The following is a 72,089-nucleotide window of genomic DNA, read 5'->3' on the forward strand; positions in this document are numbered from 1 at the left end:
TCGCTTACTTCCCCTTAAAAATTTATCCATGAGTCTGCATAAATATTTAATACGGTGAATTGCAATTAGCTGGAAAATATATATAACATACACATTCACGATCGTTTCGATAGTGATAGAAGGATCAACTCGAATGAGACTGGCTGGAATTTAAACTTAAGTTATCGAACATTTTCCTTCTTCCTATGAGAAAACATTTTCTCTGCGTATGTTCGAGACGTCATCGGTGGTGCGGATTCCTTTCCACAAACATTACTTTTTTAATGTTCAGTCATGCTTCTGTTTATTTTTTTTTGTTATTAAAAAAAATTGTATTCTCTGCTTCTAAATTTATCTCATCCCGTCCAGGTAAACTTTCATTAACGAATTTTTCTACTTTCATATTATTCCAACGTTACCTCCCTGTTTGGTTTTCATTTTAAATATTATATATACATTTTCCTCGCTCTCATTGGATTAATCTGTTCACCGTCCATGCAATAAGTGATTTCTTTCCAAGGTTGGTTTGCTTTCACTTTTGTTTTGGTAGTTAGTTAAAAATCATTTAAAAACCGAATCCGAAATACTCAATATACATTATTGTTGTACATATTATAAGCACGGGGGGCGCGATGAAAATTATGATTGAAAACTGGGCCCCGAATACTGAAAGGTTAAGAAACGCTGGGATACTTCATTGAGAGGCTCGCGCTCTGTCCTCTGAACCAAGGCAGATCAAGTGGAAGTTGGATAGCGAGAATTTCGCTTATGTATCGTATCGATTATATATCGTATCGATTTCGCTCAAATATCGTATCGATAATGACCGATCTGAAACAGTATAATAATTACTAAAAAGTACAAACGAATATAGAAAATAATCGTGAAATACTTGAGGGAAAATTGTATTACTGAACGCAAAACTGTACCCCAGAACTTAGAATTTCAATTAACGGTTTTAATCCGCTTATGATTCGTGTGAAAATGAGAGCAAAACTCTTTTTCAATAATTCGGCTTTAAAGACTTAGATAGAATTTAAAAATTTAGAAATTTTGAAGAAAAAAAACTCATATTTTGTTTTAAATTTTTTACAATAAATATCGCTTTACAAAAAATATTGTAAACTTTTATTAAGGACTTTTTTTTAACAAAGCCAGAAGCACAAAAAAAGTTTATCCAGATAACCGAGTATACCGAATAATTCCCTTTATATTACTATGTGTCGTAACACATAATCAGACATTTTTATAATGTCCTTACTTCGATAAATGTTATTGGTTTTATTTTATCACCGACGATAAAATTCCTATTCATGTGAAGTATTATGTCATTTCGAATTTATCTTTCAAAGAAATAGTAAAAAAGAAGTGTAATAACTTCGCTAACGTTGTTTCAGAGAAGTATTTAACGTTTCATATTTTCATAGATTGCACTCAATATTTTCAGATTTTTATAGCCTTTTCAAACAAAAATTACCGATGAGGATTACACAATCTTCTCACAATTAGATCTAAGATAAGAAGGTTAGTCGTTTTTAGTTATATCAAATTTCTCTTTTATAACAATTATTGTTCTTAAATTCCTTTAAATAAATATCATTATATTAAAGTATTCCTAATTTTTGTTAATTTGTTAATAATTTTTTTTGTAATTATTTGTCAATAATTTTATATTAAAGAAAAGAAACATTTATGATGGCAAATGAGTTTTAATTTCCTTTTATATTGACTCTAAAGAAAAAAAAAGCATTTGCAAGTCAATTATGTGGCATACTTAAACTAATTTTTTTAATAAATTCATGTTTTAATAGATTACGTTTCATATTTCCATAGATTGCACTCAATATTTTCAAATTTTTATAGCCCTTTCAAAAGAAAATTACCTATGAGGATTACAGAATCTTTTCACATTTAGATCTCAGATGAGAAGGTTAGTCATTTTCTACTAAAAGTTTTCGTGTAAAACAATATTTGTTCTCAATTTTAGGTATATAAGTATCATTATACTAAGTTCATGGTTTTACTACATTTTATATTAAGGAAAATATACATTTATGATATCGAATTTTTAAAATTTCTTTTTACATTAACTCTATAGAAAAAAAATAGCGTTAGCAAGCCAATTATGTGGTATAATTAAACTAAAAGTTTTTTTAATAAAGAGACTCGTACTACAGAAGAATGAAAATTCTTGTGGACTTTAATTATTTACGACCGGGAAGAGACATTTCTGGAGAAAAAAATGCTTCAGTACAATTTACTCCCTAGGTTTCCATTATAATCTTTTCGAAGTACAAATTTAAATTGTAGAATTTTTTTCTTATTTTAGTTTAAGTGCTCCAATTGTTCGTTTTCAGAAGTTTAAATTTATTTTTACATATCTTAGGTGTTTTCAAGAGAAAAGCTTTCTTCTTTAAATTACCCACCTCAAAGTAGCCCATATTTTTCTCTTAGAGAGATTTCTCAAATTTATGGTGAATTCCGTTCGGTACCTTACATAAGATTTCATAACCGCCGTTGAACTGCTGACCCAATTTTAGGGTTTACGACTACTAATGTTCAAATCCATAGTTTTGTATTTTTGAACCCAATCCAGAAGACAGGGAAACTCCTGGATCAAGCATTGGGCCAAATTTGACTTCATGGAGGACTTTTTAATGGACCTAACCAGTATTTCAGTTATATGGTGAAGAAAACTCCTTTTTAATTTGATAATCATAAACAGAATACCTTCTGCTTTACTTTACTTTTTGTTTTTTACAAAATTTTAAAATAAAATAAAATATTACTTAAATGCATAGTTAATATTTTTTAGTCTAAAATTTTATTTACATTGAGCTAATGCTGTTCAACTGGAAGGATAACAATCAAATAAATTTAAAGTCAACAATTACATTCCTAGCTAACTTAGGGTAAAGACTGACAGGCATAATACAGTATAGGTTTATAAGTGTGAAGAGTTTGTTTCATAGAAGACCATTTTATTCGTTATCTCAAATTAAACGGATAAATAGGTGTACTATACCATTGAAATTTTATCCTACTTTGCTAAAATTGCCAAGATTCGTTATCACTGCATCAGTTGATTTTTTGCTTAAACCCAACGACCATCCCTAATTACATTTGATGCACATAAGAAAGTAAAACATGCAAGAAAAACCCTTTTTCTTCTTAATACTCCAAAAACTTGGGGGTCTATCTAGTGCCTATCTGGTTTCAATAAAAGAATGGTAAATGGGAGAGGTAAAAATGGTAAATGCTTAATAACATGGTAGAAGTAAAAAGAATACAACTGGAGCTTACACAAGTGCATAATTTGTGTAAACTATAGTCATATAAAAATGAGCAAATTCAACCACCTATTCTTTTGTCATATTCCAGAATTATATCGAATGGCACCATGAATTTTAATTATTCATAAATTTTTAAGGCTGGTGTGGTGTAATCTTTAGGGTTAAGCAATAGGAAGCAAGGAATTATTTTTCCCTAGGATCCGGAGGTCAAACCCCGGTCATGGCCAATATTTGTGCCGATTGGACTGTATAGGGGACAGAGAACATGCCTTGTATCAGAAAGGTTCCAGATTCGAATGCCAGACAAGATATGGATGTTATTTCATTCTTTGTACTATCTGTCCTTACTGTGGGAGCAAAGTTGACCCACTTAATATGGTGTCCCTAAAAGAGAGGTCAACAAATGCGCCCTAATACACTTGAATTGACGAAAGGTCAACCCAAGTGGTCATTGGAAAAAATGCTTAAAGGCTATCATTTCAAAGCACAAATTATATTTTTATTTAAAAAAATTAATGAGTTTTACAGTAAAAATTTAATTCATTGAAATTAAGGAATAAAAAAACATATAAGACACACATTTAACATACAGTAACACTCATGAAACATATAAGTGAATAAAAATGAAACTCTATTGATGATGGTAAAGAGTTTTTTGCCCTTTGAAACTTAGTGCTTGTATATAAAAATAAGAAAAACATCAGACCAAGTATATATTCAAGTATTATTCAAGTATATATTTCAAATGCAAAAAAAAAAATTCTAGCATTATTATTCTTTTTTTCACATTGCAAATTGAAGAATTGAACAAAGGTATCTTTAAAAAATACTATATTTGTTTTCAATTGAACAAGATTTTTTTATCTATGTTCATGCAATACGCACATAACTTCCTATCTAAAATTAATTTGTTATCTTCTTTAAGGAGAATGTACTATTCTGCTGTTTTATTTTCTCTATTTTTCGCCTATATGGAAACAACTCTGGCTTTTAAATGCAAACAAAACTGTGCTGCTGTGCGATGTGCTGCGCCAATGTGTAAACGAAATGAGGAAGCAAAATATGTTGGTTGTAGTTGCTGTAAAACTTGTATAAGAGTGTTAGGTAAGTCAATATAAATGGATAATACTATAATAGTCATCAATACTATAATAACATCAATGGATAATACATCAAATGAAATGAACGAAATGACGTACAAACGTAACAGTTAAATATTTGCATATTCCGCCATGGGAGAACGTAGCGAGAAATCTCGGGATGCGATTGGAGTCTCTGACTGGGATCGGAGCAAGCGCGGGCACCCGCATGCGCAGGAGAGAGCAGAGGCTCTTATCAAAAGCGGCGTCCAAATGATGCGGCGGTCCGTATGAAGACAGGATGGCGTTCGCGTTGCAAAATTCGACGACTGAGGAGCAGCGGGTGTGTTTCTGCTCCATGATAATGCGCGTCCACACGTTTCCAGAGTCACATACTTGGAACTGGCCAAGTTCAAGTGGGAGACGTTTAACCATCCGCCCTACAGTCCGAACATGTCGCCCTGCGATTTCCATGTGTTTGGTCCACTGAAGAAACACCTGAAAGAGAAGCACTTCAACTCGGACGACATACTCAAAGACACTGTGAAGGACTGGGTCTGGTCAGGGCCACAGGAATTCTGAGAAGAAGGAATCCTGCGGCTTGTTCATCAGTGGAATAGTTGTGCTCAGGCCTATGGTGTATATTTTGAATAAAGTCTGCATTTGTACCCACCGTGTCATTTCGTACCTCTTCACTTGATCACCCCTAGTACTATAATAGTAATTAATTTAAATTTAATGGTAAAAATGTATAAACATTTATGTTCTGTAATCTTTACACCTCCACTTTTTCAGTTTATCTACTATTGAACAGAAAAACCAATGCACTATAAAATGAGATCCTCTGCATTTCCTTAAACTGATGCATGCAGTTTATTTTATTACAGATGGGAAATAGAATGTTTAATGAATATACTTCTTCTTGCATATTTATAAAGTAAATCATTTTTCGAAATGTCATTTATATCTTCTCGTTTAGGGAAGGGTGAAAACTGTGCAAACAGACTTCGTCCAATGGCTCTTCCTGCTTTGCCCTTTGGTGGACAGACTGATGCTCCAAGAGTTCCTAATAATCAGCCTAGGTGTCTGGAAGGCCTTTATTGTCACCCAATTACTCATAAGTGTACACGGACATTTTAATACATTATATGAATGAAGAAATTGATTTGTATTCAAAAACCTCATTGTTTTACTTACATTGTTTTACAAATATCATATATGTGAGTTATTTCTTTTCCAATTTCCGACAAACTATGTATATGTTGCTGTGAATGACCAAAATTGGTAATTGTTGACTTCCACCTGTGAATGTTAACAATCACATAGTCACTTTAGTAAATGTGCGAAATAAATAGCAGGTGTAGTTGAGTGCTACTCTCCAGTATGCAATTACCCGATATGCTCTACATTAATGTTTTTTTTTTCTTTAAGTTCAGTGCCACTACTAGGTATACATTTGAACGATACTCCGAACACCAATGTTTTTACTAAATTTACCTCAAGATATATTAAAATATCAAATTAATATACTAATATCAACGAATAAATTAATGTCAAATCGGTTAAAACAAGTATTTCGGACATTCATCGAAGCTACTATGTGATTGTTGACATTCACCGGTGACAATCGACATTCTCTTGAGTTCGGTCATTTCGCTTATGATTTGTACTTTGTCAATAAAAATTACTTACAGTGAACTCTCACTTATGCACCGGTGTAAGGGGCCAAGAGAAAAAGGCGCATAAGTGAAAAACTTCAAAATTCCAAAACGCAAAGCAAATTGCAGTGACAACATGAATAAATATGTTTCTAAAGATTTAATATTAATATTTATACTGTTTTGGTATTTACTATAATTATACAAAGAAAAAATTTAACATACCTTAAGACAATTTATTTTCTTACAAAATAATCTTAATACATGTTTGTATTTGTTTTCGCTGACGTTATTCGAAAACAGTTTTTTCCAGTTCATATAAATGGGATAAGGGGGTGTTTCAAAAGCAAAATTAAATTGTAAATAGTCAGGAACAGTGTCTAAAGCTTTCAATACTGCTGTGTGATTTGGAGAAACTTTATCATCTCGTCAGTATCATCCACTACGTTCTCATCATTCACAAGTTTTAGTTTGATATAAATGAACAGTTTTTCACAAAAAATTTGAGTTTTATGGGAGGGGGTGAAACATATCACATGATAAATTTCTAAGAAAAATACTTGACGTCATAATATGCTGCACAATAAGTTGTTCAAGTATTTCCCTCACTAAACAGATCACCGTACTCATAATGTCCATCTGACAGCAAGTAAGAGATCTCGGTCTCTTTCATCTTTCGTATTCCAGGTGTCTTCTTTTTCAAGAAAACAGCATGGGGGTAAAACTAACCTCTGGACAAGAGGAATTGGTCATTTTCTGAAAGATTAATGGGCTTTCATTGTTGTTGGTGTAAAAGGTAAGACACCCTATTCAAAATTTTAGAAAGAATCTCTTTCCAGAAACAGCAAAAATGAAAAGGTCACAGGGGGAAGCAAATTCAATAGGATCTAACAACATATATTTCTTTTTATCTGTAACAAGGATTGCTCATTTGCTTCATTTTTAATTTAAAAAAATTTTTTTAAAAGAAAAAATATTTAAAGGATTAAAAAATTAAAATGCCAGCTAAAAATTTCGGTGCATAATTGAAACATTTATTTTTAAAGCGACGCATAAACGAAGGATGTTTATCATTATTTTCCTATCTAATGTACTGGGACCTATAAAAATCGTCGTATAAATGAAAAAGGTGCATAAAAGAGGTGGTGCATAAGTGAGAGATCAGTGTAATTTAAAATGATATAAAAACTTGTATAACTTGCAATTAAAAAAATTTTCGACTACTATTAAGTAAAATAATAAAAAAATACATAGTAAAATTTTTTTTTCGCATTGAATTATCTTTTGCTAAACGATTTTCATATTATTGTACAATTTTATTTCAATTCGCGTACAAAGTTCACGAAATATGGCAAAATGCGCAAAAAGTAAAATAAATATTAAGGGGTTTAAAATTTGGGCATCTCTTCTGATTAAACTATATGGACCATATTTCCCAGATTGAGGCTACACCCTATATTTTGGGGTTCAAAAATCAAAATCTATCAAAAATACGGTATGATTCAGATAAAGCATGCTTCTGAGTCTGACTTCATAAATTAAAATATCGGTTACACCTATTAATTTGCATATTTGAGATCACCCCCTAGAACCATTGGAGTCGAACCAGAGTTTTAGAAATTGGAGATCTGAACATTAGATCAAAAGTAATTAAAGGTCAGTCAGTTTTTTTTTGGTTCATACAGCTAATTTAATTTTTGATGAAAAAAGTAAACGAATTTCATGAAGGGGAAGGGGAGGAAATAGGGCCTTTGTAGGGTCTTTGAAGTTTTTTCTGACCTAGAGACGCCTTTAAGGACCATCGAATCCATTTTTTGTCCCTGGTGGCACTGTTTTTGTGTAAAAGAGATATTTCATTTGTTTATTGTTCAATCATTTCTTCTCTTGGAGATAAAAATGATAAAAATTTTCAAACAAGTACACTGTGAAATATTCCGGATAAAATTTCGCTAAAAAGTTCCGGCTCTTGGCAATTTTCATCGTGAAATCCATTTTTACCAAAACATGTAACAGAACAAAAAATCTAGCATACCGTAAATTTTACTCTAATAATTACCGTATACACCGAAGAGCCATTACATTATGACCACCCACCATCTATAACAATGGGCTCGCCCAGTTTTTCATGCTTCCTGGCCCAGGAACAATGTTTTCATGGGGCACATTAGGACCCATAATCCTCACAGAACAATCCCTGACGCCTGTAAGCTACTTGAACATAGTTGCAGACCAGGTTCACCCATTTACGGCAACAGTTTTTCCAGCGGGGGATTTTATTTACCAACAGGATAGTGCACTATGCATGTCATAAGGGTCGAATCGTCGAGGAACATTCCAGTGACTTTCAAGTCATGTCTTGGCCCCCAAATTCACCTGACCTTTATCCAATAGAGCATTTGTGGTCCTACTTGGAAAACCAAGTTCGTGCTGCCACGCTACCCCCTCTGCAATGTGAGGGAATTGCAGGACCAGTTGGTGAGCGTTTGGTACCAGATACCTCAGGCTACCTATCAGCATCTTGTGGAATCAATGCCACTGCGTGTGCTGGTAGTTTTGAGGGCTAAAAGTGGTCCTACATGTTATTAGCAGTGTGGTCATAATGTAATGGCTCTTCGGTGTATATATAAACACTTGCCCCGAACTGCAACGTTTGTAAAACTTATGAAGATATCGTACACATACTTACTGTCTGTCCTGTTTATGTTGATTTAAGAATTACAATTTTCTAGAGAAATTTCAACTTTGATACCATTAAAAGAAACTGGAACCAAAAGAAACTAAACAAAGGAATTGAAGAGATTTTTAAAGACTTTTTGAAAACAGAATGGAGGATCTGGCCTAAACGGATCCTTTAACAGTATTCCCAGGATGCCCCAAAATGCGGGCGGGACAGGGTAAAGCCGAACTATATATAATCACTGCATCACTCAGACTAAGTAAACATTATTGAAAAATCATTTTATAGTTTTTTTACGTTTAAAATGGATTTTACGGTAAAATTAATTTTACTGACAATGCACCCTAATTTTCGCTACTTAATGCAGTTGTTTACTGATGACAAATTGAGGAGTCCTGGAATGAATATAACATCTGAGTAAGAAAAAGAATCAAGTTATATTTCATTACTGTAAACTAAATTTAAATTTAAAAAAAGTTAAACAACATAAAATAAACACAAAATGTTTCAAATAAAGACGTATACTATAGTTTTGATTCTCATATAAAGAATCTTTAGCAGTGTTCAAACACAGAAGACAACTGTATTTTTACGCTTTTAACACAGAAATGCAGAAGAAAAGTACGATCGCGTTACAACAAGGAAAAAGAAAGGGGTTAACGAATAGGGAAAGGAGCTAAAGCTTAAACAAGCCAATTAGCAAAAAATTTAATAGACATGTTTGTGTAAAAAAGGTGAAAACTTCAACCATTCTTGGTTTTTTTCCTTGATTATCCTGTACAAACTAGTCCCATCTCTTCTATTGATCAACTCCCTTTTTCACTTGTAGTCTTCTGTATATCTATGGGTTTTCTACTTTAGTTCTGTGTACAAACACTGATGAAGATATTTCATTTTTTGAAAAGCATCATAGAAAGAGTGTTTTTTTTTTCTTGTTGTTTATCACCATTCATTAGAACTAAACAATTTTTTTTTCATCTGCGAAAAATTTAAATTTATTTTCTAACGTTTACATTCAAATGAATAATTTTATTCTTAATTTTGTTTCATTTATATACATATTTCTCACCTCTGGGGGTACTGGATTGGAGTTCAATCGTTCTCTGATTCAGGGCAAAGTTACGATCTGTGGATGAATGAATGGATGTGAGAATTGCTCCGCCCTATAAAACGGGCTATGACGTGTGTGTGGCTGAAGTCGAATTCTTAGCCATAGGATGGTGCCACTAATAAAACAAGAAACGCACAGTCTGCCTTAAATTTGCTCGGTTTCAACAAGCAGGCTTGCTCGTGTGGCAAGTGGAATTAGAAACAACACCATATTTCTGCATTCGAAAATATTTGAATCTGCAATTTCTCATTAACTCGTAAATTGAAACTCAACCTAAGTCTTGTTTTCTATCATTTCAAAATTAAAAACGTGACTTTTCAACTGCTGTTCAATATATTTTCTTTATTATTTCTACATGGATGACTACATCCCTTGTCTCAACTTTTCATCTACAGCTAATAAAAATGAGCATTTTAACAGGAAATTTATTATCTTTGAATCCCATCAAAATTGTGTCATATGATGAGACAACTATATATAATGAAAAGGCAATACAAATGCAGTGGAAATAAATGGTTAATAAGTTATATTTCTCGGTTTCGGTGAGTATTTCTTCTCTTATTGCATACTCATTATTTTAAATTTGCATGAATACATTTTGCATGAATACATTTAATTTTTTATTTTTTTATTTTTTTCCAAGCAGAAGTAAAAAGAAAACTATTATAAGAGTATAATATTTATAAAAATATTATATTAAATATTATTATTCTACTTTTAATAATACATTAAATATTATACTTTTAATATATTACAAAACATTATAATGTATTAAAAATTTTATAGATGAATACCATTTTTACCAGCATATTGATTATATACTTTTAAGGAAGTCTTTACAAAAGAATACACATTTAGTATGTCACCATATATCACTGGAAAAAAATGATAAATTTAAGTTAAAATACTAATCAAAATTGAAAATTATGATAAATATAAATAACGAATATTATATTACATTATGCTATATTATATTATATTATATTATATTATATTATATTATATTATATTATATTATATTATATTATATTACATTACATTACATTACATTACATTACATTACATTATATTATATTATATTATATTATATTATATTATATTATATTATATTATATTATATTATATTATATTATATTATATTATATTATATTATATTATATTATATTATATTATATTATATCATATTATATTATATTACATTATATTTTATTATATTATATTATATACATAATTCATTATTAATACAAGTATTTGATTTCTTACTTCTAAATACAACCATTACCAAAACAAAAGACAAAATACCTTTATAACTTTCAATTTCATGGTCAAGCATCAACATACAATCTCGAGTGTTCAAAATAATAACCTTAATTAAGCTAATTAATTAGTGCGGATGACATTTAAAGTTACGAAATCAGATATAAAAACATACTTCATCTTCTTAAACGTATATTTGTATTATTTACCTTTCATATTTTGAAGGAGAAGTCGGAAACTTGTAAAATTTTCAACCTGGAGAACAGTGTATAAAGTTTGGTAGCCCTAAGAGCTGCTTTTTTGTGCATTTTACCTTTTTTTTTATTATTATTTCAAGAACAAGATTATTCCTCGAGCACCTCTGAAGAAGTACAACACGAGGCTTACACACGTAAATGTAGGATTTTTAAACAGAAATACATATTACTGGTGGAAAATCAATGAAATGTATTAACAATTATAAATTTTTAAATTAAAAATAAATTAATAAGAAACGAATTTTTTGAAATTTTTAATTTTTTAGAAACTTCTTTTTATCAAGAAGTGAAAAGTAAGTGAAATTTATCAAGAAGTGATATTAGTATTTGATTTATTTCAAACATTGCAATTTTAAGTTAAAAATCTCAAAATTGAAGTTAAATGTTTCAAAAAGAATCTATGTAATAGAGTTTAAAAAAAATCAATATAAGTTTTGGATTATTTCTCAGAATATTTTTAACTGATTCTTGTTAAATTTTGGATTTTTTTCTTTAAAATTACATAGTTTAAAACAATAAAATTATCTGCGTATCTTTCAATTTAATATTTTATCACTCATTTCAGAAATGAATAATATTTCGTAACAGATTTGTTTTTTGGGAGAAATTATGCGCGAAAAAAGAGTTTTGATCTTACAGAAGATTCGTTTCTGCGATTTCATAGCTATAACGAAATACGCAGAAAGTGTATTTAACACCAAGCTGACCAAATTTTTCACTGGACACGATTATTGTGACCATGTTTTCCAAACTTTTGTTATTCCCCTATCTTTAGATTTCAGAAACTGAATCTCACGGGGGGAAAATATGCTTTTTTCAAAGTGTATTTTATTTATAATTGTGCTTACTTAAAATACCTGTCCTACCGTGGACTGATCGTTAAGACACATTTCCCATAAGATCACCGAAGTCAAGCATCACTGGCTGCAGTCACTCTGAACTACAACAACAACAATTTAAAATATCTTCTGCTCAAACTGATTAGAATATTCAAAATCTGATCCTCCTATTATGGTGAATGAATATTCATATATGAGAAACGAGTCTGTATTTTGGAAATTATTTATTTGCATCTTTTAACTTATTTTTTGAAATGTGTATTATTTAATTTTTTTTAAATCTATTATACTTGGAGGAAAAGTTCTGGTAAAATTACCGTACTGTGTGGTATTGACATTTCTCACAAAAACAACCATAATTCTGTTTAATAAAGCCAAAATATACGATATTTCAAAATTTCAATTAATAATTTTACCGTTCATATGCTATTGATTTGCTGGAAATACTGGTTTTGAAAATTATAGTTCATATTATCACGCATTTAGTAAAAATTCTCAAAACTAAAAAGTAAATTTAATCACATAAACTGTTCTTGCCTTGCTGTAAGTTATCATGATAAAATTACCAAATTTTTCCACAGTTACTAAATTTTTTCACATATTATAAAACAATTTTATTTTATTATTACTTTCACGAAAACCATTACCAAGACACCTCAAAAAATTTACTGAAATCTTTGGTGTTTCCATCGATTAATCTTCACCATATTCTGGTAGTTTTGATCATCCTTTTTTTTTCTCAGTGTACAAACTTTTAGAGATAAGGTAGCAAGAAGAAAAAGAAAACATCGAAAATCTAGCATTTTTCCTGCTATAAATTATAAGTTAAAAACTAATGATTTTATATATCTAAATTATGTAGATTTGGTACAATAAAAAAAGACACTGAAACTAGTATTTAATTTTACAACTATGTATAAGATCTTAAATCGTTAGTTAAATTACTCTTTTTTACTTTTATCATTTGTTTTGCTATTAGTATTTAAATTAAAAATGACTCTAAAATATTTAAAATTGCTTTGTTTCAGAATTATTTACTAACTTAATGATGTATAGAGTTGTGTTAGCTTTGCTTCTTATAAACGTGGTGGCGGCGAATGCTCGATGTTTAATAGTATGCGGACCTGATTTTCAGTGCGAACCTTTGCATTGCAGAGAAAATGAGCGACCTGGGGATCCACCATGTGGCTGTTGCAAAATATGTGTTCCTATAGAACGTAATATAGTCATTCATTATTAAAATTTACTTTTTGTTATGAAAGTTTGTACCAAGCAGCATCATTTCAACAAATTTTATAAGTGGTTTATGATACAAATAGATGAATTTAAGTGTTTCGTATTATGTCATTTAAAAAGCAAGCGTTGTTTGTGGCTGTGTATAGTGTGAAAGAAAAAAAATAGACCACTCTGAGTAACTTTTAATTTAACAATCGGACCTTCACTTTCTAGTTCTCAATTTCCTGGTTCAAGGGGGTGACCTCAACTATGCTAAATAACTAGTGCAGGCGATATTTTAAGTTACAAAATCAGGCTCAAAACATTCTTTTTCTGAATAAACATGCCTTTTTTTCGACAGATTCAGATCTCTGACCCCCAAAATGTAGGAGGTAGCAGCAATCTGGGAAATATGGTCTCCATAGTTTGGTTAGGAAAGTAATGGAAATTTTTCACCCCTTATTGTTAATTTTACATTTTGCGTATATCACCATATTTCTCGAACTTTTCAAGCGAATTGAAAAACGTTTTTTCCTATTCGGCGTATTTTGCAATTTAAAATATTAGCTGGCATATCTGAGGTCATTTCTTCGAACCATTATGATTGAGTTCTAGAACGTAAATATTCGTTTTTTTCGCTCTCAACATGTGCTTATAAGGATGTATCACGAAAATATCTTTACTTAAAATTTCAAAATTTCAAAACGCGAAAAAAAATTTTTTCATTGTGGTTACGTGTAATAAGAAGAAAGAAAAAAAATCGAAATAAAAAGTTTTTGGTGTAATAATTTTGACATTATTTGTGCCGATTAGAATGGATCTATATAGTTTAAGTTTAGGTAAAAGAAAAGCGAATTTTAAATTTTTACTAAAGCCTAAACATGAAATTCAAAAATGTAAAGTTTTGAATGTAAAGTACTGGTAACATACGATCATGCATGAAATGTAAAATTTATAATCTTAATCGTGAGAATTAGAGTTTCGGAAAAAAAGTTTTTTGCGATGCAATCGTGTGTCAATCTGCAAAAGTTTTTAAATTAACTTAGCACAAAATGTAGACTAAATATACATAATAAAGATGCAGCTTATTTCCAAGCTTGGAAATTTTCAGAATCGGTAGTTATTTTTACAGAAATTTGTAGCTTTTTGAGACTGAACTGATAAAATAGTAGATAACATTAAAGAAAAAATTAAGAAACCAGTAGAAATTTAAACACTAGTATGAAGTTTTTTTTAAAATATTTTTTGGAGGTTTGCTTTCTCTTATTCTTATTATTCTTTTGGTATGCTTAAACTTGCAATATACACATTGTGAAAAATTCTTAAAGTATTGGCAAAAATTATTAAAGTAATATCACCTTTTTAAATTTCAACTGGCTGCCTCTATTGTTGTAAAAATTGTGTTTAGGTAAAATAAAATAGCTAACTGCCACTAAACAAGATCGTGGACAGGGCCACTTGGTTGTCCTGAAAATGGTAAGAGAATGGAATTACTCGATTATATGCTAATGAAAGCGTGAATGTATTTATTATCAATCTCGAAAGAAATATGACCAAACAGCATTATATTCACATTATACAGTATAAATTAGAAGTATTAAGTTTTTTGTAATACGAAATGTTGTGTGTTATAAGGAGGAATGCATTTAGTTCAAAAAAATATTAAATTAAATATTTTGTTTCGCGCATGTGTTTCGGCTAATTTTTTACATCTAAAACAATATGTGAATCATAAGCTGAATATGAAATCATAAGCTTTTTTTGATTAACGAAGAGCCTTATAATTCCTTATTTAGATAATTTATCATCATCAGATCTCATTAGATAAAATCAATTTTTCCTCTCCCTCCCCCCCCCAGGGGCCATTTATTCATCCGATTCGATCTCTTCACGATCTTCGAAATTTTAGAGATTCTTAATGATACTCTTACATGATGATGCTTACTTAATTCTTACTTAATGATTCTCTTGAAATTATGATACTCATACATGACCTAACCCAACAGGGCATTTAAGAGTAAAATATGCATTCCTGATTGTAAGTTTCGTTGCTAGATATAGCCTGGGTATGTCAGGCAATATAATTATACGAATCGTGATACAAATGCACACACGGTAAATGTAATAGCAAACTTATTCATTACGAGAAATGGATTCATTTGTCTTTTTAATAACAAAGGCGATACCACACTTGTTTAGACAGGTAGGGGGAAATCAAGGTCAATAATTTAAATTAGCAAAAAATAAAAGTCAAAAACAGCACGCATAATATCAAGAGCACTTTTCACCCTCTATACATGGGCACAATTTTCTGTATAGTGCATACACATTATAAAAAAAAATACTCTTTGTTTCAGTGCTCAGCGGCTCAGTGGTTGAAATTGATTCAATTTATATCTAAAGCAGGATTTTTTTTCGAAAGTTTGGTTCCCAAAGTCTATGTTTTTAAATAAAATTTGGTTAAAAATAATATTAAAAATGCTCGTAACATCCTGACTGAAAAACTTAGGACAGTTGTTTTGTTCCGTACGTTTATTCAATGTATTGATTTCATTGCCTTATAGAATTTCAATAGTTCAAAATAAAAAAATAAACGATAAGATTAGTTTTAAAAACACAATTGTACGATTTATAACTTATAATGTTTCTGCAACACAAGCATTTTTACAAGTGTAACATATTTCTATTCTCGATTTCAGCTGCAGGATAGGCCGTCTTTTCCGGAAAATCAAGTACGATTGGAAAATAAGGAAACAATTTTTATGCTTCAAAATGAGAAATAAAAACTTATGTAACCTTGATTGTTGTTTTTATTTAATATTTCTGTCTTATACACATTCTTATTAAGGAATCTTTATTCCAGATTTCATAAAATAATTTTTGTGATTGTTATTCCATAATAAATAAATCTAAGGAAGGTCCTCACTGATTTTTAGAGCCCTGTTACATGTATTGCATGGAAATGAGCTAAAATCTTATAATACATGGGTACAGAGAACGATAATTTAGAAATACATTTCAAAATGTTAACTATTCTCCTTATGCTAAGGAGTAAAACGTAACAGGATCTCACTCATCGGATTTCTGCGGGAGGACAAAAAGGAAGGGAGAACTGGAAAACAGCTATTAATGCACGTGGAGTCAGGTTTTCGATTAATCTATTTTTCTCTTAACTGTATGAAATCAATCTAAAGCTGATGGACAATGAAAACTAAAATTTTAAATGTTTAATGAAAAAAGTATATAATTTAGTATTTGTACTAATTTACGTATCTGGCTTTCATATCTAGAATAAAATGTTCTCTTCTTAGGTATTCCTTAACACAATCCATTGAAACCAAACAGAAGTTATATGGATGAATATTTTATAAAATGCAATGATTTATTTATTAATTAATTAAGTTAATTTTTTATTTATTTATACATTTATTTTACGAACCTTGAAATCCGTGAAAAATATCCGTCAAAAAATAATTTATAAGTGTAGGGGAGAGTGGGGTCAATTGTAACAGGGTACGATTGTAACAGGGTACGATTGTAACAGGGTACGATTGTAACAGAGCAAAAATTTCGAGTGTCGGGTTCTAGATTTGGTTCCTAGGTGGCGCACTAGGTGTACTTAATAAATCTACATGTACACCCCTGATGGCAACCATTTTTATGTACTTTTAAAAGAGGTACATCACAAAAGATATTTTCACGCTACGCAAGTACTTTTTTTGGTATTAGAATATTATATTGTAGCAAAGTAATTTTGTTTAAACAAATGAAAATTAGTAACCGAACATGTAAGTGGACACCTTAATTAACATTTCAATAAAAAAAAAATTAGTTTTGCTAATTAACTAGCATTGTTTTTAACAAATGAAGCTGAAATGGAGTCTTGGGGACAATTGTAACAATAAGTAAAGGGACGATTGTAACAGCTGAAAATAAATAATCTTATGTTTACAAACTATTACTTAATTCTTTAAGAACCACCAATAGTTTCCTATATAACTTATATTATGTTGCATGTGCATTATTTTATTTGTCACCTTTCACAGCATAAATTAAAATTTTTAACCCCTTAAAGTTAAAAGTTTAACCCTTTAGGTCTCTGCTCATTATTATTTTTACTCCTAAAATATCACTTCTATTCTGATCAATAAAAAAATATATCACAACTCTGATAGTATGTATAATTAGCTATGTTTTAGTTGAATTTATGAACTGTTACAATTGACCCCGTAAGTGGGGACAATTGTAACAAGTGCACGACTGCCAAAAATTTTTAATAACTAATATGATAACATTTAAAATCAGGTATTTATTTATTTTTCTGGTAGAGGATAGTCTACTTTACTCGTCTGTCAATTAATACTAATAATATATTGGATTTTTTGTTAGTTAAAAATAGTTAAGTAAAAAATGTTACAATTGACCCCACTCTCGCCTATATTGTGTTTATTAAGTGTCTTTACACACTGTATTTTATTGTAATTTATATGCAAGTCAAAATGAAAGCTTAGAAAAGAAACTGAGACACGCAGGTACTTCTTGACTTCTTGTTTAGTCCATCTTCGTTAAATACACTGAAAATCTAGACTTTTAATTTTGTTCTGTTTCTTTTAATTTAAATTTGAACTTCGCCCTCTCACAATTGTAAGCCTCATATTATGGGAGCATGAAGAGTTGTGTAATAAATTTGAATGAAAAAAAACTACTAAAAACTACTACTTGAAGGTGTTTCATTTTCAACCTTAGTTAATTACTTATCAATCTGAAGTATGTTTTTTAACAATTGTGGAGGTATTTATTTAGCAACCTAAGTTGTTTCATTTAACTACTCAGGTTATTATAAATGTAACTCAGGTGTATTTTTTGTAGGTGGGAAAGGTAAATTTTTACTAACGTGAGGTGCATTATGTTCTAAATCAGTTAATTATTTTTCAACCTCAGGTATCTAATTTTATGCTTGTTGAGGTATTTATTTATCAACGTATGGTTAGCCGTTATACACTTCAGGTTATTATAAATCAACCTCAAGTGTGTTTTTCGACAGTTGGATAGCTTGATTTTTATGAATGTGAGGTGCTCGATGTTCTACTTTAGGTTGTTATTTTTCTACCTCAGGTATTATTTATGTAGTTTAGTTATTTATTTATCTATTTAAGGTGTGCCATTTTTCACTTCTGGTTATCATAAAACAACCTCAAGTGTATTTTTTGACACTTGTAAAGATTATTTTTAATATATATATATATATATATATATATATATATATATATATATATATATATATATATATATATATATATATATATATATATATATATATATATATATATATATATATATATATATATATATATATATATATATATATATATAATTTGTATTTTTAGAAGTTTGTATTTATCAACCTAAGATGCGATATTGTAGACTTCAGGCTTATATAGCTCAACCTAAAGCGGTTTTTTTAATACTAACGAAGGTAATAATTCCCAAACGTGAGGTGTTATACGGTTCACCTAGTTTATTAGTTTTTAGCCTCACTATATTAAGAATATAATATGCATAAAGATATTATATATATTTTATGAAGAATAAGGTATATAAATAAAAAACTTTCACTAGTAGAAATCTTCATTTGTCAACCTGACGATTTTAATATACCTTCGGCAGTAATTGCTTCTTTTGCTGAGCTATAAAAGAAAGTTTCAAATACATAATTCGTTTGTATATTTAATTGATTGATTAAATCATCTTGAAATGACGCCTATCCGAATTCCACAGTGAAAAAAAATTATGTGTGGGAACACATATTTTTAGAAGATAGTTGTTTAAGGTGCTGGAATTTTTAAAGATATAAAACTGAAAATTTAAATATTTAGTCTGAAATTCAAATTACTTTTATTTAAGACTAAAATTTCATTTTCTTTACAAGCCAACAAAATTATTTTAATATTGTTTCCGTCTACCCGTTGAAACTTGGAAGTGTTGGAACCTAAAAGAAAAAAAAAAGAATTAGTAAGAAAGTCATATTTACAATAATAGTGGCAGGTTTTAAAATATTTAAATATCAGAAACTGATTTTTTCATGATTTAAATTGACTGGATGAAATTAGTTTTCTTCTTCATATAAATGGCAGTCCACTTCTGCCATTTCTATTTAATCGTCGTAGTCATAAAGCTTGACAGGTACCACAGCCACAAAATAAAATATTCTGAAGAAAGTACTACCATTAACAACATTCACAGAAATTCAAATATTTAATTCCAATCTTACTATGAAATTTTAAAACTTTTTATTTTCCTATACATCTGGTATCATCCTATACATTGAGGTACTTGTAAATTTGATAATTAGATTTTCTTTCTTTTTTTCTTACAAATCTTTAAAACTCAATAAATCTAGTCTATATTTTTATACTTTTTGCCAGGCTTCATGAAACTAATAACTTTTTTTTATAAACTTTTGACACTGATTCTGAAAAGGGCTTCCGTTATTGTCAATCACATGAGATTAAAAAAAAATTATTTTAATAAAAAAATTTTGTTTCTTAAAAAAATAGTTTTTTTAATATTTCTTAATCAATGTATTCAAGAATCAACAATTCAAATTAAATGTTTTTATTTGTAATTGATTTGTATTCAATTCAGCATTAAGATTGTACAGGAAACAATACTTACTTATTTCTGAAAAATTTAAGATTTCCGAAATTCTCTAATTTTTGAAGTAGTGTACCCTAAACAGCTGCATAAAAATGCTCATTACTTTGAAACAAATTGTCATATAGACTTTAAATCGGGTTTTATTTAATTCTGCTTAGTATTCTAATAAGTCGTAAAAATCTGCCTAGTAAGTAACTATCAAATTTCGAAAAAAATAACTGTAGGGCAATTCCATATGTGACGGAATGACATTTTGACTTGCATGATGACAATTAATTGAAGTTTCTATGCATCTAATTTCAAATGAACATGATTTTTTCTCATGCATATCATTATTATTGGTATAATGTGATTCATAAACTAAAAAAAAAAGAATTTTGTATTTTTTTTATTTTTAATTTTATGAACTTTTTACTTGTGTGACGGAATGACATTTTGGCAACCAAGCTTTCGGCATGCCGCTTAGAACTGGTAGTTTCTGTGAATTTTGCAACTATTATTTTTTGAACTATTTTTTACTTTTAGTATAATGTGTAAGCAATGTAAATTGCGAATTTGGAAAATTAACCTCAGGTTGGCTAGCAGTTATTAACATCTATTTGCTGTGACGGAATGACCGTGACGGAATGACAAAAAGTTTAGTGGAAGAAAGTCTTCATTTAAAAAATGTTTTATTAATATGTAAATGATAAACAGAATGTAACAGATAAACAGAATTAATATTTACGTAAGAATCAGTTAAAATTTCAACAATTTGAAAATTAGGTTGTCTCAGAAGAGGTTTTATATCTAACTTGCCAATGTCACATCTTATCTTCGCTCTCAGGAAATTTATGCATAAATCAATTTTTGTCCCATGTTCTTCAAATACTTTAACATCTAAATCGTCTTTGTTTATCAAAGTAATTCGCGCTGCATATAAATGTGCCTTCTTTTTTTCCGCAGTATGGGACAATGATTAAAGAGCCGACCGCATACTCCTCAATCATATTTTCCATTTCCTCTTCAAAACAGTGGCTTTTCAAATCATACACTTGGTTTTGGTTAAAATTAGAAAGCATTCCAATTTTGATGATTCGCTTCTCAACTACATGAGCATCTAGTGCAGGTCTCTTGTTCCTGGCAATGCTAATGTAGCAAGTGTCTAGCTGAAGTCATTCTCTTTTGCCCTCTCTTAAATAGAATAGCTGGACAAAAACAAAACTTCAACGATTTGTTGCTTCGACTTTATGAAATCATAAAATTCTTTTACATATTATGTGCCGTTTTACAGTAGCCAACATCTTGTTTGGCCTTTTAGAACAACATCACAATTACATGGTATTTATAGGTGCATGTGCTGTGAGGTATTAATGAGATACACTTAACAAAAATGAGAATAAGAACAAAAATGAGATAAGACACACTTTACATCAATATATGCTTCTTTATGAAAAACCTCTTTTAAGGCCATAAGTATATATTGCATCTGCACTCTTCGTTACTCTGTCAGAGTTTGTATTATGACTGAATCCTTCATACTTGGGGGCTTGTAACTAACATCATCTTGACAGTAAAATTTTTTTAACCAAATTAAACAGCTCATCAACATTACTTTTCTCACTTAGTTTCTTTTGAGTTCGAAGTTAAATACTTCTCACAGAAAGACTGAATTAATTTTTTTACCTCTATTGGTGATTTTGGAAGTGAGTGTAAAATTTTTTTTATGGTGAGTGTACAATTTTTTTTATGGCTTTACCAAGACTCTGCAGGAATTTGTATAGGGAATTTAAATTATTTGTATGTGAAGAGATTGGTAGAATTTGATTTTTTCTTTGCTTACACAATCTCCGCACAACAGCGTTTGCACTTATGAGTTTTTTAAGTCCAACTTTTGTCGCGGAAGCTTTCTTCTCTGCCTTTCTTTCTCTGTTTTTTTTCTTCATCATATCATGGGGATCTTGGTCTTTTTCAACATTTTATCTGTCTTTCAACAGCTGTTTTAGCCATTAGGTTAATTGAAAAAAAAAATAATTCCCTAGTTTTTGACTAAGCTTCTCAAGGACTCGTTTTGTCATTCCATCGCCGAAGATGTGTCATTCCGTCACGCTAATTATTGGAAGTTAATAATCAAATGCATAGAATTTTACAATTTCTCATTGGTTCTTATGCCACATCTGCTTTATATTCCAAAATATACACATTTTCATTCAAAAACGCAGTTGCTATTTAAAAAAATATACTAAAACATGTGACGGAATGACACAAAAAAAAGTTACTTTTATTTAATATATTAAACTTAAAATGACTTAAAGGCTATGTTTTAAATGTTTAAATTTTGTACTATATGCATATTTTTATCGAAATATTGCAAAAGAAAGATACATTTCTTTTATTTTATAAGTATTTTTCAAGAAAACAATTTGAGCACAAATGTGAAGAATTCACTTGTCAGCCATGTGATTACTTTAGAATGCTGCCAGATTCAAAAAACTTAAAATTATCAAAAATTAAACAGTAATATGTAGACTTTGGCTATTTCTGAACATATTTTTAAAATTAAAATATGCAATTCATGAAAAAAAAATTTCACTTAAAAGTTGACACTTTCGTGGAATTGCCCTGTAGTGAAAAATAGCAGTTCAATCATAAAAAAAAGTAAGCTAGAACAGTTACTAGTTTTCAATTATCAAATATCTGGAAAATTATTTTATCAGCAATTGCATAAACTCCGTAGTTTATTATGAGAGAATACTTTTTATTTCTGATTTTGAAAATTAAAATAAAACAAATTCGGGTTTAGCTGCTTTAAGCCCTTTTCTGTTTTGATTTATTATTTTAAATGATACTTACTTATTTTGTATTTTTCTGAATTTGTAAATTGTTTACGTGGCTTTAATTCTGTTCCTTTCACGTAGCTAAATTTTACACATTTATCGCACGAAGACAAACCTTTCTTTACTAGAAAAAGATTAAAACTTAAAATCCCCATTATTATTACTACTATAAAGATTATGATCTTTTAATAAGTTCGCTGGGTATTAAAATGCTTAAAGCACAAAACAAGAAAAAAAATTCCGAATACTATTTAGCTCTAAATGCATCGTAATTTTAGAAAAATAATGAAACTCAAACAAAAGTTGCATTTCTAATCGTGACAAGATTATAAAGTGAAGCATAAAGCCAGACTGAAGAAATAAATTTTTCCGTGTCATTGCAATGATACGCAATTCTGAAAACATTGATGTAATTTATTGCAAAATACTGAAATGCTATTTATTTTACTATCAATCTGATAAAACAATTACTTCAAGAATAAAAATCTCATTATTTCATGATTCAAAGGTTTATTTTTATAAGTTGATCACAAATCTTACATAGCTTCAATTTTTCAGTTTTCACGTAAGTGCGAATTATCTTGTTCTTTTAATTCAATTTAATATTATTATATTTTTTTGAAATTTATTATAACTTTATAAATAATAAATTAAGTAATTATGTATTTTTAATTTATAAATAGATATATTTATAAATAGATATATTTATAAATTTCTAGCAATATTTTAGAGAAAATATTGTTTTATATACAAATAAAACCAATGTCGCCGGATTATATATTTCAACAATTGCGTTAATGTTGTGTTTTATATCAAATCAAGGTATGAAATTGATTTAAGCAAATTTTAAGAAGAAAACTTTAAGAAAAATGCTTTAAAAGCATTTAAAATTACTTAAAAGCATAAGCATTTCTAGTGCAAAAAATGGTCTAATATATATTCCATAAAAACTTAATAATCTGTTAATATTATCTTCATTATTTATGTTTATCACTAAATTATAAATTAGTCTTAGATGCTCACACTAAAAAAAATATTTAGCTAAATCTACCAGAATTTTTTAAATTTAGCATGCTTCTGTTGCTATTGTAACATTTTGGTCATTTTATTTCAGAAGCGTTTGAGAAAGGAATTTGGTAAAATTAACTATTACATATGATTTTAAAATCCATTAAGAAATTTCGTAAATGTGGAAAAAGTTGGCAATTTAATCATGATACCTTTGAGCATGACATAAAACAATTTATTCGTCAAAATTTACTTTCCAGTTTTGTATTTATTACTAAATCTGTGGTAGCAGGACGGTAAAATTTTTAGGCCAAAATTACCAGTAAACCATTAACATAAAAACGGAAAAATTACCAAATAAATGGTGTAAACACCTTATATATTAGCTTTAATATCAGAATTATGTTTTTCAGCAGATTTTTATTCTCTCTGAATTAATATGATTTAGGGGACTTCATTCTCAAAAAATTTTGAGATAGGTAAATAGTTTGATTTTGTTTGAAGTTATCAGTCATGCGTGGTATAGTTTTATCAACTCTTGCATAAAACTTCTTAAAGGCGATTTTAAAATTTCATTGAAAGAAAAGATAATTTTAAAGGTCTTGGATTAGTAAATAATTTTGGTTCAGCTTTGTACTTTTCTTTATATTAAAATCTAAATTTTCAATGAACTCGTTTCTATAATTTTTAGTGAAATAGTAGTTTTAAAATTGTTTAGTATAATTTTTTTTAAATGTAATTTTGGGTATTTTTATTTATTTTATTTTTTCGAATCTTTTAAAGTTATTAATTAAAGGGATTCTGCACTTTTTTGACACCTATATTTTCTGATGATTTATGGATTTTTAATACATATTTAATTTTAAATAAGAGGGATAACTTTAATAATTATTTTAACAGGAGTGCATAGTTTTTTTATTTAATCGAATTTTGTGTCATCATTAACTAGCTAATTCACTAAATTCTTTGAATAAAATATTGATTAAAAAATACTTAGTAATACATTTGTTTCAGGAAAGCAAAACTAAGAAAATGTATAAAGTTATTATGGTCTTACTTCTTGTAACCTTGGCAACAGTTGATGCGAAGGACTGCCATTGTCCACCCCTTATATGTCCCCTAAATGCGAGATCTAAAAGAAGTCCTGATACCCCAATTTGTCCATCATGTCCTAACAGAAAGTGCCCTCCACTCATGATTAGACCAATTGATGATTGAGTTTATTTGGGAGAATAGAAGGTAATTTTAGAAATATTTTTCCTAAAAATACCTATAAATAATGAAATGCACTTCGATTCTTAATTATTATCCAATTTTGACATTTCGTAACAATAGTCAAATAATCAGCAGTAGACTGTCATTCTAATTAACCGTAAAATTTACGTCAATAAACATTTTTTGCCCAATTGTATTGAAACCGTGTACGGTATGCTATTAAAACTATGCAAACTCTACCAAACTCTACGGTTTTTCAACCATTTTTAGGTAAAATGGTTTCAAAACTGTAAAAAAAAGAATTTTTCTTGATATTAGAGCTAGGCTTTTTGTTAAAGAAATTGGAGAGTGCAGGTCGCTGGAAACTCTTCATGTGCTGAAGCTAATGGAGAAAATACTGTAGTGGACTCGAACCCCCGTTCTCTCAGCCATAAGACAAACAGATTATGTGTCTCTGCTATAATGTGTTCACAATTGCAAGAAAATAAGAGGCTTCATTAAGTGGGCTTAATTGGTACTATAAAATTCTGGTTGATTAACTGCATTAGATGAAATCAATTAATAAACGGTTTTTCTTATAGTTAATAGTTTGATTATCATCTTATTTATGGTTATTTGACTGAACAATTAATAATAATCAAACTGAAATCCGGCACAAAGCTGTAATTAAAATTTTGGCGCTTTAAGAAATCGTAAAGCGGGAAACGTTTTCTTTTACTTTTTAACACAGATTTCGGTAACATTAATAAAAATATATTATTTAAAAATTTTACTTTTTCAGATCATCGATCGCCCTTGAATGTGAAAATTCAAGTTTGAAGACCCGAAAAAATAGGAATTAATTGATTTTATTTCAAAACTTACATTTGTCATTCAAAGATTATAAATAAATTAAGCTTTAGGCACTGATTTTACTGAAATTAACAAATCTTTATCAGAATGAACTAAAAATAACGTTTAGGACCACTACTTCCGGCATTAATAATAAAAACCATTGCTTTGTAATGAAATATTTACAAATTATTTGTTGAACTTTAAAACAGATAATTATGACTTTAGAAATTGATTAACTAATATTAACCCTCTGATTCTCTCTTGATAAATTGCTTCTTTATTGGTTTTGGTAATAAAAAAAATAATAGTTTGAATTAATTTCAAACTTCATTTTTTATTGCATTAAAATAATCTGCAATTCATTTTTGTATAATTTCGAAATTGTTCATTTTTTGTTTTCAGGAACTTAAAGGCAAGTGCAAAACTCTAAAGCAGAAAATTGATTGCGATATTTTCTAACATATTTTGTTTATTTTAAAAATAAAGAATTATATAGATATACTGTGTAATAATTTATTCGAATTGAATCAAAATACAATAAATTTTGTAATTGAATGATGTGGTGAAATAAGTGAAATGGAACAATGCCCTCTTTTAAACAGTAGTTTTTAATTTACGGCTTTATTTCATTTATTTATGGATTTGTTTGCTCTTATTTTTTTGAACTCCTGCTGAGAGAGTTTTGTATATCATGGTAAATCCCTCTAACAGAGATGAGGATTTCGTGAGTGATACCATTAAAGTTTTTATTTAAATTTTTAAATGCATAAAAAATCTTGAAGTCCAAGAAAAAATGTAGTGTAGAAAATAAATTATTTAAAATTTCCTGCAAAACAGTTTTTTTTTAAGATTCATATTTTTTTCTAAAAAAAGTGTTTACTGGAAAAGCCAATAAGAAATGAAAAGGGAGGAAGTGAGCTGCTTTTAACACTCTGTCCTAAGTTTATGAAAAATTTGTTTTCTACAAAAATTGTGCATTTTATTGTCTATAGCACTATATTAAACGTTTTTTATAACATTAAACCTTAAGGAGAATAAAACAATAAGAAAATTGTGTAGCAGTGTAAAAATGATTGTTTCTTCTTAATTTCTTGTTAATACTATCAAAACTATGCTTTTTGATAAAAAATAAGTTTATAAATTATAGTAAAAATTTTCCTATCTAAATGCACTAAACAGCTATTTTATAAATATTTAATGAAATAAAAAACTGAAGAAATAAAAAATGGAGCAAAAGAATTTGGGTCTTCGAATACTAAAAATTATGAAATATGAATACTAAAAATAAATTAAAAAGTAAGAAAAAATGGAAAGAGAGTTTCATAAAAGAGTATACTATAAATTTCGAGGTCTGTCATAATTTTTTGGAGCATAGCATAAAAACCAATCATTTGATGAAATAACCTTTTAAGTTGCGTATTTTTTACAAAATGTTTGGTATTAAGAATTTTTTTTTTATTTCCAATGCAGCAGGAGATATAGACATTATCCTAACGCCGTACAAAGATCAAAAGAAAAGAAAAATACAAATACAGAAAGATATGAAATGCACAAAATACGAAAACAAAAGCAAAACATCAAACACAAAAATTAAATCAAGAACTTAAATTGAACAAAAGTTCTCTGGCCTCCCAGTATCGGGAGTAGATGCAGTTCTTTGTGAGAACTGAACAGTTGAAAAGATGTTCAGCATTCATCGTCGCACCACTGCGGCAGAGGGGGCAGGCAGGATTATCCACTATTTTAAGACGGAAAAGATGGGAGTATAAGCAATCGTGCTTGGTAGCAATACGAAAGGCAGCTACAGCACTGCTTCTTGGGCAATCGGAGAGATTAATGATGTCATTTCCCCACGATTTTTCTTTCGTCCTTTCTTTTAGCAATGATATATGTGTTGTCTTAATTGCATTATTAATCATTAACGAAGTGGATTTATAGCTAACCAAGTTATTTGGGGATTGATTAACAAAGCAACCTTTTTTGGCCAGTGCATCAGCTTTTTCGTGGCCGGGGATACCACAGTGGGATGGGATCCATTGTAAGGCAATTGTTTTATATTTTTCACCTATATCTGTCATTAAAGATTTACATTTCACAATGGACAAAGAGCTAGGGGCTTGAGAGTAGTTGGCAATGGCCAGAATCGCAGCTTGGGAATCCGAGAAGATGACAGCTTGATCGAAAAGAGAAGGACGAGCATTTAAATGAGTTAAAGCTACTTTGATTGCCTCAACCTCACCATCAAAAGCTGTCTTGACTGTTCCCAACGAAATATAGTGGGTGAAATGCTCACCAAAAATACCAGCACCGGCAACGGTATCCATCTCAAGCTTTGAGCCATCTGTATATATGTGCAACCAAGCTTCAAGAGGAAAACGATTGTGGATAGTCTCCATCCCCGTGCTGAATAAAGCTGCTGTACAATCCTGGGCTTTTAAGACAGGACTCATAAGGTCCCGGTGATATAATATTTTGCTAGCTTCCATAGGGTTTAAGGGGGGAAGCAAAGGTTCAATCCGGGAAGGCATATCAAATTCATCCATCACTTTTAATACAGCTTGAAGGTAGCCGTCCTGAGTCTTCAGCCTACAAGGTTCAGACTTGGTCAACATAACGCTATGAGGTAGGCGAATTAGTTTCTGATAGAGCTTTAAAGCTGATTTCTTTATTTCATATTGTATAGGTAATTCATTGGTATATAGCGGAAGTGCGTCAATGGGTGTGGTCTTGACAGCACCGGGGACAAGACGAAGTGCATTATTTTGCAGTCGTTGGTACTAAGAAATATAATTTTAAAAAATAGAAATTTTGGTAAATCGTTACCCATATGAACAGATAAATTACTAAATGTAGATGTAAACGTATAGAAAAATAACCAAATGTAGATAAAAACTTTAATTAGCTGTAAACGTGTTGGTCGTGAATTGAATCGCAAACTTTTCATAAAATGGACATATTTCAGAAAAGATACATTTGCAATACAGTATTGTAAACTAAGCATAAATAGCGTATACAAGTATCTCGACCCTTGGTAGATGAGGGATAGAGCATTCCCGTCTCAATGTGGTAAAACGTATTCGAATCCCAGCGATGGATGGTTCATACCAATTTTACTCCCCGATTACTCTGAACACAGTACTGCTGTAAAACATCCTCAGTGATAGACTGGTTTTGGGTTGATAAATTGTCTCCATCGGGCAAAACTTGAGAGCTTTTCGTAGTTTTCCTTTCCATGTAACGCAAATATAGGTTAGTTAACTCAACAATATTTCCTACGGGCTAGTTTGTTCGAATGCTTAATCCAGGATTCCCTAGTCTTCTAGGTAGGGCTCTAAATTACAAGGAATAATTAACCATTGATAGTTGTTAACATTTAGTTAGTAGTAGTAAATTTAATTATTTGAAACAAAATGCTAGTAATATCAAGGAAATTAAAATATACACTTGTGAACGACAAATTTGTTAGTTTTATATTTTTTCCAATTACATTTGCCACTCAAATAAAATTGCAATAGTTTTTGTTTCACACATAATGGATGATTTTATCTTTCAAAATGGCGTATTAAATTAGATATTTTTTTAATTATATTCAGTGTATGTAGCAGATTAAAATTATTTTAGGAAGCTCAAGAAAAGAAAAATGAATAAAATCATCCTTGCTTTTCTTCTTTTTACGTTATCAATAATTGATGCTCAAAGTTGTGATTTTCGACTTACATGTCCACTAAGGGCAAGAGCTAAAAATAATCCTGAAATTCTCTGATGTCCTAACTGTCCAATAAGAAAATGTCCACCACTCACAGAAAATCCAGATTTATAAAATATTTTGGTGAATAAAATGTTCTTTTTACTCTGTTTCGCTGTCACAAGAAACTTGCTTGAAAAAGTTTGATGAATCAAAAATACTTTTAAATTATTTCATTGATATATCAAAATAAAGCAGTAAAAAATGCCTATAAATAGGAAAAATATTTTTTATATATATTTTTTTTTCAAGTTTAAAAAAGAAACAGAGGTAAGCTGGTTAGCCATAATACCCACTGAATTCCCATATTTCTGTTGTGCGAAAAGGTGTGCTGAGAACATTGGTAATACATTTGAGGATAAAGTAATTGGAATCTTATACTTACTGCCAATTATGATGAAAAGTACCAGCAATAAGGGAGTCAATTTTTTTCACCGTAAATTTATTTTTAACAAAATATATTACAGAACAAAAAATTCTGATTAACCGTAATTTTTTGCAGTAATAATTACCGTAAAATCACTAAATCACTCTAATTAAATAAAAATTGCTGTAAAAATTACTTAATAATATTTTACGATAAAGATAGAGATTTTGCGGCAAAAAAATTTTTTCGAATGTTGACCCAAAGTGCCGGTACTTAATGCCATAATTTGATACGAAGATTTCCACAGTGCATCGTAAAGTATATCATTATTTAAAGAAATGATGCATCTTGAGCTTTAATTGAAATCGTGTGTAAAACATCATAAAATTGCATGAAATAGGAGCAAATAAATAAATCTCTACGTGACATTGAAATGAAAAGGAAAGTACTCAAAAGGAATGAAGTTTATTTCACAATAAAGGAATGCAATTTGCATTACTTCTTGTCTGTTCAAATAAAAAGAGAGAAATAGCTCATTTCAAAATTGTTTTTACATTACAAATCTGAAATCATTTTGATACATTGTCTTTACTTGTAAGTATATGCTACATTTTGATATAGAAAAAAACATATGCAAAATGCATGTTTAAAATTTTTTCATTCTTATAAAAATAATTTTAGTCTTATTCATACTGCAGTCATATGCATACTAAACATTAAAAACAATTTGTTTGAAGCAAATAACTTAGGAAAATGAAGCAGAATCTATATATATATTTCTCTTACAAGGCGACAAAAAAAGCCTCATTACAACTCCCCGAATGGCGACGCTAGAAAATCGACCAATGATTGCCGCTAAAAATGTCACATGCCAAATCTAGCCTAGGTGGCTTAACATATAGCGCTTTTAAAAACGGAAACTGAAATAAACAGAGTGAGCATTCTCACCAAATGTGATCTCTTCCGAAATTCACCCTATCAGCTGCGGCAATCTCATACTATTAAGCTAGGCAGAAGTGAGTAGTCTTTGTCGATAGACCTCTATTTTAGTATTTTGTCGAAAGCGCTTTTTTTCACGAATTTATGTATTACGAATTTATTTGACGATTTTTGATTTATAGAACGAATTTATTTGTTTTATTATTTTTATTAGTTATTCATTGAAAAATGAGTCTCAGTCGTGCTGTTACGCTTTAAGATTTTATACTATAGCACATTTCTAATAGGTTTAACGAATTACATGTCATTTATTTGAATTCAAATTTATTTTAATGACTCAGTATTTCCTAAAAATATGTAATTTTTTAAAAAAAAATTTTTTATATGGATTTGAATGATAGTTTTGAATTCTTAGAATTTTGTGCATTTGCAATGTACCTAAGTTAGAACCGAGCGAAGCGAGCTTTGTTTGCGAAGCAAATCATGCAAGATTGCGTAGCAATTTTCGGGGGTTGGCGAGCGTTAGCGAGCTGGGGGCGCAGCCCACTAATAGATAATATTTATCTCCAGGCAGATGTGTCTCAAAGGCCCGAAAAATGAAAAGTCGCATGATTTACATATTTATGAAGAGCATGATATTCGGTGATGGTATTCGGTCACACGCCGTAGTCACTATATTTTAATAATTAATAATAATAAATTGTAATCAGTATCGATCAAGAGTCCATTGTATTTTAAATATACTCACATTTTGCATCTACTCAAGTCTTTAAATGCTTTGAATAGATCTTTTAAGAAGCATACAAAAAATCTAAAACTTTAAAAATTTCTAAAAGTTGCTTTTAATGGAAAAATACATAAAACATGCTTTTTGTGCAAAAAAGTATTATATTGATACTCAATATATGTATACATGTACATAAATATGCACAGCCCCATAGCCTAATTATTAGACTCACTATAAGAGTCTATGCAAAATCTTAATTATCAGGTGATACTATAGAGTTTTATTGTTTTATACGAGACTGAAACCAGTTTGCACTTGTTTTCTTTCGGGTCCAATCCTTGTCCAATTGGTTAAATTAAGCGATGTATCATATAAATTCGACGATTGGATAAATTAGACGATATATTGTATAAATATGAAATACTTACTATCAGGTATTATATTATTGTTGCAATAATTAGATCAAATTATTAGACACATTGCAGTTTTTTAATAATTACATGTTTTGCATGAGTTTATATGCAATACTTCTATATTTAAACATGCATATAATGGGCTTTTATTCAGGAAATTCTTTACATACTTCCTATTTGTATTTATTTAACGTATAGCATTACATTGTTACCTAATTGATACACGAACGTAAACAAGTGCAAGCCCCGGTTTCAGGTGCGTAAAACAATATATATCAGTGGTTGTTAACTGGCTGCCCGCGGGCCCCTTCTGGCTCACCAAGCCTTTTTTTGACAACTAAAATATATTAGTTGTCCTTTTCTGCAGACAATTTTCGTAAAAACTCCATATTGGTTTAAAGTACTTTTCCTTGCTGAACAAACCTAATCTCTTCGTTTCTGTGAAATGTAATATACCAACTGTGCAAAAAAATTTATTTCTCAGGCAAATATCTACTTCTTAATTTAATTTGTAATTCAATAGTTTTGAATCAGACATTAATCTTTAATGCTCCTTCAAACAAGAAAGAGTCATATACAAAATGTTGATAAAGTAGCTGCCCACCATTTGACTGGTGTTTTTAATTGCGACCCCCAGCCTCATATGTAAGCTGGAAACTCCTGATATATATATATATATATATATATATATATATATATATATATATATATATATATATATATATATATATATATATATATATATATATATATATATATATATATATGTATATATATATATATATATATATATATATGTATATATATATATATATATATATATATATATATATATATATATATATATATATATATATATATATATATATATATATATATATATATATATATATATATATATATATATATATATATATATATATATATATATATATATATATATATATATATATATATATATACATTTCATTCTAGGAAAATCAAGAAAAAATGCGCAAGATTGTGTTTATTATTCTCCTTGTAACATTGACCACTGATGCTGTTCAAAGTTGCTATTGTCCAGTTCCCCCACATCTTAATTGCCCACTGAGTGCAAGGGCTAAAAGGAGTCCTGATATTGTTCGATGCCAACATTGTTCGAATACAGAATGTCCACCACTTCCTTCGGGACCTGATTCATAGTTGCCTTTTCGGAATAAAAGGTATTTTTCAACTCATTTCGTTCCCTCTTAAGTTTACTCTTAAAAAAGTCTCAAAATTAAAATTTAATAACTCAAAAACTGTTCGACTGTTTTCGTTCAAATAATTTGCTATTTAAAATTAAATGTTTTTGAAATTGTATAAATATTTGCATTATTTGCAATTAATAAGTAAAATTGATTGAAGAAACAAAATAACGAATAATTTTTGGAAATCATATTTTGCATGAAATTATCTTTAGATCAACAAATCTTTTATTTACGGGCCAAAACTTTTCGGTTCTCGTTCGTAAAAAGTTATCAAAATATGGCAAAATATGCCAATAATAAAATTATTACAGTATAATTAAGAATCGAAATATATGCCGCAAAATTGGTAATTTACTCTAATAAAATAAATTATACTTTAAAAATTAATGTACAATATTCTACGATAAAAATTTATTTACGGCAAAAATGGATTTTACGGAGTACGCAATCATTATATCCGAAATTTTTCATTTTTTTCTCTGCATTTTGCACACTGTTAGAGATTTTAATACTTAGTGTATCATAACAATGTTTATAGATTAGTTTTAAAATTAATGTGCTGTAAAGTTGAACAATATTATTACACTTCCCAGACTTGACAAGCATGAGCCATATTATCATTTACATTTGCAGTGATTTTGATTTTAATATGGACATAAGCCAAATCATATAATCATACGTCTTAAAATTAGCACCATCGTTCGTCTTGGTTGAAGTGTTTCAATTTAACATCTTATTTATAGTGCATATAATGAGCACTATATTAAGGTTAAAGGTTGTTATTAAGATTTAACATAGAAACAATTGTTATAGGAATTTAAAATGATTAATTGACTTAAATTAAAATGAATTAAAATGACTTGTAAATTTAAAGTGGTCCAAATCATTTAATAAACCATTTAAATTGTTTAGAATGCAGCAAGGTTTAAATTAGTTTAAAAAGATTTAATTGAAATTATTACTGGTTAAGATATTTTAAATTACTGAGAAGCCCATCACTCGAGCCCCTCCTTGCTTCCCTCACCGACCTCCATGGACAAGTAAGGACAAATCTACCAGAATATTGCAAAATTTACCCAGTTTTTGGCTCTATGTGAAAAAGGTTATGGAAAAGGTTTTACAGAAGCGATTTTGAAGGGATTTGCTAGAATTAATAGTAATATATGTTTTTATTACAGTGATAAAATTTGGTTAAGATGGTATAATTTGGTAAATTTTTCATGATATCATTAAGCATGGCGCAAAAAACATTTATTCGGTTGAATTTACTTTTCAGTTTTGTATTTTGAACTAAATGAGTAGCAGTAAGAACTATAAATTTTAAAACCAGAACTTCTAGGCAACCGTTACAATATGAACAGAGAAATTACCAAATGAGTGTAATAAATACCGTATATTTTAGTTTTATTAATTTTTTCAGTCTTTTTTTTTTACCAGAAAATCATTACATTACAATACGGTAGTTTTACCAATTTGTTTCTCCTTGCCTTGCTTTTGTTTTCCTTGGTTTTATTAAAAAAATTATTTTCCACAAAGAAAGAATATTTTTTTAATAAAATAAATATTTATTGTAATCAATAAAATTATTATATTCAATAAATTATTACAATTTATTTCAATAAATAAGATTATAGTAAAATATGCATTTATTATAATTCTGGGTAAGAAAAATTTGTTAATCAAAACAAAATGAACCATTATATTCTAAAAATTGACAAATTAACTTGAAAAAAATATAATTTAATCATTCAAAATACAGATTGCGTGAATAAATAAGAAGAAAGCGCTGAACTAAAATTATTAAAATTGTTATAACGGGTAAAATAGGAAATATCTTTTATCAGCATTTCGTCCGATATTTTTAGAAATTATAAAAAAATGCTAAAGTTAATAGTGATGTACCAATCATCATACTTCATGTGAACTGTTAAACATTTTCAAACAACCTAGATCCATACTATAAATAAATTGTGCATTAACCTTAAGGCGATGCCATTTTTAATCAATGATATATGTTGCAAGTTATTCATTCCATCTTTCAACTTGCTTTACGATAGTAGTTCACCATTAACTGAAACATATATGTTCCCTCTTATATGTCCCAAGTCTCAGAAATTTACCGATGTTTATATTTAACTGTAGTACAATTTTTTTTAAAAAGTGTAATATTAAAAAAAAAACTTTTTAGACTTAAAATATTAATATATTTCTTGATCACGTGTTACATAAGACCTGGTGATATATTTTAAAAGTTAAAAACCATTATATAGAAAGATCGGATTAATGCATTCAAAACTTATCAAACTCGAGTATATTTTAATAGTTAAGAAAAAAAATCAGATAGATTTTCAAAACATGTCATAAATTAATCAAAGAGTGTATCAGGAAATAATTTTTTAGAAACTGATCTTTGGCATTTTAAGACTTTGAAGGGGTTTTGTTGAAATGGGGTATGAAAAAAATGCTAAAGGGAAAAATTTCCTTGATTTATTTTAGAACAAAAAGAAAATGGATTTCTTTTTTAAAATTTTAAATATATTTTAATTGAAAAAGGTCTTTTTTTTGGTTTTAGATTGCTGTTTTTGAATTATATGGTGAAAGAAGATAATTTGTTATAAATTTTGTATATTGTTCATAATTTTTTAATCAATTGAATAAAAAAGTAACTGTAAGAAATGTATGTAAAATAAAACTTGAAAAAAATGAATGTGACTACTATTTAATACACCTTAAAATGATTGTAATGTTTCTAATATATTTGTAAAAAAATCTTGAACAGAAATTAATATGATGAGAAAAACAACCAAATCTTGGTGATAAACATCAAATTGGGATAATACTTGTTTTCAGGTGTCAAATTGAAATGGTTTAAACACACGAAAAGAAAATGACTTTAGCCTCCGGTGGTATTATCCTATACAAACTGTTTGCCCCACACTTAATCACGCATGCGCAATAGATACGTGAGATTTATCATTTGAAAAGCTAATCTAATTGGCTCATTTTAGATGCTATAAATAAAAATATGATATTTAATACTATATGCCGGGAAGCGTAGAAGTGGAAGAAGATGGTATACCGCAGTCCGAAGTATGCAGTTAAGTATCACTTAACCTTAGACAACATCAGTGTAGAATGTGTCAAGCAAATGTATACCAGACAGTCATACTTAATCTTAAAAAAATATCAATGTAGGGTATACCGGGCAGTCACACTCAACCTTGAAAGAACATCAGTTTAGGGTCGTTGCTGTTGTCGTAGACCATTAAAACACAGAGGAGCAATATGCGATTCTGTACCCCCAGATGTATAATTCTTTAATGGGAAAATGGAGGACTTTGTGACCAGACAGATTTAATGTGCACCAGTCATAATTTACTACACGAGGAATCTTAAGCCGGTTGGATTCCAACTCCCGTTCTCACTAACATGAGTCCAGTGATCATGAGTCTATCCCGGTCATCAGTTCAGGGTATACTAAGCAAGTGTAAGCCGGGCATTGATTTTTTTTTAATCTTTGTTATGTTGGCAGTGACTAATGATGTTATGCTGACAGTATTATGTAGTGTTGATGTTTTTTTTATATCTTTGTTATGTTGGAAGTGGCTCGCATCATTGGTGCGGTTAACCAATGTGTTGATTTTATTTGTTGGATAATGGTATTAACTATTCTTCTGTATATTTTCACTCTGACAAATCAAAATAAAATTTAACTATTTCTTATGGTGCGTGACTTGTTAGTTGTGTTCAACTCGTAACGAAATTTTGCTAGAATAAAGTATCAAATTAGTATCAGTTGCAAAGCAAATTGAAATTCTAAATTTCCTTAAAAAATCTGAAATTTCGGTCATCCTTATTTTTTTCCACAGTTAGTAAAGTTTAAACTTTTGATTTTACATTATCTTCATTTTAATTCAATCAATAAATTCAAGATGGTTGCTAAATTTTATTTCAAAAAAGATCTAAATTTTATTTCAGATGTCTGCATTTAGTTTAAAACAATATATTTAGTATCCAACGCTACTAAATTTCTTAATAATTGTCCTACAGTAAAATTACCAAAAGTTAGAATGGGGTAAATAAATATGTCAACAAAAGTGAAGGAAGAAAATTAGATATTTGAAAAGATTTTGAAATGCTGCTGAAGTTAATCGCATAAAAAATTTATAAACCAATGTTAGATTTCTCTTTTTTGTTCTCATAGTTATGATTATATAAATTAAAAATGTTTATCAAAATCTCTGAAAATGAAAAATAAGGAACAAAAAGTTACGAAAGCAAATGCAAAAATGAAACATTTTCTTTCTTCTGAATGTTTTCAAATAAATTATTTTATTATGGTCAATGCATTATTATTAACTTCGTTAATAATAATGCTCTGCTAATATGAAAAAAACCCAAGAAATTGAAGCTGAAGACATGCTTAATAATATGAAAACTTTACCTTTTTTCTCCCCTGTCTATACATAGCTGCGATCTTAATACCTTCTGATTTTAAAGTCATTTTTATTCCTGTTAACAAAATAAAATTTAAATAATTTCCCCTTCAAGTCCAGAGTCTCTAGTTGAAATTGTGCTGAAATATACCTGCTGCGAACAACTCTCCTTGTGTATAGCATGGAAAAATCGATTTTGATGCAGTTTGCTGCTAAAAATCCGGAAAGGCCAGGACTAACGCTCAGTTGGTTAAAAAACCTATCACTACAGAAAATCATTGGGACGCTTACCACATATCTTGCCAGTGCGACTTTGGCTAAATCGAATAAATTAAACTCATCCTAAAATCCATTATTAAGAATGTGAGAAATCTTCTAATGCCGCACATGTGTTGGAATCTTAGTCAGCTCCTGTTGTTTCGTTGAAATCTTAGTCCATTCAAATGAATGCTGATTTCTCTTTCTACCACCACAGAATTTCGATTTTTGATTTTCATTTTTTGTTGCAACGTTACGTGTTCTGTTCCAAATTTCTTTTCCTTCCTCCTTTACATCTGACGAATCTTGAGAATGAATGATTATTTTTTCGCGCTCGAAACTTTTATGGAAAATTTTAAATACAAATGAAACTTTCTTAATATTAAGCATGATGTTCTGTATTTGACTCATCCATTTTTATCCGAGTTTAATTTATAATACCCAAGAATGGTTGAATGCTAATACTTAGTACATTGGACTTATATAGTAAACAATAGTCTCAATCTTGATATAATAGTAGAATTTTTTTAATATCTTTTTTTGGGTGACTAATAACACTGTACTGTTTGGAGAAAAAGACCCAATACCAATTTTGCTAATTTTATGTAAGCTGCTAACTTTTATGTAGTATAATTACGACCCCCATTTCTTTTATCCCTCATCGTTTTCTGTGGTGAACACATTTATTCTACTTTTACTAGTTCCATCAATATTTGATAATTCAATGACCATGCATTTGATTTAGAGGAAGAAAAATTATATTATTTTCACTGTTAAATATCTTCTTAATAAGGTTCTAGACAGGAAAAAAATTCTAAAACAGGAACAGTTGTAGCAACGCGGAAGTTTTCTGGGATACATTTTAACGAAACCTTTGAAATTGAGCAAAATTAAAACTCCAAATAGAAATTCTAAAACTCAAAATCATATTCTAAATAGAAAATATAATTTCAAAATTAACATTGGAAAACATAAAAAATATATAATACTGGTGACTGATAACTGATACATACGACAACATCATGCAAAAGTAAAATAAGTAGGGGAAATTAAAACTGTCATGTTTTATATTACAACAACTCAAAATTCCAATTGCACAACTGAATGTGTATACATTTTGATCCATATCATGACAAGACTGTTTAGTAAGATATAAAATATGATTACATTTGTCCTATGTTTAATCTGTGTTATTTCGCAATAATCGTCTTATTTCGTAAGAATTTAAATTGCTGACTCTCTGATCAAACATCAAGTTGTGCATAAGAGAAAACTAATCATTTCACATTTAAAGGTACTACATTTTATATTGCGAATCACATCTCTTGAACAATTTTGATTTTTCATCTTTACTCGTAAGTATGTTATTTATTTTTAATTTCTTAATTTAGAAATTTATTATCCATTGCTTGATGTGTTTTTATCTATTGAACAAATTTTATTGCTGAATAATATAATTGGAATAATATAGAAGGCAAAGGGGGATCATTATTTCATAGCGGTTTCTTTTCAAATATTTTTTCATTATGTTTCTGCATACCAGAGTTCCTCAAAGCGAAATATTTAGTATTTCCCATCAACCTGGATGCAATTTTTTTAAATATTATAAATTTGAAATTTTAAACCAAACATTTAAATTAAATTTCAAGCTTTAAAGTTGAAATTGATATCTTTACGAAAAAATATTTGAATATTATAATCCTGGTAGATATTTTAAAATATCGAGTGTAAGTTTTTTTTTATCACTGATCAGGTGAAATATTGCCAGTATAATATAAGGTCAACACTTAATGTTTCAGTATTTCGTGCATTATTAGGTTCGACAAATTCACGTCAGAAAGTAACACCAGATAACTCTAACCAAAAGTCAACCTAATGCAAAAACTAACAAAAAATTCGTAACGAAAATAGTTCAAAAATAAACGAAAATAATGACACAATGAGAATCTGTATTTTTGATTTTAAATGAAAATGGCAAAAAGATCTTGCATTATTAATTCTATTTTATCATTCAGTTTAATGCATAGATAGCTGCTCTATAAAACTCAATACCACACGGGCAAAAAATCTTGCAAAGTTACCCTACTGTATGGCAATGACATTTATTGCAAAGAAAACCATAATTCTGGTAACCGGAGCTGCTTGTAGCTCAGAGAATAGAGCATCCACCTTACACAGAGGTTGGCTGGCTTCGAATTCCAGCTATGGCTGGTCGATACGAATACCGCATCCGGATCGCACCGACCACGGTGCTTACGTAAGAATATTCTCAGTTGTAGACGAGTCATGGGTTAGAGTCCCTTTATCACCAGGCTAACCGTGTCAGGTTTTCATGGTATTCCTCTCCAAGCAACGCAAATGTGACTTAGTTCCACCAAAAAGTCCACCACGAAGGCAAATTTCTCCTCCCAATATCTAATCAGGAGTCCTCTTTAATTCTGAAATTTGTTCAAAATTTCAAGGCTACGGAGTTGAGCATCAGTAATCGTAAACTCAAACAATTGGTTCAGCAAATTAATAGTGGTTATTAAATAATCTGATAATAAAGGCAACAATCGTAATAAACCATTCATTTAGTAAATTTTCCATTCATATCGTTACGATTTTCAAAAAATTTTAGTTTTTAAATTTACAGTTCTTTTTTACGCGAAGAATATTTAGATGATATATTTAAACTAAGATAATTTTTTTCTTGCTATAAAGATACATTTTTCAATAACATATTATCTGCTTTCCAATGTATACGTATTCAACTTTCTATTACATTACTTTTCCATTCATATCGTTGCGGGTTTTAAAAATACTTGTTCTTAAAATTATAGCTCTTTTTACCCGGAGAATACTTAAACGCTACATTTAAGCAAATGTATTTTCTTTTTTATTCCTAAAAAGACACATTTTTCAATAACACATAATCTGCTTTCCAATGTATACGTATTCAACTTTCTATAACATAATTTTTCCATTCACATCGTTGCGGGTTTCAAAAATACTTGTTTTTAAAATTATAGCTCTTTTTACCCGAAGAATACTTAGACGCTACATTTAAACTAATAGAAATTTTTTTTCTAAAAAGACACATTTTTCAATGACACATAATCTGTTTTTACGAGTATATGTATTAAACTTTCTATAGCGCTTTGTTTTCCGAAATGCATTACACGCAGAATTGCAGAAGTGGAATAACAATTATAATAGTTCTTAACATCAGTGCAATCCCCAAAATATTGCAAAATAAAATTACTGTTTATTTTTTTATTTCAGAGACTCCGGGCTGGTAAAATGTACAATATTATATTTGTTATATTGCTTCTAACCTTTGTAAGTGCTGATGCGCAGAACTGCCATTGCCCAAGATTTTATTGCTTAGATGGTGGAAGAGCCAAAAGGAGTCCTGACATTCCAATTTGTCCATTATGTCCAAGACCAGAATGTCCACCACCTCCAGGAACGGAAATCTCTTAAAAAAGTGGTTTTGACCTTTGTCGTAAGACAACCTTCTCAATTTAAAGGATATATTTTACCATTTTGTCTTAGAAAAAATAAATTTATATAAAATATTAAAAAATGTATATTAATTTTAATTTTGAGAACAAATAGAAATAAAAAGATAGAATACATAATCTTCAAAAGAATTATGGGATGGTGCTGTTACCTATTAAGGTATATTATTTTAGAAGTTTAAGTTGCAAGAGTGAATTTAAAGTTCAATTTTTAAAAACTCCACTACAGTTAAAAGAAACTAAATAGTATTTCTAAGATAAATCTAGAAGGCTTGTTACAGCTTATTACCTTTAGAAATACGAGTCATACTTTTGTAAGCTACATTGAAACTTTTTATTTCTTAAAACTACTAAAGAAAGAGTAAAAAATATGCAATCAAATAACGAAATACAAGTACTAGCCGGGAGAAATAATACTGCAATGCAATAAAAGAAACGACGTATAAAACACTTCACGATTGATTCTGAGAAAAGTGGCTTGATAACTTTTCTCCTTCTATTGCTAATGCTAAGAACAAAATAGAACTTCAAAAAACTGATAAAACAAAATTTATATTTAAAAACAAAAGATTTTTTTGCAATATTTAGCTTTCGATATAAAGATGCCAACTGTATAAAAAATCCAAATTTTGATTTTTTCTTTTACATTTCGTTTCAAAATGCAGGAAAAACAAAAAAAGCAATAAAATTTAATGTTTAAGGCAATAAAAATATATTACCCATTCAATACCAAGGATATTGTATTTTTGAACTATTTCCAAATTTTGGGACTTTTTGACGATCATATGTCAGCGTCCAATTTTTAGTGACCTTTTGAAAATAGAAACTTAAATAGTCTATATTATAAATATAAGAACTTGTACTAGCATGTGTGCAACCCTCTTAGGGGCCATTAACTAACAACTTCTTAATTGTTAATAAATGGCCCCTCAAATTTAGTTAGAGGATGAAAGGACCATTTTAGCACTTTAAACTAGATATCGTTCAAACATTTCAATCGGATCGCTCGGAAGAGGCATTTGAAAAAAATAATTTTTTTCCTTGACACAGCATTAACCATTATTTTAAATTAAAACTAGGTGTCATTTTGATCGTTTTTTTGGCATTTCTTACTTTATTTTTAAAGACTACACGTAAGCTTCGAAACTCATTTTTTTTCACTTTTCCTAAATTGTTTCTAACTATACTACATCAAAATCGCATGATTTCTCATGATTTGTAAAATAAATAATTATAGAAATACCTAAAGCAACAAAAAGGGGTCATTTTGACCCCCATAAAAAAAACTTTCATTTCTGAAGTTTTGCGTCTGTTTTTGATTTTGCACAAATGGAAACATCATAGAGAATATTTTTAAAACAGAAACTAGGATCGGCCATGTTAAAAATATGTCTCGTGGAATAGAAACAATGTAAATGCTGATTATGAGTGGTTATTCGTTATAATCATGAAATATTATACGAGAACAGTTATTGTCATTCTATAATAATGAAAAGATACGGTATGACGTTCAAGCATCATAACTTTGAATTCAACTGATATAAAGTCAAAAAAATGATTTTTTTTAATGTCGACTATGGTGAATTATGTATTTGAAATTTTCTTTTGTAGCATAACAAAAGAAGCAGTTACTGACCGAATCAGTGCCGAAGTTGTAGTATAATAACTTATAGTATAATGTAATATGTAAATAATGTAAATATTTACACTATTCCTTATATAATATCAATAATAGTGCTGTTAAAAATTAATGAACTAGGTAGACCGTATAGTATACAATATATACTGTCCACCTTGGTAGAATGTATATATGTTACGGTGAATGATTGAAATCTGGAAAATGTCGCCTCTCACCGGAGAATGTCAACAATCACGTAGTCGCTTGGTGTATGCCCGAAATATTTGCTAAATACCCTTATTTCAGACTCTCACCGGTGAATGTCAACAATCACATAGTCGCTTTGTTGAATGCCCAAAATATTTGTCATATCCAATTTTATATAAATTTATTCGTTAATATTATTATATTTATTTGATATATTTTTCTATATTTTAATACTTACTGACCATAGATTAGAAGAAACATCAGTGTTTGGAGTATCTGGCAAATATATACCGGGCAATGGCACGTGACCTTAAAAAAACATCAGTGTAGGCTATACAGGGCAGTGGCACTTAACCTTAAAAAAACATCAGTGTAGGGTATACCGGGCAAATGTATGCCGGGCAGTGACACTTAACCTTAAAAAAACATCAGTGTAGGATATACCGAGCAGTGGCACTTAACCTTAAAAAAACATCAGTGAACGATATACCGGGCAATGGCACTTAACCTTAAAAAAACATCAGTGTAGGGTTAAAATATCAAATAAATGTAATTATATCCACGAATAATTTCATATAAAATCGAATGTAATAAATATTTCAGACATTCACTAAAGCATACCTGTGATTGTCGACATACACCGGTGAGGTTCCGAATGTACAAGAATGTAATGAAATATTCGATCTTTCACCGACGTATTTGGTGCTTGTCGACATTCACCGGTGAAAGTCAACAACCACATTTCGGTCTTTCGCCGTGACATATACAAAAATATAATAAATACCTTTGTTAATTATTACATTCGTAAGTATTAAAAAAACTTCAGGTTGAGCTTATACTTCAGGTGTAAAATGTCGCATCTTTGGTTGATAAATTAACACCTCAAAAATTACAAAAATATGTACTTGAGGTTACGAAATAATGACCTAAAGTTACCTCATAGAACACTTCACTTTAATGAAAAACAATATTTAAAAATGTTAGATTTGATATTTTAAGATGAGTTTAGACTTGATATTTTTGACTTGATATTTTAAGATTGATTTATAATAACCGAAAATGTAAAATGGCACACCTTAGGTCTACAAATAAATACTTCAGCAACTATATAAACCTACACTTGAGGTTGAAAAATATTAACCTAAAGTAGAACATCGATCTCGTCACGTTCATAAAAACAACTTATCAAACAGTCAAAAAATACACTTGAGGTGCATCCAGAATAACCTTAAGTGTGTAATGAAACACCTTAGGTTGTTGAATAAATACTTCCCAAAGTGTAAAAAAAATATATATGTAATTTCTCCTAAACAGGTGTATTTCACCTAAACTGTTGAAAAGCAGCTAAAATCTCTTCTTGAACTAACTTTTATCTATTACCAAATTCCGCTTCTCGTAAATGAGGATTCTAATAGGACCGGTATGCATTTTTTAATCGTACCGGTGCTAATTACTAGTAAACGTCTGTATCTGGTCTGCATTTTTAAATCATACCAGTACTATTTAGGAGCAAACGTATCAACATCAACAACTAGACAAGTCGAGTTTCAAGCCACTTTAACTGTATTCCACCTAAACAGTCGAAGAGCAGCTAAAAACTATTTTTGAACTAACTTTTATCTGTTACCAAATTTTGAATCAAATAGGTTACCTATTACCAAATTTCGCATAAGCCTCACGGCTTATAATACAACTGGACTGCATTTTTTAATCGTACTAGTGCTATTTAAGAGCAACTGTCTGCATCTGACCTGTATTTTTTAATTGTGCAGGTACTACTTAGGATCAAATGTATTAACTTCAACTACTGAACAGGTCGAGTAACAAGTCACTTAAACTGTTGAAAAGTAGCTAAAAACTATTTTTGAGCTAAAATTTATCTATTACCAAATTTCGCATCTCGTAAGTGAGACTTGTAATAGGACCAGTATGCAATTATCAATCGTACCGGTGCTATTTAGGAGCTAACGTCTGCATCTGGTCTGAATTTTTTAATCGCACCGGTACTAATTAAGAGCAAACGTATTTCAGGGATTGAACAGGTCGAGTTTCAAGCCACTTGAACTGTGTTTCACCTTAACTATTGAAAATCAACTGTCACCTATTTCTGAATCAACTTTTATCTATTACCAAATTTCCATCTCGTAAGTGAGGCTTATAATAGGATTTATCTGCATTTTTTAATCATATCGAAGCAAACGTCTGAAGTTTGAATCGTATGCCATAGCTTTAAAGAATTAGTCTACGCCCATTGTGAATGTTAGCTTTGATTTTGTGGTTGAAGTTAAATTAATATTCCACTACGTTAGCCCTTGTAACTAAGGAGTTTTTGCGAAATTTCTTATTTTCACTTACGTAAGCTTGATATTTTTTCACGGGCGCATGCGCACTAAAAGTGCGGAAGAGCAATTAGTTGAAATTTTACGTACGAGGGCGCACAGAAGCTAATGTAAATTTGTGAAATCTCCCTAATATTTATTAAACTAACAGGAGAGGACCTTATTCTATACGTGAATGTGAGGATGATCATAAAACTTGTTTTCTACTTTCCAGTGTGCCGGCCAGGTGGCCGAGCTGTTAGCGCGCCTGACAGCGAAGTCAATGGCTGCGGGTTCGAATCCCGCTCAGGGCATGGATGTTTCTCTCTCTTGTGTGTGATGTGTGAATGTGGCTCACCCTATAAACGGGTTTGTGGCAGTGTGGCGTAGGTAATGTTGCTCGCCTCCGTAACTTTGGTTCACAGGTGCTCACTGGGTAACGTGAAATGAGTAACAATTCCGGCATCTTCTAAGGCGAAGAATAATGTTCCGTGCCTGCCATTTGAAAGAAAAAACATTCCAATGAAGAAAAAAATGAGGAAAACATTTTAAGTAATGAGCATTCTAGTTAGTCCACTTGCAATCTCGTAATTGTTGGATTGCGATATGATTCAATTGACCGATATGTACCTTCTGTTCTTACATGCTTCAACTGAACCGAGTTCCCATTTCCAAAAACTTTGACAGTCTGTAAATATGCGGAAAAAATGGAGTCTTAAGAAGCTGGTCACACTTGAATTTTTCAGAAAGCAACATCAGTTTACCTCAGCATTTTAAAGGATAATAACACTGTTACTATAGTAACAATTCAAAAACTTAATATAATTCTTATATGCTGTTCAACAATTGGTTACATGGGGTCTACTTATTCACTTAATCATAAATACTAAATATTTTTGATTGTGGTACGGTTTAGGGAGCAGTGTTTCACAAATTAAGTAATCACTTTCCGAAATCGTACCCCTTGCAGCACTTGCAAAAACAGTTAATTCTTAGTACTTAGTGAACAAATATTAGGACCAAAAATAATATAATTAGTAGAATGACTGTGTTTCATGATTAAAATATTTAAAATGTAATGATCAGTGACCTCTGGGGGATAAAAATTTAAATGTGAAAAATATTACGTTTTAGGCAACTCTAATCTATGTAGTAAAAAATTTCATTTATTCAGCGAGATCTTCATTTTATAAGCTCGTGTTTGACTTAGTGTTATAAAGAACGAAAAAATAAGTAAATAGATAAAAAAATAAGGGAATAAAAGATTGGATGTAGCTAGACGTAAATCTTAACTTAAAACACGAAATTTTTAAAGATGAAGAAAAGACTTATAGATTAAAGCCATTTCCAATTTTAATTGTTATATGACATAATGCTATCGTCATAGACTGTTAACAATTAAAACTATTTTTTATTTATTACTTCTTATTGTGTCGAAAATTTTGTATTTTTATGTTTATGTATCTTTTTCCAAGTATAGTTGATTATTTTAAAAATCCAATTTCTGCACTTTTCATTACAATTATATGGAAACAAACAGTTATTATATAAAATTATAACTATATATTTCATAAACAAAATTTTCTTTGCAATAATTTATTTCTTTGATTTGTTTATTTATTTTTATTTTTTTATTTATTTTCTTTGTGAAAAACATGGGAAAATTGAGAAAAAAATAGGGATGGATAAATAAAAAAACGTCAAGGGTCAGAGCAAAGCGCGTAGGAATAGTGTTGCCTCCTGGTCATAGTAATAATTAATCCCTACAACAAGCTACATTATAGTGAAGGTTATTTGAAGGAAGATTTCAACATCAAAAGACATAAAATGCTAATCTTACATTAAGAGACATCAAATGCTAATCTTATCTTAGAAACCTGACTCAATAGGAATGCCATTTAAAATACTCAATTACTAAAAGCAGAACAATACTCAGATAAAATGAAATAATCAGTTGCTATATCCATATTTCGATTTTTCATCAATGGAGTAATAACGGTGTTATAGTTTATTTTAGTTGCCAAAAGGAAAGAGAGACGGTAAGAGAATATAATTCCTTATCTGTTTGATCTTATTTAATGGATGTATACGTCACCATTGTACTGTTCTCTTTCCATATTTTCAACAGAAAAATATTTCCTGAAACTATCCTTGCCAAAGGTAAGTTTATTACTTTATTTAAATTGGTGTCCTTTTATTAGTGTTTCTTTAACTTCTTCTTTGTGTTAAAAAAAAAACATATTTCATGTCCTTAAGCCAGTTTAACTACTGGTTTAATGTGAGCAGATTCGATTAAAAAAATCCGCTGGATATACTGAAATGTTATATATTTACGAGTAATGTAGTTTATTTTTAATAGGTACAAACTATCCTTAAAGCAAGCATGTACACTGCTATCTTCTGGCTTCTTGCTTTCGTCCACTACAGTAGTGCAGTTGTCTGCGATGAAAGTAAATGCGGAATATACTACTTTTACATCAGTTGCAAACAAGGGTACAGGCCAGTTTTTGCGGCATGTAACTGCTGTGCTACTTGCGAAGAAGTGCTAGGTAGGTTTTACAGCGTTTGAATGATTCACCTAACTTTTGCTTATATTCTATAGCAGCGGTTTTCAACTGGCTGCCCGGGGGCCGCATCCGGCCCGCGAAACCTTTTTTTGCGGCCCGCGAACTAAAATATATTAGTTGTCATTTTTTGAGGACAATTTTCGTAAAAAAAAATATATATGGGTTTAAAATACTTTTCTCGTTAATAAAAACATAATTTCTTCGTTTCCGTGAAATTTATCATACCAACGGTGTAAAAAGAATTATTTCTCAGGTTTTGCATCCAAGAACATACTTATTCAAATACAAAAATAAACGTGTATGTTGCTTTTTTTTATTTCATTTTTTTTTGTATTTTGTGAATATAATTTAGCATGTGTGTATCAGAAATTTTCTCGAAGAAATTCTCCGATTTAGCTTTTTGAAACCACTCATTTTGGACGAAAATATTTACACACGCATTTGTAAATTTTAAATTTAAAAATTACAAATGCAGACAAACCTCAATTTTGTCATTGAACATTTTGCGTGCTACTACGTAAGTTTTAATACGAACCTTCTTAAAGTTTTATATCTTAACAAAATAGATATCTGTTGCACATGAATTGTTTAATACATGGGTGCACATTAAAGTTATTGTAGCCCGAATTTTTTAATATGCAATTAAATATTTTTAAAAATCTACTTCTTATTTTAATTTGTAATTCAATACTTTTGTTTTGTACAACTTGGTAAAAATCTGACAGTAATATTTAATGTTCCTTCAAACATAAAAGAATCCTACATAAAATGTTGATAAAGTTGCGGCCCGCCATTTGATTTGTGTTTTTAATTGTGGTCCCCGGCCTCATGTAGGCTGGAAACCCCTGTTTTATAGTTATGTATTTTCCTCGTGAAGGATTTTGTATATTGTATAGACGTTATACACTGCAAAAAAATCCAAAAACGTATTTATGTATTTTTTTAGTTTTAAAATGTAAAGCTTGCTTTAACAGATTTCTTGCTTGAAATAAATGCGCATGGTTTGCAAAAAACATAATTTAAAACCATGGATATGCTAAGTTTCTAACCGTTAGAATCGTTATTGTAATTGTGTGATCTTTAGCAATCTTCATGATAAAAGGGGAAAATATAAAATACTTTAAAAGATTCTTTTAAAATGGGTGCTTTTTAATAAATAAAATATTTTTTTTTAGTTTTTAAAGGGAATGGGCTTCTAGTTCTATTAAAATGAAAAAAAAAACTGGTTTATATTCAAGATGCAAACTGGAATTTTGGCTGTGAAATGCTTACATAAATGCGGTAAATTGCTTAAATTACGAAATCCAGCAAAAACACTTTTTTCTTGAATACATACAATTTTATAGTCAAATTAGAATTTTTAGCAATCATAAGATGAATTTATAAATTTAACATTTATGCAAATGTTTTTATAGTTGTATTTTGAGCTATCTGTTTCCGATTCTTTAAAAATTTTAAGAATACAAATGCTTACACCAAAAGAAAAAGGAAAAAGAAATTACTTTCTTAAATCTTAAAAATTTTAAAAACAAGTAAACAAAAAGTGAAGATGCGAAATTATAAGACATTTCGTTGTAACCTTCACTGTTATAAATTAACAAGAAGCAGTAAGTAATAGTTTTTTTTAAGATTATTCATGGCGTTAAGATGTTAAGATTATTCATTAGTTTCATGGGCGGAGATTGAAAATATGGTTTCCTAAGAAAAAGATATTTTGCTCATTATTTTACGCGGTATAAATTTCCAAAAAAACGTTGGTTTTAGGTAAAGACTTGAAATGTCTAATCTATAAATGAAATTATAACTAACAAAATTGCATATTATACAATGCTACAGTAATAAAACAGTCTCATGAATCCAGTTTTTTCTTTCAGGTAAAGGAGATCGATGTGACATAAGAGATGAGTCAGCTGGTGGAAGCGATGGAAGATCAAGAGCCAAGCGAAGTGCTACAGAGCCTGCAGGTGGAAACACTGGAACAACAAGTGCAATACAAAGTACTCCACCACCTGTAGTAGATGTAGACTATAGTTATGCTCGCTGTGGACCAGGACTTGTTTGCAGCCCTAAAACAAACACTTGTGTATCCGCAGCAGGCTAAACAGTTTATACAATTGTGATTTGTAACTTTCTAAGAAGAACACAAATGAAAACTTGATGAAATAAAGGTATAGAAATAATGTCTTAACACTTGGCGTTGTTTTTACTGCTATTATATATTTTCTAAAGGCAACAAAAAATCAGATATTTCATTCAGTATCTAAAACTTTTATTTAGTATCTAAAACATATTGAATAGCAAAGACGATTTCCTTGGTAATAAATGCTGCCTAAAAACTGAGTCATTTTTCATTGAAATATAATATTTATAAAATATTTTGAAAATATGTAGATTTTCATTTTTTTACACAGTTTTCAACATATTTCACATGTAAAATAATAAATTGCATGGAGGCAAAAATTTTATGATAGTTATTAAATAAAATAATAAAAAATAGTAAATATTTCATTTTTTGATCTATTGATTGGATCTTCACGTTCTAGGATTCAATTTTAATCGTTCAATTTGGTGATCTCAAATATTGCTAATTAATTAGTGCAGACGATATTTCAAATTACGAAATCAGACTTGAAAAGGGACTTCCGCTAAATAATAAAAAAAAAATTTCCTACGGATTCGGACTTATGACCCCCAAACTATAAGAGGTAGTCGCAATCTTGGAAATATGTTTCTAATAGATTGGTCAGGATAGCGGTTTAAAGTTTTAAAACCTAATGTTAATTTTGCTTTTAGGGCATTTCGCTGTAACTCGAAAAAAATATCTATATATATTTATATATATATATATAAATATATATATAATATATATATATATATATAATATATATAATATATATAAAAATATAAATATATATATAATATATATATATATATATATAATATATATAATATATATAAAAATATAAATATATATATATATATATATATATATATATATATATATATATATATATATATATATATATATATATATATATATATATATATATATATATATATATATATATATATATATATATATATATATATATATATATATATATATATATATATATATAAGAAAAAAACTTTTTATTGTTAGGATCATTTTACAAATAGAACCCTTTTAAAACCAGTTGCTGTCTTCTTTAAAGAAGAAGTCAAATCCCCTCTTAGTAGCCCTGAGTACTCTTTCAGCTATGTGGGTGTAAGTACATGGATAGCACATGTACCAGTACATGGATAGCTTCACATGGTTGAGTGGGTTACATAGATGGCTCTGCTTTCTTTTACATGGTTGGGCTGTTCGCACTTCTTGCACCTGTATAGGCTTATTGTGCAGACTATAACATATAGAGTTCGTGCTGTAGTAGAAGGAACTGTTGGATACTGATGTTAAATTATTAGAAGCATCGATTCACTGTTCCAATCACATCATAAAGAGTCCTATAGAATCCGTGATATTGTTGGAAACTGATGTTAAATTATTTGAAGCATTGATTCACTGTGCTAATGACATCATAAAAAGTCCTATAGAGTCCGTAATATTGTACCATAAACTATTGGATAAATGTGTTACAATTAAGTTGTAACGAGACGAAGTAAAAATATTTTAATAATTAACCAGTCACAAAAAATAACGTAACATTTTAATATCATGTTTTATTGGAACGCTATTTAAAAAAATCAATTCCAAATAAATTTTATTGTAAGAAAACATAACCAATTTTATTTTAGTGATATTCTCTATTAAATCATTCTTGATAAAAGAACAATGCAAACTTTTTTACAGTTAAATTAAACAGTTTGGATTCTTAATGATTTTTATGTATTTAAATAATAAATGGGTACACTAATTAGGAAAATAAAAGGTTTCAAATCAGATCTTTCTGCAACAAATTGCTATTTTAAAGTGTAGGGGAGAGTGGGGTCAATTGTAACAGGATACGATTGCAACAGAGCAAAGATTTCGAGTGTCGGGTTCTAGATTTGGTTCCTAGGTGGCGCACAAGGTGTATTTAATAAATCTACATGTACACCCCTGCTGGCAACCATTTTTATGTACTTTTGAAAGAGTTACATCACAAAAGATATTTTCACGCTACGTAAGTACTTTTTTGGGTATTAGAATATTATATTATAATAAAGTAATTTTGTTTAAGCGAATGAAAATTATTAACCGAATATGTAAGTGGACACCTTAATTAACATTTCAAAAAAAAGTCTAGTTTTGTTAATTAACTAGCATTGTTTTTAAAAACAGAAGCTGAAATGGAGTTTTGGAGACGATTGTAACAATAAGTAAAGGGACGATTGTAGCAGCTGAAAATAAATAATCTTATGTTTACAAACCATTACTTAACTCTTTAAGAACCACCAATAGTTTCCTATATCATTTATATTATGTTGCATGTGCATTATTTTATTTGTCACCTTTCACAGCATAAATTAAAATTTTTGACCCCTTAAAGTTAAAAGTTTAATCCTTTAGGTCTCTGCTCAATATTATTTTTGCTCCTCAAATATCACTACTATTTTGATCAATAAAAAATCTGTCACAACTATGATAATATGTATAATTAACTATGTTTTACTTGAATATATGAACTGTTACAATTGTAACAAGTGCACGACTGTCAAAAATTGTTAATAACTAATATAATAACATTTAAAATAAGGTACTAATTTTTTTTCTAGTAGAGGATAGTCCACTTTACTCGTGTGTCAATTAATACTAATAATATATTAGATTTTTTGTTAGTATAAAATAGTTAGGTGAAAAATGTTACAATTGACCCCACTCTCCCCTATACTGTAAAAAAAGTTTCGTATCAAATAAAGTTACGTTAAGAGTACAGCATCCTTGCAGTGTATTCTAACTGTAAAATTTTTTACCGAAATTTTTGCAGTAATTATAGTGATTACTAAAAAAAAAACAAATTTTTTGATCTGTACATTTTTTCAGTAAAAATGGATTTTACGGTGAAAAGTACCAGGCCTCTGGGTGCCAAATCTTTTTATCTTAATTTAAATCAAATTTATTATCAGTGTAACATGTATGTCATATTTAATTCTTGTTGTCAAAATTAGATTTTTGTATACTAATTTTAAGATTATTTTCACATCTTCGAAAAATTCCTCGTAGGAAATTTTTTTGAAATTTGAAATTTTAGTTTTAACTGCATTTAATTGACATCCTACTTAAAGATATTTTCTCAATTTCTTTTAAGACAAAATTGATGAATATGGTTGTTTAAAGAAATTTTGTTTAACAAAAGGTTGCTTAAATTTTTGTTATTAATTTTTAAACCTATCAAAACTAATTAAATCTGTCAAGATATTTATAAACTTAGAAATTAACTAGAAAGTAAAACAAAAATCTTCTTTGTGAGTAAAATTTTAATGGCCAACAATTAAGAACTTATTCTTAGCTTTTCTCCTTTTATTTCTTAGATTTCTTTAATGTTACAATAATTACTATAAAATTTAAATTAATTGGGAAAAAATGTTCTTTTTTTTGGTTTTGAAAATACATTTTCCCTTACAGTTAAATTCAAATAACGTTTCCTACAAAGCTAGTACAGCATGTTATAAGTTTTCTAACTTTTTAATTAAAAACAATTTGTAATTTAAAATTTATCTATTATGACATCAACATTAATTAGATTTTTTTATGAAAAACGGTTAAGAAAAGGAATAAAACTTAGTCTAGAAAAAATTGCTCCTCCCTTGAGAGATGAAGATACAGAAGATTTATGACGTACGGTAATTTACACGTTGGTATTCATTTTCTTATAGAATCAGATTTGAAATAGATTCGTAAGTCAATATTACAAAACAGCTGTTTAATTTGCGCAGTCAGCGAAATTAAACCCGACCGAAACTTTATGAATTTTTATCTAATACTTCTATTTCAAACTTTAATATCCAAACATCATATTTCAGTGGAAACTATTCAATGATGTACGTTTACTATGTTGTAGAAATGAATTAAACTTCAATTTCTCTGATTAAACTTAGTTTTCAACATATTTCACCTTAGGAACAATATACAAGTTTAAATATCAGCAGGTTAGCATCTATAGTTTAGTTTTAAGAGTGATCAAAATTCGCAACTGTTGAATATTTTAAATATTTCGAATGTCAAATCTTGGAAAAAATTGGTCGCAAAATCAAATACAAATACATTGTCATATCATGTTGGCGTGCTCATGCACACGTTCAATTTAAAAAGAAAAATTTACAAGCAAGAAAATGAATACTTTATTAAATTTTCCTTCATTTACACATATATTTTACTATAATTATCACGATTAGGATGTACCTGTAAAAGAAGAGAAAATAATATTACTTATTTATTTTCTCTAAAAACAATATTTAAAATTAAATTATTTTGAAATGTATCTTTCTTTGCATTGTATATTTGAATACCATGCTCTACATTCCCATTTAATATTTTCTTTGATATTTAGTCAAAAACAAAAGTTTTTTGCGGAGTGTTTTAAGCAGATTTTCTTGTTTATATAAAGGTATTTAAAATAATTAAAAAATGGAATTCGAGCAATGACGACTTGAAATAATTTACAACGATTATGAAAACTGACACCTCCATTGCCGAGCTCGTTAAACCTCGGAATTGGTTCGTAGTTTCCTTCGTACTGCTTTCCTCGCTCATTGGATAAGTTAGTATTTTGTTATAGTTTAATATCTCACATAAAATCTCTAAACATATGCAAAAATTACCTCCTTTTACATTAATTTAAAAAAAATGCTATTCCAGCAATAATGGTTAAATATTTTGCATCAATAATGTAAACTGGCACCACCTCGACAAAAAGTTTTCGAGCTCTAAGGTATACAAATTTTTACATCATTTTGAAGAATGTAATTTTACATGACAAAAAAAAAACAAGCTTTGGGTTAAATCGATCATGTAGTTCTTAATAGATTGAAGTCAGATACTTAAAATTTGAGTGGTTTTGCTCAAATTTTGTACTTTGACATGTAATTTAAATTATTTAGACAGATGCAAAAATTGTATACCCTACAATTCAAATTTTTTTCGACCATTACAAAAAAAATAATAATGAATATTTACTAAAAGTTATTTTTAACATGACATTGTCTCTAGGATAAACGAATTTTATAATTGAGTGCGAAAACCTTTCAATTCATTTAAAAAAAAACTTCTCGAGAAATAACGAAATAAGCAAAAAGTAAAATTAACATAAATAGTCCAAACTTTGGATCGCTCTCATTATTCAAAATGTTCAGCATCCAGGTGGTTAGTCGTCTGTGTTAGTTATAATATGTATGGGTTTAAATAATTTCAACAGGAAAATAAAATTACTATCTTAGTTTGCTTCTAGATGCCTAGCTTAAACTTATGTATGCTATAATAAGATTATTATAGCCATAGAGGTTTAACCCTTTGAGTGTTAGGTCCGGCTTTTTCCCAACTTTTAGGGCAAGCTTCCATGCAGCAAAAAAAAATTATTATTTTCCCATATTTTACAATGGGAGAGTAGAGCATATCAGGGAAATGTCTGTACAGTATTATTCTAGGGTTAAGCTCTTGGGGAGCTAATTAAGCTATCTTATCGTAGCCATTACTCTACATTACTGTAAATTATCGTACATTATCGTACCCGCAACATTATTTCAGTTGTTCTTGTCCAGTTATTCGACCTTCTTTCTTTTACAGTGTTAAAGTGCTATTTCTTGTCTCGAACAATATGTTTCATGAGTGTTGGGAGAGGGGTTGGGAAATTTTTTTTATTATATATTATTATGGCCTTCTTTCTATATTATAGAAAACATTGCATAAAGCAGCTATACTATTGCTTGTTTGCTTTGTTTTATGACCTTAACAAAAATAGGGCATTGAAGAAGGATTAATTCCTGTAATTGCAAGATAAATTCAGATAACATCGCGTCATTTTTTTAAATTCTTCTAAAATACTAAGTCTGAATTTTTGACATTAGGAAACGCAAATGGATGTTTAAATGAGGAAAAATGTTTGTTTGAAAAACATTTATCGTAACAAAAGCTAATTTAAACCAGTGAACAACATATTTCTGTCTAATATCCATTGATAAATATCTTGTGTTTAATATTAATCCTAATTAAAACTGCAAATATCTCTAAATTATTATGTTACATTCGCAAATTCAATAGTGTAATTAAAACAAAAATATAGAACATTTTTTTCAATTACCTGCTTATTTCTTAGATTTTATTAATTTATACTTCCACGCAAGGAGTATCTCGCATTTGGGACTGATGTTTCAGTTTTCGTTCCAAGTACGAACAAGCTTTATTGTCAACATGTATTTACCTGCTTATATAGACATTAATGTTTTATCTAATATGGGTAATTACTTTTGATTGGTTTGCAAACATCACAGCAACTACAGTCAGATTTTACTGGAACATAGCCTTCTCTACAATCAATTATCGGGCAGATTCTTCCTTCACAATTGGTTTCGCACTCATCTGAAAATATGTAAGAAGAAAAATACTGATAAACATACTCTTGGAAATTATTAAATTAAATGTTAAACAAACATTAGTGGAAAATTTATTTTTGATATCACATAATATAATCTATTTAGAATAAATTTATTTCTCTCAGATAAGTAATTAGAAACTTTTATCAATATTTAATGCTAGAAAGTAACACATATGAATATTTCTGATTTAAAATGGTGTGAGACGACATTTATTCAGCATTCAACAACTATTCTCAAACCTGTGTGTAATTTCTTGATTAAGAATTGGAAAGTGTGTCATTTTTTTCTTTATGCTCTCCGAAATAAGAAAAGAAGATGGTGGACATTTGGGACATCGTCATCAGAAGAAAAGAGGTAAAAGAGTGCTCAGTAAATAAGATTTTATTCTAAATTAGTAACATTTTTGAATTTCACATATGTAAGTGTCTGCATTGTTTTTAATATGCTTTTCAAGCTTAAACCAATAAAATCGAAGTTAAGCGAATATAACTAATGCTTTTAAAGAGTTTCATATATCAAAGAGTTCGAATCGATCACATATACTTTTTCATACTTCATACTTTTTCTTACTTTACTTACTATACTTTTTCTTTTATACTTTTTCTTACTTTACATATGCAAGATTTTCCTTAAATGTTGCGACAAACTTCTAAGAGAAGTAGGGAACACTATTAAGATTAGAAATTACCTAGGGAACCATGACCGGAAATGTCGTCCTACGCTGCTGGGGGCGGTTTCCTAATATGGACATGTTTATCGTGTGCCTTTGAACTTGCACTTTTACTCTTCCGAAATGGATATTTTATTATTTTAAGAAAATTCATTAATATTTTATTATTTATAAAAATTTTATGTTACTACTAATTATGTTACTATTATTATTGTCGACAGTACCATTAAAATAAGCTCAGAGATATTGTTTTATCGTAATTTAAGGATTAGGCCAGCTTGTCCGGTTCGTCTCTAAACCAATAAATTGCGATAAGGCAGCGAACTCTGTACCTATTTGAAACCAGTTTTTGGCAATAATTAATAGAAAACGAAAAAAATAAGATAATATATATAAATAAAAGTATCTGATGTTCAAAGCACATGAAGTAACAGTTCATAATAGAAAAACACCCCTTATCCTTACGTACTAAATTTAGAATAAGAGGTCCCAATTTAAATTATTCAGATATACATAAATACAAAAATAATATGGTGAACAATATGAAAAAGCAATAAACATAAGTTATTGTGTTCCTTTAAAATTATTAAATATGTTTACTTTCAACTTTCACACATTGATTGCAGCAACCAATCCTCCTGGGTGCGTAACCTGGGACACATTGAATTTGTGGGCAATATCTTGGACATACTGGAAGAATTGCATGGATAGATATTATCTGAATGAGTAGTAAGATTAATAATACTTTATACATGGCTGACCCTTGATACTGAGAATCTGAAATTTAAAGAAAAAAATGTTACTACAATTTAAAAATACGGTATAAAATTATTTCTATAAGTAGAAAATAAAAATTTATGATCGCTTTCAAATGTTTTATTTTAATATGTAAAACAATGTTCTTTTTTGTATGTGTTTAATCCGTTTTAATAAAATGTGTAAGCGATTCTCTGTAAAAAACGTGTACTCAAATTTGACATTTTTTTGGACAAATTCTTCCGATGAATATTTCGTCAAATTGAGGATATCTTAACTTGTTTAAGAACACGATTTTTGAGAAACCTTGAAGGTAACGTATCCCGCTAGCGAATTGCCAGACCATACCGCGGATTGGAAAGGGTTGGCGAAAATTTATATTAGCGTTAAAGGAGCGTTCTCGCCAATCGCCAAACAGCTGTGCGCTTATGTTTTTGTTTTGTTTTCGGTATCGCGTAACATTCAACAAGTTAGATATGGATGCGACGTTACTTCTTAGTATCAATGAAGCGGATCTTCCAAACAAATTCTCGAATATCATCACCAAATATGATGGAAAATGATGGAAATCCGCTCGTCCATTAAATCATATAATGGCATCCACGCATGGATTGACGCATTCAGCGTTAATACCTGCACATCATGGATTACACGTAGATCTCGTCCAACTGAGACAAAAAAAAACTTAGTTGCAAATACATGTTCTTTAACTGTATTATAATTTTTTCTATATATATTTGAATAATTTGTTACTAAATTATGCTTTTCTTAAAGACTATGTGTGCCATCACAGCAGTCGTAATTCAAGTTACGCTGCTATTAGAAAGACAAAAGACTGCCAATGCGCTGCTTGTGTTTATATAGCCATCAAGCAATCAACTGCAACTACAAAAATAAATAATACATTTGTGAAGGCAAATTACTATTAATTTATTTATTATTTCTGATTTAATGTCGAATTCTGCATTCAATGAAATATAAAGCATATTTTTTTTGTTATAGCGTCGACATAAACTTTTGTATCTGTTAACTAAATTGTGTTCATAAGTGTTTTTTAAGAGGTCTTATTAAAACTAAGATTAAAAAAATTATACATTATTATCTCCATAACCAATTCTATATTTTCATAACTTTAATTAAATATATATCGAATAGTGAACTTCTTTTCCTACACACTAATTAAAATTAATAATTTCACAATAACTTTTAATCCTTAATATTGAAATGATGATTACAATAAAATTTGTTTACATTAAATATCTCAATTTTTTTTATTGCTTAGCAGAGACTTTGTTTCCAATTCTGTATTCATTAATTAAACTTAATGGTTCTGTTCAATAACCATTTATAATTTTTTTAAATTTTTATTTAATTTTCAGTTATTATGAAATTCTTTAAATATTTTTCGACGTAGAGATTATTTAGCAATAACGAGAAAAGGTTAAATTTTTAAATGTATAATACTTATAAATGTTTGAGAGAATTTTCAGCAGCTATTTTGTACTAATTATTTTAGTTGAAATGTTCATTATACACAGTTTTATAATAATAATCGTAAAATTCATTGAGCAATTGAGTATTACATTTTAAAATGCAAGTAGAATTTAAAAATTATTTCATTTATTAATTGTAAAACGGTAGATAAGTAACTTTGTCATGAAGTATTACATGATACGAGAATATTATGCGATTGCTTTATAATGAAAGAACAACAACTTACGTTTTAAACTTTTTGCGGAGAAGAAAAAAAATTTAAATTTTTTCCTCTTATTGGTGTTAGCGATTAGAGAGTCTTTTATCTCATAAATATTAAGTCAATACTGTTCCCTTTTAAATAAAAATGCATTTCGCTCTGAAAAAAAAAATACTTGAATTCTGTCATGTTTTTGGATTTTGTCAATAGAAATAGATTATTGCAGCAAAAACTTTTAAATTTCTAATCAAACTTTTCTTTATTATAATTTCGTGTAAATAATTATAAATAATAATATAAATGACTATTAAAAGGAATTAAATTAGAATGTCCCATTTTTGAGAATTAACTGTTTACGCAATCAGATTAGTAATTTTTTTCCATCATTTACAAATGGAGAAAATGAATTTTACAGTTTAAAAGGGAAGAGAAAAATAAAGTAGATATTAAATTCATAAATTAAGAACAACCCGAAGGAAGTTGAAGAAATGGCATTAAAATCAAAATTTCAAAAGATGAAAAATCAAGTTTTTGACAAAAAATATAAAACTACATTTTGATCAGATGAAATTTATTTACTTCTTTAGACGACTTTTCTTGAAATTCAATACTGTTGTAGAAAAAAGGCAAGAAATCGGGGAAACGTCGTGCTTATAATGTGAAAACAGTAAAGTGACAATAATTTATACACTTTTAGGAGTAGGGCGGCTGAAAGTTACTGCCTGCTGAAAAAGGTTGGAGGGGAGGGGACCAAAAAGTAACACTATGTTCTTTGAAATTAGAATTATCTCGCGTTTCCTGCTTCCGATTTAATAAGACGCGGATGTTAAAGTAGTAAAATTTCATTTTACTTTAATTTTTTTCGTATTATGATATTTTATAGTGAAATTAGAATACCTACTACATGCCTATTATATATATATATATATATATATATATATATATATATATATATATATATATATATATATATATATATATATATATATATATATATATATATATATATATATATATATATATATATATATATATATATATATATATATATATATATATATATATATATATATATAAAGGTGTGCGCGCGTGTAATGGTTTTTACCAAAACGAAACGAACTTTTCATATTCTAACTTGTTTAAGCTAGGAGAATACACGGATCTAAAACAGTTGATAATACATTATTAATCAAATAATAATAATCATTTAGCTTGTTGATAATAATAATTTGCTTTGCATTTTTGTAGAACTTAGAAACAAAATAACCAAGTAAAAGGAATATCTATTTTCAAAAGTAAAAATCAGCTTTCACAGCTATGTTTTATTGGTAATTAAAATGTCGACTTATAATTATCAATTAGTTTTGTTAAACTACTTAAATGTTTAGAAAAAGGATTTATTGTAATTAAAAGTTTTCCTTTTCTCAATGTTTAGACACAGAAGTAGAAATTAAATTGATCTAAGTCTTAAATGTGAGTTCGATAACATAATCTATTTCAGTTCAGTACATACATCTAGCCTCTGTTGTCGCCAATAGCTCAATTTTGAAATATAGTTTTTTTTAAATAAATTTTCTGATATTTTCATTTGAAGGATAGTATAAAGTTCGAGAATAAAAAATTTGTGTTTAAACGATTTGTTGAAAATAATAATTATTATTAATATTTGACAACTGAGAGGTTCGCTATTAGTGTTAAATTAAAAGTTTTCGAGATTGAAATGCCGTTTGGACGAATAAAAATAATAATATTTAGGTGTAAAATTGCATATGACAGTTAAATACAGTAGTTTTTCAATTTCTGATAACCTATATGAGCCTGCGTATTTGTTTCTTGAAGGTGTTTTTTTTTATCTAATCATTTAAACTATAAGTACAGTGAGCACAGTTTAATAAGATATTCATATTATTTTCGACTTCTTTTTAATAAGACATTTTGTAACGATACTGTTTCTATGAGAGCAAATATTATGAGTAAAATTTCTATGATAGCAAATTTAAAATATTTTATATTTCAAGATGAAAATTATCTCTTTTTTTCATATCTTTGACTATTTTTCTAATTTACGGATAATGAGAAACTTGAAGCAAACAATATTAAGATTATTTACTCGTTTGTCTAATTTTAATAATTTACTGCAAACTCTAAACGTATCTAACATTGGAAATTCGTTAGAAATTATTTTAACATTTTAGGCTCAACGAAGATGCCATCAGAAATTTCGCACGTCTGGAACACTTTTAAACAGGATAAGGAAAAGGATTGATGGAGTTAAAACTCGGAGCGCGTGGGACTCCTTTCAAAGTACAGCTGGTGGTCACATCTCTAAAACCTCCAGAGATAAAATTAAAGTACAACCTTCTTCAATAAGCCGAAGAAAAGTTGGAGTTACCAGGGGCAGCGAGAGGATACCCTCTAGGCGCCCATCAGTTCGTGAGAAACACTCAAGGAAAGAAAGAAAATGAAATCTCGCTGAAAATGTGAGAAAAAATCAAGGTAGAGCAACATCGCATCAGAAAATTTTCATTATCTTTCACTATATACCTTTTTAATTATGTTAGTTTTTAAAATATGTTATTTTTTAATTATGTTTTTTAATTACTTAATTCATTTAACAGTTACGTATGATACGTATGTATGTTACGCATAAACCTGTACGCAATATATGTAAATAAAATATATTTTTGAAATTGTGTATCATCTATTAATTGCATTTATTATTGTAATATTGAAAGACTAAGGCATCTATGACCTCCGTAATAAAAGAAGTATTCGCGGACTTTTATGTATATCAAGGAATTGAATCAATTTTTCGCGAAGTTTAAGATCTTATCCCATTGAAAAAAAAAGTAATTTAATAATTTTTTTTTTCAATGAATGCTTCGAGTAATAAAACAAGCTCGACATAGGTCATTGAAGAAAAATCTCTTCATTTGTACTTTTTTTCCTTCTTAAATATATTGCACATATTTTTTTCTCCACTAGCGAATTTCCGATCACTTTAAAATTTCAAAAATATCGATTATTTCATTTGCAAGAAATTTTTACTTTAAAGCGTGATAACATTTTTGAACACTCTAATTTTTTTTCTAGCAAATAATATGTCTTTGTTAATTTCTAAAAAAAAATCTTCATAAAAAATGTTTACATTATTCTTTTATTAAGATTGATTTAATAGAGAATATCATTAAAATAAAACAGGTTATGTTTTCAAACATTAAAAGTTAAATAGAATTAATTCTTCAAAATAGCGTTCCAATAAAATATGGTATTAAAATGTTACGTTAGTTTTTGCGATTGGTTGATTAATAAAATATTTTTATTTCTTCGCAAACACAATTCCTGTGAAACAAATTAAATCAGTTACATCAAAAAACAAGATCGTTTTATAAAATATAAATTATTGCGTTCAATAAAATGTAAATACAGTGTATCTGTTAAGTGATCCCAACAGTAAAAAGGTTATCTTCTTATTTAATTCTGTACTAAAAGGAATTGATGAGTTATTTTTATTCATCATGGCTAGTCGAGGAGTAGAAAAAGAATGTCGAATTACACTGTCTAGGTTAATGTAATTTCGTTCTCCCTCCATTTACGCGTAATCCATCGCCAATTCCAACTGCAATCGCCAAGTTTCTAATCCGCGGTGTGGTTTGGCAATTTGCATCCCGCTAACGTATACTCCCGTAACGTAAGATTACTCCGTCCTACAGTTATTATCTATTTTTACTGTTATCTCTTGTTTTGGAATGAAAATTTCATAAAAAGCATCGATATTAATAAAACATATCTCTTAACATAATCAGTTAAGAAAACGATATAAAAAAGGAATATAAATAAACAGTCACATGGTTAGCAGTAACAAACAGAAAACTAAACCTTTTGAAAAGAGAGCACAAATACCTTTATTATCATCTAATATAGTGAAGATAGTTTCAAAATTAGAAGAAAGGGGCTATAGACCATGTGTTGATATCAAGGTCTATGAAAGAACCTCCGGCTTTTTATTTTCATTTATCTAGAATACTTTTTCTACATAAATTATAGTTCATTTTTATTTACTGTGCATAAGCTGCAAGTACACAGAGCTCATACAATAAAATAAAAATATGCAGAAAGCAACGAAAAGATTTTTCAAGGAAAAATAAAAATTATTAAATATTTTTTACGAATTTTTAAATTAGCAAACTTTTTTAAATTAAAAAAATATTGAAAGAAAAATAAAATACACGATTATATCTGACAAAAATTATGCTTTCTAATATTATATTATTTAATATTCTAATATAATACTTTCTAATATTATATTATATTATGATAGCAAAAGCAAAACATATCAATACATCAATACAATAGTGAAAGGAGCACCAAAAAAGTTTGAAACGAAAATAAACCTTATTAAGCAAAAAAAGTGAAATAAATTTAAAAACAGCAAGATAAAACAATTATGCAAAAATAGAAAGTATGAATTAAAAAAAAACAGAATAAAACTCAAAATGTAATATGTAAATGCATTTTGAGTTTTATTCTATTTTTTTTTGGAATTTATATATACATATATATATAGATAGATAGATAGATAGATAGATAGAGATATTTATGTATTCCTACCTGAGGGATGGAGATAGGAAGAGTTATAAGCATATATTAATTACGGGAAATCGCGCGTTATTATACACACCCTGCTGCAATCAATCAATCGTGAGGCAATAGAATGAAACAGGTGTTTAATTTGCATTCTCATCAAAATGGAGCTGCAACAGAATTTCATAACTTTTGATGTAATAGTTCCTTTAAAAATTTTTAATTGGATGGTGTCAATATTCTCTGGTGTGATGATGATGCACTAAAATTATTACCAAAACCTCAGTTTTTCAGACTACATATGCTTGTTTCAACAATTTTTAACTGCAGAAAACAATACCTGCTTTACAATATGCAAGGTTATACAAACCGGTTTCACAAACTCTGGATGTCATACGGTAAACTATATACAAACATTTGAAACAATTGAAAAATTAGCAATAGTTTAATTTTACGAGTTGTCGATCAGCACTAAATAAAAAAACTTAGCTAAACTTTTGGTTCAGAATCCAATGAACGAAAAATTTATAGCAATAAAATTTAAGATAAATATTTCTTATTTTTTTCTTCAATATATCAATTTATTAGAGTATATATATATATATCACGGCAAAAGACCGAAATCGGTGGCTGTTGACTTTCACCGGTGAATGTCAACAAACACCAAATACGTCGGTGAAAGATCGAATATTTCATTACATTCTTGTACATTCGGACCCTCACCGGTGTATCTCAACAATCATAGATATGCTTTGGTGAATGTCCGAAATATTTATTACATTCGATTTGATATGAATTTATTAGTGGATATAATTACATTTATTCAATATTTTAACCCTACACTGATGTTTTTTTTAAGGTTAAGTGCCACTGCCCGGTATACATTTGCCCGGTATACCCTACACTGATGTTTTTTTAAGGTTAAGTGCCACTGCGTGCTATACATTTGCCCGGTATACCCTACACTGATGTTTTTTAAGGTCAAGTGCCATTGCCCGGTATATATTTGCCCGATACTCCAAACACTGATATTTCTTCTAATCTATCGTCAGTAAGTATTAAAATATAGAATAAATATAAATATATCAAATAAATATAATAATATTAGCGAATAAATTAATATAAAATTGGATATAACAAATTTTTCGGACATTCACCAAAGCGACTATGTGATTGTTGACATTCACCGGGGAGAGTCAGAAATAAGGGTATTTAGCAAATATTCGTTTGTTTTTTTTTTTACAAATTTTTTTTTAACTTATCGACAATTTTTCAAGAATAAATAATATCCGCTACATCTAAACACCATATTTAATATGCAACCTTAAAAAATTATTGAAACCTTAAAACGTCTTCATAGAGAGCAACATTGAAGGAAGATTTTATTATCGGATGAACAAAATGAGGGGGATTTCCGAGACTCAATCAAAGCTATTGATTTAAAAGAATGCTGCATGATGATAGCTGATGCCTGCAATTTTGTAAAAACATCGACGCTTAGAAAATCTTGGAATAAAATTCTTAACAGAAAAACAAACAAAACTGAAGTTTCTGAACCAGTTGATCTTCCGGATAAAAAGATACCAGGAGAAGAAATATAAGACTGGTGTCGAGACACTGAAAAGGACGCAGAATTTCAAATTTTAAATGGTGATGAAATTGTTGCTGAAATTTTGAATGAAAATTAGAACTCCACAGACAAAGAGGAAGAAGTATGTGATCAAGTTCAAGATAGTGGACTTTCTCATATAGAAGCATGCAATTCATTAGGAATTGGCTAGAGCGTCAAAATGACGTTGATCCAGTTCAGTTCATTTATTTACAATGAATGAGGGATATGGCTGCTCAAAAAAGAGCATCTTCTTTGAAACAAAAGCCTTTGCTGGATTTTTTTTTGCAATGGAAAATAAAGAAAAATGTGGTAAAATCAGTAATTGAGATAAAAGATGAAATATGATAAAAAGAATTCTAAATGAAAGAAAGTAAAAAATAATTAACAATAAAAAAAGTACTTAAAAATTGGAGAAATTTTTTTTTAATACGCCAGAGCTATTTTAGATAGTACTGCCATTCCTAAGCCTGGAAAAGTGTGAAGGGAAGTTAGTGCATAAATAATAATAATTTAAACTAGATTTTAAACAACTTTCCAATTATCCGAACTTTTCATTATCCGAACCACGTTCGGTCCCGAGCAGTTCGGATAATCGGCGCTCTACTTTAATTACATTTATTCGATATTTTAACCCTACACTGATGTTTTTTTAAGGTTAAGTGCCACTAGCTGGTATACATTTGCCCGGTATATCCTACACTGATGTTTTTTTAAGGTTAAGTGCCACTGCCCGGTATATATTTGCCCGATACTCCAAACACTGATGTTTCTTCTAATCTATCGTCAGTAAGTATTAAAATATAGAATAAATATAAATATATCAATTAAATATAATAATATTAACGAATAAATTAATATAAAATTGGATATAACAAATATTTCGGACATTCACCAAAGCGACTATGTGATTGTTGACATCCTCCAGATTTCGGTGTTTCCCCGTAACATATATATACAGAGAATATATATATATATATATATATATATATATATATATATATATATATATATATATATATATATATATATATATATATATATATATATATATATATATATATATATATATATATATATATATCTTGATCTTTTAATTGAGTCCGGTAAATAGCTAGTTTTCAATGTGGCATTTAAGTTTCAAATTAGTTTTTTCATTTCAATCATCAGTTATTTACATATTGTATATACGTGATTTTAGAAGAATTTAACGGAAGAATGTAGGTAGTATAATTATTCCATACCAGAAATTATTATATCATATTTAAAAGACTGGAGGCTATATAACGATGTACAGTACTTTTTCTAGCGTTGAAATACTTTAAGGCACATTGTCCCTATGTGTTATTTTTAGAAAATCACTTAGCAATTTTTCTTGATTTCTACTTAACAACAACACAACAGTCATAGCTTCTTATTGTCTACAGAGAAATCGTGGTGTTTTTACCCCACCAAAAATGCTCTTCTAGTGGATTTTGTACATACCTACAAGGAATCGTTCTCATATTGTAAAAGTAATTTGTAAAACATATTCGCATGTAATACAAACTGAGAAAAAAAGAATGGGCAAAACTAATAGAATAAGGAAAAATATACCATTCTATGGAAACACCGAAATCCTTGTTAATTTTTAATGAGCACTTTGGTAACAATTTTAGCAAAATTAACAAAATATGGTTAGAAAATACGTGATAAAGCTTGGTAAATGTGATAAAATTTGGTCATTTTATTATGATACCTTATAGCACGACATAAAAAGCATTTAATCGGTGAAATTTACTTTTCAGTTTTGGATTTTTTTTGTGTGTGGTAATAAGAACTCTAATTTTTAAAATTAGAACTTCTAGCAAACCGTTACCATATGATAAAAAAAATACGATTTAAAAAATGAATGATTTAAATATCGTATATTTCGGTTTTATTAACCAAAAATACTTTATTTTAGAAGGAAAATCAGTACCTTAGAGACCGGTAGTTTTGCTTACTAGAATTCTTTTCTCCTTGCTGCAATCAATCCATCATGCATGGGCTTGATAGAGTCACTAGGACATGTTTAAAGTGGGCAAAAAAATATATTCTTGTTCTGAAAAAAATAGCAGAACATACTTGAATAAGGACATGATTAAGAACTACTGCTGCTTTCATCGGAATATTTAGTTTTAGTTTTATTTTAATTCTCTTATTTAAAGTAATATTTTTTTTTATTTTCTAAAGAAATATATATTTTTTAAATATTATCTTACAGACTTTCGTAAAAAGGAAACGAACACGTCTAGACGCGTTAAGGTGACAAAGGGCTTCCAAATACGAGAACGTCTCATATATTCAATTTTATTTCTTTATTTAATATATTTATTCAGTCATTTACTTTACTTTCTATAAGTAAACTTTAGTTTTTGTATTTGATCATGTTCCTTTGTTTTCACGTTTATTGCTCTTCAAGTATCTGTTTTATTTTCTGGAGCTGAATATATTTTTTACTAAGTGAGTACTCGTTCTCTTCATATGGGTGGAACGAAGTAATCATTAAATCCGTACTGTGAAGCACTACAAAAGCACGAAAAAAATTGAAAAACATGAACCACAAAGTTAATATAGCTAAATATTAATTCCAGCATCTATTTATTTGTTATTACATTTTGCTCTTCAAGGTGGCTTTGCATTATTAGATTAAGCAAAACATGCTTATAGTATTCCATTACATTAAAATAAAGATTAACTGTATTCAGTATCATTTTGCATGATGATGTTGATCGAGGCCAATTCCTAAGAATCAAAATTTACCATAATCAAACAATTTTTTCTGGTACTTAAAAATTTCGAGGGCCCGTAAAAGCACTTTCCTCTGTATGTAGAATAAAACTGCTCTGTATAGATAAAGTCTTAACTAATACCAATATAAAACACTGTAAGTGTATTAGTATTTCAGGCATCTATTAAAACTGAACCAATTATCATAATACCATTAGCGTCTCGTACAAAATCAAATATCGTTGGCGTCAACAATAGCATGACGATTTATTACGTTTCTCCTAAAAGTATTAGTACCTATTCTCTATTAGCGAGAATTTAGTCTTTTGTCTTTAATTTTTGCTTATTGAATAATATTTTTTCAAGCAAATAATGTATAGTTTTCTACATTAATTTTAAAATTAAAAAACTAAATAAAAAAAAATCTTAAATTGTTTTGGAAGAGTTGGAGACTAAAACGAAATAAGGTTTTTAAAAATTGTTCTGCTGATTCAGAGAAAATTGCATGAAATTAATTATGGATTGAGAGAAACGAGTATTCCCGTAATTAAATATCAGAGCATTCTTTTGGCGGAACCGACTCAGTGGTTGTGAAATATTAATTAAAGAAAGACTAATTACTATTTTAAAAGCATATATCGCAAAAAAGGAATTCCTTTCAAAGTATTATTAAAAATAATCTCTTTTTTTAAAAAATAAAATAATAAGGCTTGATTTGCACGTCTAGAAGTCGAAGTTTGGATCTAAATTCATGATTGGAATATCATCCGAAAATGAATAAAATTAGTTGAATTATGGTTTTAGTTGACAAAAAGAAATGGAAAGGAAAACTATTTAAAAGATAGGAATGGTTAAAAAGCAAATAAATTCTTTATTGATCAATTTAGTTAGTTTATAATGAATGGAAAAATACAATAGGAAATAGTGGTGCCAGTTTTCATAAATTCATATCCTTTATTTTAGCTTATTCAATATACTGTTGCTGAAAAATATATTTATATGAAATTCTAATGTAACTATTTCTGGGTCGAGTATAATTCATTTTCACTTTATTTTTATTGTTTTGTAAAAGCAATGAAATATTTTATGAAATGTTTCAATGGATACAAATATAATCACATGCATCGTAAATGATTAAATCAATTATGAGTCTGAAAACGGTGGAGACTTTCAATGGCTCTGTGGCAAATCTTTCTTCTGAAATTCCCTGGACGTTTTTGGGACAATCGTACACATTGTGATGTCGTATAACCTAGCTATCATGCAACTATTTATCTTTGTTTATTTAAATCCACTGTTGAATATCTTTTTTTTCATTATTTTTATTTCTGGCACATATTATTCTTTAGTTGCACATTTCAACTCAACTTGCGATTCCGAAATATTATCTGACTACCCAATAAATGTTTTTCATTTCATCGAATTAGTGGACTTCCGGTGTCAAACTGCAGATCGTGGTGGGGTTAACTGCTTTACCAAATATAGAAAAGTACTAACAGGAAAAGTACATTTTAGAAATTAGAGAATTCTCTTTATCATTGCATCAAAATAATACCTATAATTTTTAACCCTCTTGATAACATCTACATATTGGTGTTACCAACTCGTAACCTTCTGGACAGCCTGCTGGTATTTCTGAACAATAGTATGTTCTTGAACAATCAGTTTGACAATCATCTGGTTCTTCAGTTAACAATTTTAGTAAAATTTCGTGAAAAAAATATGAATGCATTATTTTAGAAGAAATGTGAAAACATTTGAATCAGGACATTTGAATAATTGCTCTTAAACACTATCACGCAAAGAAAAAAATCAGTTTATTTATTTTAAAATTTTACTAAACGTATTAACGTATCATAGCTTAGTAACTTAATGATGAAACTTAACTAAATTACTCATATAGCAACCACAATCAGACTTAACTGGCTTTTAAACTTTATCACATTCAACTACTGGACAGACTTTTCCTTCAGAATCGGTCTCGCTTACATGGAATCTGAGATTTTTATGTAAAATTGTAAAACACATGAACTGTAAAGAAATCCCGGAACGTTTCTGAATATATGAAGCAGTGACGGTACACGCAATTTTTAAAAACGTTTCTTAGTATTTCGTTAACCACAGAAACTGAATCGGCGTTAATGAAATTCAGTTTCCTACTTAGAATGATAGTTTTTCAATTGATTAAGAACATTATATCAAATAAATTTTTCTGAGATTTTCGGAAAAAATTTTGTCTTCTCAAAATGTGTTTCTTAACTATTTTACGGTATAACTTTACGTGCGTAGTACTATGCTTTTGTAAACGAGGAGCAACAAACACTAAAGCATTTTGAGATAAATGTGAGAAAATTGTTGAATAAGTTCACTTTGAAAAAAAAAGCATAGACTTGGGATCATCTTTTTTTCAATTACGTATCTACTTTTTTGTTAATTACGGAATATTGAGCCGAGGTGAGTCAAGGGATAGAGCGCTCTCCTTCTAATTACGTGAATCGGGTTCGAATCCCAGCGATGACTGGTCGATACGAATTCAGAACTTGACTTGCACCGATCACAGTGCTGACTCAAAAATGTCCTCAGTGTTAGACGGATCATGGGTAAGACTTTCCTTGCCAATAAGCCTACCGTGAGAGGCTTTCGTGGGTTTCCACTCCATGCGATCTAGTTTCAGCAAAAAGTTCACCAAGAAGGCAAAATTTTTTCCCAACACTTGATACAGAAGTTTCCTTGTGTTCTGGATTGTGTTCAAAATTACAAGGCTACGGTGATGAACATTAGTAGTCGTAACCTCAAAATTTGGTCGGCAGTTCAACAACTGTTTGAAAATATAAAATTGCGAAATTTCTGAAGGTTATTCACGGCATATTTGTTGCTGAGTGAATAACTATCTTCGAAAAAGTTAAGTTTTAGGAAGATAAAAAATATAAATTTTTATTTGGTAAGATAACATATATTTTATAATCTTCGAAAGTTGGACACATAATTTAAAGTTTATTGAATCTTTTTTCAGCAGTGAACATTTTCCCAATTGAATAATATGTCAAAAACTATTTTTCGTTGACTACCAAGCCTTAAGCCACCGAATAGATTTTCGTTGAAAATCTATTTGGAAAAAGCCACCGGGACATAAGTCCGGGTTAAAAGGTTAGGAAAATTTATTAAAATATTTTTCCTATCATGATTTTAAAAACTAATATAAACTAAAAAAAAAAAAAAATTTAATTACTTCAGATTTAAAATCCAATAAT

At 29.0% G+C, this 72,089-nt stretch overlaps 3 protein-coding genes and 5 long non-coding RNA genes across 14 annotated transcripts; 6 read left to right on the forward strand and 2 right to left on the reverse strand.

The window, feature by feature from the left end:
- Positions 1–1,328: 1,328 nt before the first annotated feature.
- On the forward strand, positions 1,329–6,042 carry LOC147816402 (uncharacterized). Of its 3 annotated transcripts, none has more exons than XM_087162356.1 (4): positions 1,329–1,503; positions 1,813–1,909; positions 4,198–4,376; positions 5,331–6,042. In XM_087162356.1, the coding sequence occupies exons 2-4, from the start codon at positions 1,902–1,904 to the stop codon at positions 5,489–5,491; spliced, it is 348 nt and encodes a 115-aa protein (XP_087018482.1). In that variant the 5' UTR covers positions 1,329–1,503; positions 1,813–1,901; the 3' UTR covers positions 5,492–6,042. The 3 variants fall into 3 exon arrangements, with proteins under 3 accessions (XP_087018482.1, XP_087018477.1, XP_087018489.1); XM_087162351.1 differs by having other exon boundaries at positions 1,843–1,909; XM_087162363.1 differs by lacking the exon at positions 1,813–1,909 and having other exon boundaries at positions 1,330–1,503.
- Positions 6,043–10,197: 4,155 nt separating this feature from the next.
- Positions 10,198–16,166, forward strand: LOC107455499 (uncharacterized). 2 transcript variants are annotated; one of them, XR_001585589.4, is made up of 3 exons: positions 10,198–10,339; positions 13,179–13,367; positions 16,065–16,166. It is a non-coding gene; the product is annotated as an uncharacterized LOC107455499 (long non-coding RNA). The 2 variants fall into 2 exon arrangements; XR_015433423.1 differs by lacking the exon at positions 10,198–10,339 and adding an exon at positions 12,091–12,325.
- Positions 16,167–23,265: 7,099 nt separating this feature from the next.
- On the forward strand, positions 23,266–26,450 carry LOC107438460 (uncharacterized). Its single transcript, XR_001583371.4, has 3 exons — positions 23,266–23,403; positions 24,861–25,085; positions 26,298–26,450. It is a non-coding gene; the product is annotated as an uncharacterized LOC107438460 (long non-coding RNA).
- A 1,040-nt stretch (positions 26,451–27,490) lies between these two features.
- LOC107438455 (uncharacterized) lies at positions 27,491–28,507 on the reverse strand. The gene has a single exon (XM_016050755.1). It carries the CDS (start codon positions 28,505–28,507, stop codon positions 27,491–27,493), a length of 1,017 nt encoding a protein of 338 aa, XP_015906241.1.
- A 1,944-nt stretch (positions 28,508–30,451) lies between these two features.
- LOC122271063 (uncharacterized) lies at positions 30,452–36,022 on the forward strand. Of its 2 annotated transcripts, none has more exons than XR_006226140.2 (3): positions 30,452–30,601; positions 33,062–33,288; positions 35,888–36,022. It is a non-coding gene; the product is annotated as an uncharacterized LOC122271063 (long non-coding RNA). The 2 variants fall into 2 exon arrangements; XR_006226141.3 differs by lacking the exon at positions 30,452–30,601 and adding an exon at positions 30,888–31,023.
- Positions 36,023–39,224: 3,202 nt separating this feature from the next.
- Positions 39,225–41,577, forward strand: LOC122271062 (uncharacterized). The gene is made up of 2 exons (XR_006226139.3): positions 39,225–39,364; positions 41,274–41,577. It is a non-coding gene; the product is annotated as an uncharacterized LOC122271062 (long non-coding RNA).
- Positions 41,578–47,563: 5,986 nt separating this feature from the next.
- Positions 47,564–50,414, forward strand: LOC107438456 (uncharacterized). 2 transcript variants are annotated; one of them, XM_071179962.2, is made up of 4 exons: positions 47,564–47,694; positions 47,784–47,815; positions 48,015–48,204; positions 50,097–50,414. In XM_071179962.2, exons 3-4 carry the CDS (start codon positions 48,039–48,041, stop codon positions 50,321–50,323), a joined length of 393 nt encoding a protein of 130 aa, XP_071036063.2. In that variant the 5' UTR covers positions 47,564–47,694; positions 47,784–47,815; positions 48,015–48,038; the 3' UTR covers positions 50,324–50,414. The 2 variants fall into 2 exon arrangements, with proteins under 2 accessions (XP_071036063.2, XP_042906804.2); XM_043050870.3 differs by having other exon boundaries at positions 47,590–47,815; positions 50,097–50,413.
- Positions 50,415–54,501: 4,087 nt separating this feature from the next.
- On the reverse strand, positions 54,502–64,628 carry LOC107438462 (uncharacterized). 2 transcript variants are annotated; one of them, XR_011636601.2, is made up of 4 exons: positions 64,506–64,628; positions 58,046–58,222; positions 56,645–56,758; positions 54,502–54,586 (listed from the first exon to the last, which is right to left on the reverse strand). It is a non-coding gene; the product is annotated as an uncharacterized LOC107438462 (long non-coding RNA). The 2 variants fall into 2 exon arrangements; XR_011636602.2 differs by lacking the exon at positions 64,506–64,628 and adding an exon at positions 60,474–60,629.
- Between the last annotated feature and the right edge of the window lie 7,461 nt (positions 64,629–72,089).

This window comes from Parasteatoda tepidariorum, chromosome 1 (genome assembly GCF_982258835.1).
Source record: "Parasteatoda tepidariorum strain Cologne lab strain chromosome 1, Ptep-v5.0, whole genome shotgun sequence".
NCBI lineage: Eukaryota > Metazoa > Arthropoda > Arachnida > Araneae > Theridiidae > Parasteatoda > Parasteatoda tepidariorum.

Bases quoted from the DNA above. Each gene is read 5' to 3' on its own strand.
- LOC107438455 (XM_016050755.1), bottom strand. From the start codon at position 28,507: ATGTTGACCAAGTCTGAACCTTGTAGGCTGAAGACTCAGGACGGCTAC.
- LOC107438456 (XM_043050870.3), top strand. From the start codon at position 47,738: ATGTATACGTCACCATTGTACTGTTCTCTTTCCATATTTTCAACAGAA. The intron at 47,816-48,014 runs GTAAGTTTATTA...TATTTTTAATAG, and splicing joins TGAAACTATCCTTGCCAAAG to GTACAAACTATCCTTAAAGC. The intron at 48,205-50,096 runs GTAGGTTTTACA...TTTTTCTTTCAG, and splicing joins TACTTGCGAAGAAGTGCTAG to GTAAAGGAGATCGATGTGAC.
- LOC147816402 (XM_087162356.1), top strand. The intron at 4,377-5,330 runs GTAAGTCAATAT...CTTCTCGTTTAG, and splicing joins AACTTGTATAAGAGTGTTAG to GGAAGGGTGAAAACTGTGCA.